The 71,124-nt window shown below is 43.9% G+C and overlaps 2 protein-coding genes and 11 non-coding genes across 13 annotated transcripts; 4 read left to right on the top strand and 9 right to left on the bottom strand.

Annotated features, from left to right (window-relative positions):
• The first annotated feature begins 6,940 nt into the window (after positions 1 to 6,940).
• Positions 6,941 to 7,013, top strand: trnaf-gaa (transfer RNA phenylalanine (anticodon GAA)). Its single transcript has one exon. It is a non-coding gene; the product is annotated as a tRNA-Phe (tRNA).
• Positions 7,014 to 7,122: 109 nt separating this feature from the next.
• On the top strand, positions 7,123 to 7,195 carry trnav-aac (transfer RNA valine (anticodon AAC)). Its single transcript has one exon. It is a non-coding gene; the product is annotated as a tRNA-Val (tRNA).
• Positions 7,196 to 7,769: 574 nt separating this feature from the next.
• On the bottom strand, positions 7,770 to 7,841 carry trnah-gug (transfer RNA histidin (anticodon GUG)). The gene has a single exon. It is a non-coding gene; the product is annotated as a tRNA-His (tRNA).
• Positions 7,842 to 9,179: 1,338 nt separating this feature from the next.
• Positions 9,180 to 9,253, bottom strand: trnan-guu (transfer RNA asparagine (anticodon GUU)). The gene has a single exon. It is a non-coding gene; the product is annotated as a tRNA-Asn (tRNA).
• Positions 9,254 to 14,549: 5,296 nt separating this feature from the next.
• trnal-uag (transfer RNA leucine (anticodon UAG)) lies at positions 14,550 to 14,631 on the bottom strand. The gene has a single exon. It is a non-coding gene; the product is annotated as a tRNA-Leu (tRNA).
• A 3,822-nt stretch (positions 14,632 to 18,453) lies between these two features.
• trnay-gua (transfer RNA tyrosine (anticodon GUA)) lies at positions 18,454 to 18,542 on the bottom strand. The gene is given in 2 exon segments: positions 18,454 to 18,490; positions 18,506 to 18,542. It is a non-coding gene; the product is annotated as a tRNA-Tyr (tRNA).
• An 841-nt stretch (positions 18,543 to 19,383) lies between these two features.
• LOC148663242 (histone H4-like) lies at positions 19,384 to 19,738 on the top strand. The gene has a single exon (XM_088633032.1). It carries the CDS (start codon positions 19,385 to 19,387, stop codon positions 19,694 to 19,696), a length of 312 nt encoding a protein of 103 aa, XP_088489158.1. The 5' UTR covers position 19,384; the 3' UTR covers positions 19,697 to 19,738.
• A 237-nt stretch (positions 19,739 to 19,975) lies between these two features.
• On the bottom strand, positions 19,976 to 20,033 carry LOC148663241 (U7 small nuclear RNA). Its single transcript, XR_015938994.1, has one exon. It is a non-coding gene; the product is annotated as a U7 small nuclear RNA (small nuclear RNA).
• A 31,819-nt stretch (positions 20,034 to 51,852) lies between these two features.
• trnak-uuu (transfer RNA lysine (anticodon UUU)) lies at positions 51,853 to 51,925 on the bottom strand. The gene has a single exon. It is a non-coding gene; the product is annotated as a tRNA-Lys (tRNA).
• Positions 51,926 to 55,151: 3,226 nt separating this feature from the next.
• On the bottom strand, positions 55,152 to 55,233 carry trnal-uag (transfer RNA leucine (anticodon UAG)). Its single transcript has one exon. It is a non-coding gene; the product is annotated as a tRNA-Leu (tRNA).
• A 3,643-nt stretch (positions 55,234 to 58,876) lies between these two features.
• trnay-gua (transfer RNA tyrosine (anticodon GUA)) lies at positions 58,877 to 58,964 on the bottom strand. The gene is given in 2 exon segments: positions 58,877 to 58,912; positions 58,928 to 58,964. It is a non-coding gene; the product is annotated as a tRNA-Tyr (tRNA).
• Positions 58,965 to 59,714: 750 nt separating this feature from the next.
• Positions 59,715 to 60,026, top strand: LOC148663237 (histone H4-like). Its single transcript, XM_088633030.1, has one exon. It carries the CDS (start codon positions 59,715 to 59,717, stop codon positions 60,024 to 60,026), a length of 312 nt encoding a protein of 103 aa, XP_088489156.1.
• A 279-nt stretch (positions 60,027 to 60,305) lies between these two features.
• On the bottom strand, positions 60,306 to 60,361 carry LOC148663236 (U7 small nuclear RNA). The gene has a single exon (XR_015938937.1). It is a non-coding gene; the product is annotated as a U7 small nuclear RNA (small nuclear RNA).
• Positions 60,362 to 71,124: the final 10,763 nt, after the last annotated feature.

The following is a 71,124-nucleotide window of genomic DNA, read 5'->3' as shown; positions in this document are numbered from 1 at the left end:
GGGTATAAATGACGACTCGACTTTTTCTTGGGTGAATTTGGTTTTCTGGGGAGTTGCGATGTTGGGCATACAGTAATTGGACATTTCCCGGTGATTCTGACACGTGTTAAGCTCTCGCATTTCCTGCAAATATTAAAATGGTTAAGGTTTCGCTGAGAAATCCAATCGACCTTTGCGAAGACAATGTTTACATCACATAAGAAACCCGTCCCTGGGTGGACTCAAACCACCAACCTTTCAGTGAATAACAGAACGCACCACACAGACGGAATGGTGGGTCCGTGTCTCGCATCACAACTTTCAGGTTAAATTTTTTTTTTTTGCCAGCTGGTAATATTTCTTCTGCACTGATAATCAAGAATTGAATTTCATTTCTCACAAGCTGTGTGAATTTCTTGAAATACAAGTTTTCCAGAAAGGAAATGAATACATGCATTTAACAAAATCAACCCCTTTCTGATAGTCCGAAATGGTACGTTATGTACCACAAGATAGGAAAAAAAACATGACTGGGATTTTAAACTACGTGACCTACAGTACCAGACCGGGTAAAGTTAGCTTGAAGTTCGAAAACGATTTTGGCACGCCTGTAGCGTTTACACGAAACCTCTTAGAATCGCGAGAATACTTGCTTTGTGTATAAAATACATTGTGAATGCTTTCTCAGCCTTTACTTTTTCGTTTATATGACATTTGTTTGACCAAGCACGAATATTCTTTTGTCCATATCTTCACAACGGAAGCACAGAACGCCTTCAAACCAAAACGACATATGGATATTTCCACAGCCTCTACATCAAAGTATCAGTGAGCTAATTATCTTTTTTTAAACCTCCGGTTTTTCATCGATGCGTAATTACGCACGAACTGGAACCCGGGGGACCGCTGTGTGCACACGTTCACAAAGCGAGAAATACTGTTCATTACGGCTTCATGCGAAAAACCCGTATATGACCATAGGAAGCAGAACAGCGCGGTCTCCAATTACCCAGACTGTAAGCACGGGAATAAAGCTTTGTTTGATTTCTGAAACCCTTCCTTTACGTCCTGTTTTCATTCAGGTAAGGGTCAACTATATTCACAATACTACTGACAGCAGGAAGATTAAAATATTCTTTACTCAGCAGCTTATTAAAAACAGCTCCCATGATGTTCAAACCGATTTTTTACACAGAACACTGACACAGCTTTGTGTTCTGAATCTCTTTTTCTCTTGCTTTTATTTAATGTGGCACAATGCACTGGTTCACAAACCAATAGCATTTAAACCACAGCACCCACAATGCTGCAGGTAAGTGTTTTGCACACTAAGCAGGTCATCTGACTATTCCCAGCTTTGTTTTGGGTTATGGAACCTTTATTTTTTTATGATTTTCTGAAGATAACACTACAGGTGGGATGGGTGGGTTGTCTTCATGGCTCAATAGCATTGCAAATACAGCACCCACACTGCTGAAACCAAGTGTTTTACACACCAGACAGGCCCCCGAACCTCATACAACCTTAATGTGGCTGTGGCCCCTTTATTTATTTTGTAATGAGTTTCTGAAGATAACACTACAGGTAATACACTGGGACAGGTGGGTCGTCTTCATGGCTAAATAGCATTTCAAATACAGCACCCACTCTGCTGAAACCAAGTGTTTTACACACCAGACAGGCCCCCAAACCTCATACAACCTTACTGTGGCTGTGGCCCCTTTCTTTATTTTGTAATGATTTTCTGAAGATAACACTACAGGTAATACACTGGGACAGGTGGGTCGTCTTCATGGCTCAATAGCATTTCAAATACAGCACCCACTCTGCTGAAACCAAGTGTTTTACACACCAGACAGGCCCCCGGACCTCGTACAACCTTGCTGTGGCTGTGGCCCCTTTCTTTAATTTTTTATGATTTTCTGAAGATTACACTACAGGTAATACACTGGGACGGGTGGGTCGTCTTCATGGCTCAATAGCATTTCAAATACAGCACCCACTCTGCTGAAACCAAGTGTTTTACACACCAGACAGGCCCCCAATCCTCATACAACCTTACTGTGGCTGTGGCCCCTTTCTTTATTTTGTAATGATTTTCTGAAGATTACACTACAGGTAATACACTGGGACAGGTGGGTCGTCTTCATGGCTCAATAGCATTTCAAATACAACAGCCACACTGCTGAAACCAGGTGTTTTACACACCAGACAGCCCCCAGAACCTTATACAACCTTGCTGTGGTTGTGGCCCCTTTCTTTATTTTTTTATGAGTTTTTCAATATGGCACCATTAGACAGGCGGTACATGGGGATAGTACATCGTGCTCTTCACGAGTCAATAGCTCTTCAAGCACAACAGCCACAGTGCTGCAACCAGGTGTTTTACACACCAGACAGCTCCCCTAACCTTATACAACCTCGCTTTGAGTTGTTTAACATTTCTTTCAAATCACTTGGGTTCATCAATCATTTGATCATTTTTCAGCGTGGAATAAACCTATTACTTGTTCCTTGGAGATTACCATCTGCTGATAAGATATGATCGCTATATTGACCATATACAATTTCTTGCATAAGGAATTCATATTTTGCATACACCGATCCCCCCGGAGTCCCAAGTGATTCTGGTTTTGGAAAGCTAAAGGACAATGAGCTTCACGATACCAGGGGGACAGTGGGTGGTCAAGTCTCCCCTAAACAATGGATCTTGTCAGATTATGATGTCAGTGCATTTAATAAATGTTGTTGAACTCTCTTTAGCCCAAATACAGAGGAGCCCAGACCCAGAATGTTACACATACTGACAGAGAGTGATCTCATTATGTGTGTTTGGATTTTAACAACTATTTTTATTGTTTGCTAGAACCAAAACAATCTATGTTAGACATTTTCATCTTCAGCCAAAAATACAAACCTGTTTACGTAGTGTGGTGCAGGTTCTTGTCCCATTCTGCTCTTGGTCCAGGTTGGAGGGTTGCACCGATTCTGAATCTTGTTAGCTGGTATGGATGGGTTTGGGGGTGTTGATACCAGAGTGGTCCAGGAGGGTGATTCAGGTGTCTCGGGGGCATTCTTGTTTTTCTATGAGTTCAGGTTGATTCTGTTGGTTCTGTCATGAATCTCCCTCACGCAGGCAAGCACTCCCGCATTCCCTCGAGCTCTCCCCATACCAAACGTGCACATGTCAATCAGTCCTCTACTTAAACCCTCATCTGTCCCCCGGTCATTGCTCACGATTGAGATTCTCTCCCGGAGCTTACCTACTAACTACGCCTTTGCCTTACTATGACTTCTCCCCTGGACCTCGACCCCGCTTTTCCGACAACTGCTTTAGCCACTCGATTTTGTACCTTCGCCTGTTTTACGCTTTCTCGGATCCTGACCCCAGCCTCTCTCTTCATTTACGCCTCTGCCTACCGACGCAACTTCTACGCCTTCCCGGACTCGGGCCCCTGCCTGCTTACTCCGACTACGCCTGCGTCTCGCGCCAACCCTACCAAGGGCACCGCATTGGATCCCTATCCTCAGCAGTCAGCCCCTGCGTGACAGGTTCTGAGTGTCTTGGTTACATCCGTTTGTGTGTATAGATGAAAAAGCTATTGAAGAGCACCCCCACACCCCCCACCCGTCTCGGTGGAAGTTGCCATGTTCAAAAAATCCTAAAAAGATAATTAAAGTTGCACACAACAAAGCATGACTGTGAAAGGTCAGGAGGCCTGCCTAGTGAGCACAACACTCGATTACAGTCAAAAAAAACATTAAAAAATAAAGAAATGTTCCACATCTCAAAGCAAGGTTGTATAAGGTTAGGGGAAATGTCTGGTGTAAAACACCTGGTTGCAGCACTGTGGCTGTTGTGCTTGAAGAGCTATTGACTCATGAATAGCACCCCCCAATCCCCATGTACCGCCTGTCTAATGGTGCCATATTGAAAAACTAAAATTCTTATTAAAAAAATAAATAAAGGGGCCACAACCACAGAAAGGTTGTATAAGGTTAGGGGACCTGTGTGGTGTGTAAAACACTTGGTTTCAGCAGTGTGGTTGTTGTATTTGAAATGCTATTGAGCCATGAAGATGACCCACCTATCGCACTGTGTTACCTGTAGTGTTATCTTCAGAAAATCATAAAAAAATAAAGAAAGGGGCCACAGCCACAGCAAGGTTGTATGAGGTTCTGGGGCCTGTTTGGTGTGTAAAACACTTAGTTTCAGCAGTGTGGGTGCTGTATTTGAAATGCTATTGAGCCATGAAGACGACCCACCTGTCCCAGTGTATTACCTGTAGTGTAATCTTCAGAAAATCATAAAAAATTAAAGAAAGGGGCCACAGCCACAGTAAGGTTGTACGAGGTTCTGGGGCCTGTCTGGTGTGTAAAACACTTAGTTTCAGCAGTGTGGGTGCTGTATTTGAAATGCTATTGAGCCATGAAGATGACCCACCTGTCCCAGTGTATTACCTGTAGTGTTATCTTCAAAAAATCATAAAAAATTAAAGAAAGGGGCCACAGCCACAGCAAGGTTATATAAAGTTAGGGGGCCTGTCTGGTGTGTAAAACACTTGGTTTCAACAGTGTGGGTGCTGTATTTGAAATGCTATTGAGCCATGAAGATGACCCACCTATCCCAGTGTATTACCTGTGTTATCTTCAGAAAATCCTAAAAAATATAAAGAAAGGTTCCACAACCCAAAACAAAGCTGGGAAAAGTCAGAGGACCTGCTTAGTGTGCAAAACACTTGCTGCATTGTGGGTGCTGTGGTTTAAATGCTATTGGTTTGTGAACAGAATACCCCTATCCCAGTGCATTGTGCCATATTAAATAAAAGCATGAGAAAAAGAGATTCAGAATGCAAAGCTGTGTCAGTGTTCTGTGTAAAAAATCGGTTTGAACATCATGGGAGCTGTTTTTAATAAGCTGCTGAGAAAAGAATATTTTAATCTTCCTGCTGTCAGTAGTATTGTGAATATAGTTGACCCTTACCTGAATGAAAACAGGGCGTAAAGGAAGGGTTTCAGAAATCAAACAAAGCTTTATTCCCGTGCTTACAGTCTGGGTAATGGGAGACCGCGCTGTTCTGCTTCCTATGGTCATATACGGGTTTTTCGTATGAAGCCGTATTGAACAGTATTTCTCGCGTTGTGAACGTGTGCACACAGCGGTCCCCCGGGTTCCAGTTCGTGCGTAATTACACATCGATGAAAAACCGGAGGTTTAAAAAAAGATAATTAGCTCACTGATAGTTTGATGTAAAGGCTGTGGAAATATCCACAAGTCGTGGTCTTTAAAATGCATTTGGTTTGACGGCGTTCTGTGCTTCCATTGCGAAGATATGGACAAAAGAATATTCGTGCATGGTCAAAAAAATGTCATAAAATCGAAAAAGTAAAGGCTGAGAAAGCATCCACAATGTATTTTATACACAAAACAAGCATTCTTGCAACTCTAAGAGGTTTCGTGAAAGCGCTACAGGCGTGCCAAAATCGTTTTCGAACTTCGAGCTAACTTTACCCCGGTATTATGCACTTACTGGAACCCGGGGGACCGCTGTATACATATACTGTATAACTTATGCCGCTGTATAAGTTCACAACGTGAGAAATACTGTTCAATACGGCTTCATGCGAAAAACCCGTATATGACTATAGGCAACAGAATAGTGCAGTCTCCAGTTATTCAGACTGTAAGCAAGCGAATAAAGCTTTGTCTGAATTCTGAAACCCTTCCTTTATGTCCTGTTTTCATTCAGGTAAGAGTCAACTATATGCACAATACTACTGACAGCAGGAAGATTAAAATATTCTTTACTCAGCAGCTTATTAAAAACAGCTCCCATGATGTTCAAACCGATTTTTTACACAGAACACTGACACAGCTTTGCGTTCTGAATCTCTTTTTCTCGTGCTTTTATTTAATGTGGCATAATGCACTGGGATAGGGGTATTCTGTTCACAAACCAATAGCATTTAAACCACAGCACACACAATGCTGCAAGTAAGTGTTTTACACACTAAGCAGAGAGCGATGTCTTCCTCGTTAGTATAGTGGCAAGTATCCCCACCTGTCACGCGGGAGACCAGGGTACATCAGGACGCGCATTGAAGTGAAAGCAGGATGCGCTGCGACATCCACTGTGCAGATCCCGCCACACTCAGAGGTGAGTGGGTCTGTTCGATCACAGCGCTAGGCGAATCCCCAAACAGTGTGGGTGGCAACAAACGAAACGGGCCTGTTTCCGCCCGGTTTCGATCTGGGGAAATCGGGCCCAGTAGTGGCGGGATCTGTACAGTGCATGTCGCAGCGCTTCAATGTGCTCAACATTCACTCCTACCCCGAGTGCAGAAAAGACAGCGTCCGCAGCAACAACAGCTCAGGTCTCTGCACAGGAGCTAAGCTGCCCCCATCTCCTCTGCTCTGCGGCTCCTGCGGAGTGGAGTCCTGCCTGGAGCCGTGTTTGCAGGCGGCGGCTCCCCACGCCCTGTCTGGGCGTCGTGTCCAAGAGCTCCTGGGAGGAAGAGAGAGCCCTCCCACTCGGGGGCTTTTCCACGGTCTGTGTGAGGAGGGGCGGGTGTGTCCAGTAGCTTATCGAGCGGAAGCCTGGGGCGGCAGAGAGCTGTGATCGTGCAGACCTTGAGGTGTCACCTCTTTGTCTGCTTTCCCGCCCCCCCTCCGCCCAAGCTCTGCTCCAAAGTAGCCCGGCAACCTCTCACACCTGCAAGTGTCACAACCTAAGGTGCGGTCATGAGACACCCATGGGGTGTCGTTCTGTTCTTGCTAATTGTTTCCTGCCCGTCACAGGCAGGAGTCCATGCGAGGAAGATGCGCTGGACAGAGCTCAGAGGGCGCAGCTGGGTGGCTTTCCTTCTGAGTGACGTTCCTGCAACACTCTCCCGGTACTCTTGGTGCGCTCATGCCACAACACAGGAAGGCTGGAGCAGGTGGCTGTGGGCTTTGCGCACTGCTGAAATAGCTCAGTTGGGAGAGCGTTAGACTGAAGATCTAAAGGTCCCTGGTTCGATCCCGGGTTTCGGCATTTTGTTTCATCGCGCCCTTTGTTCCTCTCTCCAGCGCCCCCTTCCTAAAGTGACGCGTCCCTTTCTCAGCCCGAAACGCAAGCGAGACACCAGCAGCGATCCCTGCAGGTTTCCGTAGTGTAGCGGCTATCACGTTCGCTTAACACGCGAGAGGTCCCTGGTTCGAGACCGGGCGGAAACAGCCTCGTTTTGCACGCTCCTGTACTTCACAGAGGTCTTGAGCGACCGGTCATTTGTTCCCAATGTATTTCCGGTGCTTTCGTGCACTCTTGTACCAAACTTACGTTCCTTCTGTATGCGGAGCCGATCATTTGCAATTGGGCTGTGCCGACAGACCAGGACGAGCTCTGTCGGCTCAAAAGCAGCACAGGACCTGCAAGAACAACAGAAAGATTAGCATCCAGCGAGGGCCTCTTAGTGAGCCCAAGAGCTCATCAAGAATCGGCTCCAGCAACAGGGCTGGGCGCATTGTTCCATTCTCCGCCCACTCTCGGTGTAAACAAGTCCCTCCTGGTCTCTGCTTGAAATGCACTTTCCTGCGTTTGCTTTGGTGTAACTGGCTTCCCCTGCATGGGCGAATGTGAAGAAGATCCTTAGTAAGTCATTGAAGAAAACCGAGAAGAGGTCGGAGTGGCCTCTGTCGTTCATCAACGATCCAGTCAGGCAGTACTCCTCTGTAAAGCGCCGTTCATTCACATCGATTGGCTTTTTTTTGCCTTCATTCGTGCGAGTAGTAAAAGCAGACGCCCCTATTCTGCCGTGACCCGGATTCGAACCGGGGTTCTTGCGGCCACAACGCAAAGTACTGACCACTATACGATCACAGCGAGTTACCGAGACACACGCGGCAGGGCGGAAAGGGCTGTGCTCTCTTCGTGTGACATAATTCGGAAAAGTCCTGACGTTGCATTTCAACTGAGTATACATCGACCCTTCGACACTCTGAGTGACAACTCTCTTGCGTGTTTTCTCATATTTATGTAGTTTGCTTGCATGATGCCGGTGAAGTGGAAATCTAATAAGTAAATTGATTCTTAAAAATGTAGAGAGCTTTGAAAAAATATATTGGTGCTTTTAGATAATATATTTCAAGGATGTAACTGCTGTGCTACAGTGCGTGCAGAATTTTAGAAAACAGTTCGTCAACAAAGTACACTGTGTAGATTAGTTTAGAAGACAATGTACCAAAACAATATATGCTGTCTGGGTCATTAGAATTAGCTGAAAGTAACTGATAAGCTTTGAATAACAAATCTAGTTTTTCTTCTCTCGCTCTATGACGTAATCTGTTTTCTCTTAGAGAAAGGGGAAGTTTTAGAAGGGACCAAGTGCTGAACTTTTTTACAGCGCAACGTCTTATAAAAACCCTGTACTGCTTGTAACAAATTGAGTCTCTGGTTGCACTTTGCAGGGCTCCCAATATTGCAATATTGAAATAAAGACCTTACTCAGGTGAGAACTCTCTCTTGTGGCTTCCTTGATAGTTATATTTCCATGACAATTTGGGGGCTCGTCCGGGATCACAAACCTGAGCGCGAACGGCTGCTGAAACTCCATCCGGACCCGGACAATTTTAGCAAATTGGACGAACCTCGGAGGATAAACTGTTTATCCTTCCAGAGACGCGTCTGGAGAATTGGCAGCTGTCTGACGTCAGTAAGTGATCCTTTAAAATTAATAGTTATATTTCCATGACAAGAGAAAAACCATCAACACCCCTACCACCTCCACCAATCCTAACCTTGTTTTTACTATACCCTCTGACCTTTCCCTTTCACCCCTTTGCATCCTCAGCTAACATATTTTAAAATTACAATAGACTGTATAGTATTTATGTTTAAAATTAAGGTAAATATGTCAAAATATCAAAATCCAACTGCACAGTGCTATTGTAAGAATGCTTGTCAAGTTCTCAAACAAACCTGCATTGTATTTTTAAAATATTTCAGCAGAGGATTCAACTGGAGTATAAATGAAGATTCGACGATAATTTTTTTTGAGTGAATATGGTTTTCTGGGGAGTTGCAATGTTGGGCATTATTGGACATTTCCCGGTGACCCTGACACGTGTTAAACACTCGCATTTCCTGCAAATATTAAAATGGTTAACGTTTCGCTGAGAAATCCAATCGACTGAAGACAATGTTTATATTGCAAAAGAACCCCGTCCCTGGGTGGACTCGAACCACCAACCTTTCGGTTAACAGCCGAACGCGCTAACCGATTGCGCCACAGAGACTGACTGGTAAGGTCATTTCTCGAATCACAAGTTTTCGGTTAAAAAAAAATCTCTTCCCGTTTATTTTGCCAGCCTGTAATATTTCTTCTGCACTGATAACCAAGAATTGAATTTCATTTTTCGCAAGCTGTGTGAATTTCATCAAAAACAAGTTTTCCAGAAAGGAAATGAACACATGCATTTAACGAAATCAAGCCCTTTGTGATTGCCCGAAATGATACGTTCTGTACTACAAGATAGGAAGAAAGACACGGCTGGGATTTGAATCTCGGTTCTTTTGTTTAATAGAGAAGCGCTTTAACTAACTAGGCTACGGTGACGGCTCAACCTTCACCTTTTACAGCCACTTGGACACACCGCTCTGAGACATCTGCGTTCAGTAAGCGCTGAACCTGCGCTCAGAGCAAATTGCCTCTTTTACATAGCAGCCCCGACACTGAGAAACGAAGAGAACTGGCTTTTATCTGCCATTTTCATGTCCAATGCGTTTGACATCTCCCAAGGGCGACAGAGTTCTTTTGCAACACTATTTCTTCTTCTTTTTTATTTCTGTACGCTTTGATAAAAAACGAGAAATCGTGCAACGGAAAAATGTCTTTTTTTCATAGAGAAAACGTGCACCAGGAAATGTTGTGTTGAGAAGAAATGATTTAACATGATACGTGACCTAATTTATCGGAGCAATTGCTCGACCAGCAAGATCTGGAGAGGTTGGAGAGTCTGGTGGATGTGATAATTATACGGTGTTGTGGAAGAAAACAGTCTTTCTTTGAATTCTCAGTCAATCGGAATTTCAGTGCGAAACATAAACCCCTTGTCTGATTTAAAGAGATTATATTTTAAAACTCATAAAAAATCAGAAAACACGTTTCTCACTTTGAAATTTTAGACGGAGCGGTGCATGACTAGTAGCGGCGCTGAGCACACTATGGGGGAATTCAGGTCATGTGAAATGCCAGCGGTTTAATAAACAACGCGTCTGATTTCGGATCATAAGATTGTAGGTTCGACTTCTACCTTGCTCGTGTAAATTTTATTCAAGCTCCTCAGTAATAGATGTATATTATGTAATGAACCGCACCTGAAAGCAAACGTTGGGTCTGTTTCCTTTGTTTTCCAGCATGAAATAGCAAATCGTTACAAAAAGCACCTGCTAATGTCCAATAGCGGGTTTTGTTTTCAAATTACAGTTTCAGGCTTCAGACACTTTTTAATAAAACAAAAGTGTCCGGAAACTCATTAACTTTCAGGTTTGCTTGAACCTGTATTAAAAAAAGTTATCTGAAACTTCCGGGATTCCATTATCTGATGTAGCTGTCTCTAAAGTTGGACGTGATGTTAAGCAGATGTGAACTGTGATTTTGGAACTGTGATTTGGCCGCTGTTGGTGATTTTCCTTTAAAAATAAATGAATCTCTGGAAATTTTACGGAGTGTATCACTTTCACTGAGACCGAGAAGTGTTAAGCTGTACATGAGTCTTTGTGGTTCGGTTGTTAACCAAAAGGGTGGTGGTTTGAGCCCTCCCAGGGACACTATGAGCCTTTTAATGTACACACCCGTCTCACTTTATCTCCACAGCCGGTCTTGTGCCGCAATCAAATACAGAGCCCGTAGGAGGCAGTAAGCTCGCATATATAGCTCACTGTGTATATAATGAAGAAGCAGAGGTTAGTTTCTCATCTGCACGTTACAGAGCCTTACGCAACTCGTACTGTACCAACAGCTAGGGTTTGATCCCTGCACGGGCTATTAGTTGAAAAGCCATTGTAAATGACGTGTAAGAGATTTATAGATACTGTAGATCAGTGGTTCTCAAACTGTGGTACGCGTACCGGCAGTGGTACGTGGAGTGCCACCAGGTGGTACGCCAAATGACCCTGGAACTGTGTAGTGTGCACTGAAAAATCGGGACGGGTTTTCATATTTTGTATTTTAATACGTGACGAATACGCAGCCTACTTACTACGATTCAGTGTGTGCTAATACTTCAGTGGACACAAGAGATACTCTGTAATTCTATACCACTCTATAGGAATGCGTGCTACGGATGCAAGTGACCAATTGTATTTAAAAAAAGCTATTGTATCTCCAGCAAATAGGGAGAAAGGAGAATGTGCGTGATTTTGGAACAATGCCAACATTGTAAACACAGGAATGCATAGAAATACGTGCTACGAACGCAGGCAATCTTGTGAGCACACGAAAGCGTGATAACAGAAAAATATTTAAGAACTGTTCTAATTTGAGAAAAATACACCAAGCGTTTCTGTGTTTCGCTCCCATGCGCATGAAATAAAAACTTTAAATAAATACGGAAATAAAAACAGAAACGCGGAAAAATGCAAGCTTGCGGATTGCTAAAGCAGGTAAGCTATACTATTTTTGAAGAACCTTATTTACCGTTGGCAAAAGAGCTGACACGTATTATGTGTGGAGAAAAAGCTGCTAAACAGCTCGACCTGCTGCCCCCCTCCCCCTGAAAGACACAGTCATTCAAAGAATTATTGAAATGAAGGATTATATCAAAAGTACACTGATAGAGCGCGTTAAGATGAGCAGATGTTTTTCACTGCAATTAGATGAGTCTGTAGTCGATTTGGCCAATTTGCTCGTTTACGTTAGATGCGAGTTTGAGGGCATGTCCCATGAAGACTTTCTGTTCTGTAAACCGCTACCAACAGGAACTACAGGAGAGCACATATTTCAGCTTCTGAATGAATTTTTCGAAGAGAATGGCCTCGACTTGATAAAATGCGTCTGAGTTTGTACAGACAGTGCTAGAGCAATGACAAGCCGACATAACGGTGCAGTTGCACGAATTAGAGAGGTTGCTCCAGAAATTAATGTACGCATTACAACATCCACCGCAAGACCTTTGCCGTCAAGAAAATGCCTGACGATTTAATATCTGTTAGACTCTGTTGTGAATTGTATCAAGGCTCGAAAAATTAATTCACATCTCCTTTGCTCAACTAAATAGGCTCACCCCTCTCACTGAAATGGTGCTTTTTTATTAGTTGTTGTTAATGTTTTTTTTCTGTAAAATACTTTGAGAAGCCACCTTTAAAGGCGCTATATCAAATAAAGTTCATTATTATAATATTTATTTCTGGGGTTCCTATGAGATGATGACTTGTAGGTGGTACTTGGATGCTTTGGTTGGATTAGGGGTGGTACTTGGTCCAAAAAGTTTGAGAACCACTGCTGTAGATACTTTATTGATCCCATGAGGGAAATTAATAATGCTTACTCACATTAATAAAACTGAGGTCACTCCTTTTTATTTAACCCAGATTGTGAAGACAACTCCACCCTATCAAAGGTAATTGTTGCACAAAAGTTGGAAAGCACACTCTGAATCCATTTGTACTGTATATTTGATTTCCGCGATCCATTCAAGGCTGCTTGGTGCTTCGCAAGCAAGACATTTCAGGGAAGAAACTCAGTTTAGAGAACTACTGGTGCATTTTCACTCATTGAATTTGATCTTTGTACTCTCTTTTCATTCTCACCTATAATATTTCAAAATTACAGTTCGGATTTGTTGGAAAACTTCACAGGCATTATTAAGTTAGGACTGTATAATTGTATTTTAATATCTTGGTATATTTACCTTCATTTTAATATGGATGTAACCATAAATGTTGTACTTTTGTCGTACATTTTAACTGAGGACGCACGACGACTATTATACCTTGTGATACATGCAAGACATCTGTAAACGAAGATGTAATTACAGTCAAATTGGCAATTAACAGAAAACCACAATTGTATAATATTATTTCTCTATGTCGATCATCAGATGAAGGATTTGAAGAAACTATATATTATTCCTCGATATCGATGATCAGTTGAAGGATTTGAAGAAACAGCAGCGATAGCAGGTGATTTTGGTTTTGAACCCATCTTTACACTTCAATAATCCATTTGTCTTTGAAAAAAGAAAAGACAGGCATGTTTTGAGTCTCATAATGATCATCTTCTCGATCCAAAGAAACATATAAATTTGATTCCTTCTGTAGTATTGGGATTTTCTTACGAAGATCTCACGAAGTATTGCCAGGATCTATATTTAGCGTTCGGTAGCGATAACACTGCTGATATTGATTGAGTAGAAATCTATGATGTATTGACAACTTTATCTGAAGCGAGAAGTCCTAGAACGCTGTCTATGAAGTGTTAGGATTCATACCAAGATATACTTTTTGTTTTCAACCCAAAATGCTGCTATTGCATTAATCATTATATGAACTATACCAGTTTTGGTAGCTTCTCTGCATGATTTTTCAAAACTGAAACTAATTACAAAATTATTTAAGATCAACCATGACAAAAAATTATAAATCAGGACTAATATTAATATCAACTGATGTTACTACAGAAAAAAGATTTAACTGAAATATTAATAAGACTATTTGTGATTATGTCACTTCTCTGCTTCGGCAAGGTCAATATAAGACTCTGAAAGTAGTAAAGCAAAACTGAACTCAAAATCATATTAGGAATTCTGAGCGATATCTCCATACAGGTAATCCAACAGAATGTTGAAATATTTGAATATCATCTCTCTGTATATTGCGCTGCTTTTAACCTAGAGTAAAACTATTGGATTGAAGGAATGCTAACCGCTGGGTTAAAATGTATAGTTGTTATTTGGAGAAATCTGTAAACTCGTGATCTTATATGTTTTAAAAGACAGCACAGGAAAAAACAGTGCTGATTATTTTCCGGAGACGGAGCACTGATGACCTATCTGAGCTAATCGATAAAACCCACCCAGTGGATACTCTAGCAGAACGTCAAAGAACATTCACCTTTGTATCCAAAGAAACCACAGGAACAATATCAGGTAGCACAATCAATTTCCCTTTTAAATCTTTCCTGTAAGGTATGCTATGTGAATTCATGAAGTTAATCCTCTGATCTCTTTTGAGCACGAACAAAGTATTTCTGATGGAGCGCTCTGTTCAAAGATAAGCTATTACCCCTGCCAACGATTCGGCGTGAAGAATTAAAAGTTTCACAGACAAAAGCAGCTCACCACCACAGCCAATATTGAATGTACTGTACTTGCCGGTACACTATCATGTGCACTGCCTCAAAAGTGATCTTGGAAGATGTTGTTCCCTACATAAAGCTGAACATGCCAAATAGAATTTTTGTTGAGAAAACAAAATATTTTTTCTGCCTTGATGTTAAGCCTGTCTTTTAGAAAGTCTATCTCTAAACACCTCCTGCAGCCTAACAAAAAGCACTTTTACTGATCGTATTGCAGGTCTTAAAACACTAACATTTGGCAGCGGTGGGATTCGAACCCACGCCCCCAGAGAGACTGGAGCCTAAATCCAGCGCCTTAGACCGCTCGGCCACACTACCTTCCTCCCTGCCCATCTTCCTCACATTCCTGGCTTGGACTGGGGGGCTTCAGCTCTTGTCGTCCGATCTAATGATATCATGACATGTGGAAGTGACTGCAACTTCATCTTCCGAGATGCTTTCAATAGCACAAACGCTACTTTCACCGGCACAAACATAGCAATAACGAAAGAGGTGGGTTTCATCCTTTGTGCTGTTTGTAGGGGCGCAACTCTACGTCGATCTACTGACTTGAAGAGCAAAAATCAAAATCCTCTGCTATTACTGTTGCTTTTTTCATAGTTTCTTTAAATCCTTCATTTGAACATAGATTTTGAAGGATATTGATGATAATACCACATAAATTGTGGTTTTCTTGCGATCGCCATTTTTTTTCAAATACCAGCCTTTTTTACAGTTCCTTGCGTGTTTCACAAGGTATAATAGCCCCCCTCGCATCCTCAGCTAACATATTTTAAAATTACAATAGATTATACAGCATGCATGTTTACATTTATATTAAAATTAAAGTAAATATACCAGAATACATACAGTGCTAACCCAATAATTCTTGTCAGGTTCTCCAACAAATCTGCGTTGTTATTTTAACATGTTTCAGCTGAGGGTGCAACAGGAGTATAAATGAATTTTCCCGCCAGCCGTTCAAAGACCAAATTCCATGAGTGAACATTATTTTCTCAGAAGTTGCCAGCATTGGACTTTGCCGGTGGTATTGAATTATGTCCAAACTGTTGTAGTAGTTCCTTCTTGAAGTTCGACACGTGCAAAGCACTCGTAATATCATAGGTGTTAAAGTTCGCTGAGTCTATTCGAGTCATGGTGTGTATCCCTGCCTATCATTGGGAGACGGGTAGCTTTTTTACACTCAGATTCCAATCTTCAATGCTTTGTGTGAGAGCTTACATAACTTTCATTTTCTCACATTTTCTGATGACTGTTCCAAAGGGGCACCCTGTCAATTCCGAATACTTTTCAAAAATCTGCCTGCATGTTTGATTATTGTCATTTAATTTCGAAAAAGTTAAATATTGATCATAACTAAAGAAAATAATGATCACGAACAAGAAAGGGATAAAGATGCGAGTCGATCTTGAATCACAGCTGGGTGACACAGTCTTCTGTTCTGATATGGTTGTATGAGAAACAGGAGGAATCGCCAATCTCCTATAGAACATGAGTTGAATCAGGAGTGAGACATTTCGTATACCCGTGCATATGTCAACGCCTGACCTACATCGTAAAACTAACATTAAGTTGTCAGAGACATTCATTTATATACAAACAAGAGACAGACCAAGTAATAATTCTACATTAGTTCAGGTGGGTAAACCTGAACTAACTAACTAATAAACCTATTAATAATTCTACATTAACGTGTCCTACACTGATCAGACTAATTGACATGGTCTGATTCAGAGCCTATGCAGTTCGTGCTAATTACAACAAGGACAGTTCTGAACCCTCATCACCGAACTGAGCACAAGTTCAGCTGTTCTCCAGTTTTGTTACGCATGGTTTTTCATTGCAATTGAGTTCAGAGCTGGAGCTGATCTCCAGACAGTACAGTGTTTTGGGTAAGTTGTCAAAATTCACATGAGGCTGCAGACAACTTACCCAAAGTGTTTTCTATAGCTTTCAGGTGGAGTTCATTTATATAAAAGAATGTAAGTGGTATAAACGCAACAAGCCAGACGGCAGGCCAACCTATAATTTTCCGACGTGAGGCCTGACGCGTTATTCATTACGCCACTGACCCTGCTATTGCAGTATAAAAAAAACACATTTTCTACATTTATGTCTGTTTAAAAATCACTCTAAAAAAGACAAAGGGTTTGGGTGTCGCGCTAAAAATCCGCTTCATTTCGAATGCAAATAAAAACCGTTTTGTTCCGAGAAATCATACATTTGTCACATCCTTAATACTATACTTCTCTCTTGTATTAGTAAAGCATTTTGATTTAAACTGAACAATATATTGTAACGCGACAGGGGCTCAGGCGGGCACCCTCGCCGCATTAGGTCGGTCCCCCACCGTCGGGGGCTCGAAGCCGGGACTCCCATGTCTCTCTGCAGCGACCCAGCCCGGTGAGCTAAAGAGAGATCTCCCCACAACCCACGGGCTGTGGTCCTGCTATCACAGGGAAGGGCAGTGACGTCACCTGCTCTGGTACGCCGGCTCTTACACAGTGGCTGTCGGCCATAAGCGTTACACTATGAAAGGTTTCATCTATACACTTACACATAATAAGTATACGAATAAATACTCGGAAGAAGCCGCAGCTCAGGTATTAGAGAGATTTAAAATCGGATCGGAGGATTTAGAGTCCAGACTGCAAACCAACAGCTGACACAGGTCTTTTATAGAACCGTTTTGATCTCCTCTACTTTGTCCCCGTGACGTCATTGTCCTGCTCGCTGCCGAGCCCGACACACGTCTGGTTTCTGTCGCTGGGCGCATTCCCTGCGGTCCATGCGGGTCCTGATGCCCCAGTACAATGACGGGGACGCTAAACTGTAAACAGGTGCCGTCCTTCGGCTGAGACGTAAAACCGAGGTCCTGACTCTCTGTGATCATTCAGGAGAATGGTGGTGGTGGAGGGGAGTCCCCATTACCTGTAAAGTGCATTGAGTGGAGTATCCAGAACAGCGCTATATAAGTGTAAGCAATAATGATTATTATTATTATTATTATTATTATGTAAAATGCAATAAAAATTAAAACAAAATATCAAACTTTGATTCAAAATAGATTAATATAAAACTGATAAAGCTAATGCTTTTTTCAGGGCTATATCTACTTTTTTTTAAAAAAGCGAAGTCTGTCGCGACTGAAAGTTAGAGAAGGTATACCATCGGGTGCCTACATTTCATGAGCGTCAGCCTCGCCCGTAACTGCGAGAAGGTTAAAAGCGCACAAGTGATTTGTCTTTTGTCAAAGTAACTGCCGGAGCAGTAAGATGCAGAGCACAATCCAGCAGCTGTAGACGATGTTCTGGGAAGAGCTAATTCTGTTTTCAGCACAGGGAGTGAGAATGAGCTCAGTCCGGCTCCCAGCAGAATCCATCCTGGTTTGGTTACAGTGAGTCTGAGGCTCTTTGGATCGTAACGTAAAAAAAACAATTGCTCACATCGTGTGACTTCCACGACAGGAAGGAAAGATATCACTTAAAAAAATCAGAACCGAAGATTTGGATCCGGGGCCTCATACTTATAAAATTATTAAAGTAATAATTATCAAAATATCAGATTGTGTTTCTGCAAAACTTCGTGCACAGTACGCCATTTTTATCTAAAACAGTCACAACGAGGGCTTTACACGCAGTCTGGGGTATTTTCCCCTTTTATATTTTTGCCACTTTATATCGAACCTGTTATACTCTCAGAAGTGCACAGTAGCTTGTACTTAATAAAAATGTACAATTCACCGCTGGTATAAACAGATGTGTGCTGTGTTTGCCTTTGTAAGCATTTGTTTAAAAAATAAGTTCACAATACGATAAAAACACAGAAAGCACAAACTTTATAATACAACGATACAAAATCAATACCAAATCATTATGCCAATTAAGTAACTATCCTTTGAAAACAGAGAACACCTTTATATCTACAAATAACTTGACATTTGTATGTATTTTTGAATTACAAAGCAGACAGTGTAGTCCCTTAATTCAAAGATCAGATCTTGGCAAAAAAAAGACAATCAGACGTGGGCTGAATTCGGAACAGGAGACTTTGCTTAGTCGATTATTGAGCTTTTGATCAATGTCTGAATAAAACAGAGTCGCTTTTTTAACTCTTTGATTAAATTACATGAAAAGCACCTTCCTTCGAGCCGGAATCAAACCAGCGACCTAAGGATTCCCTGTTGATTCCACTACAGTCCTCCACTCTACCAACTGAGCTATCGAAGAGATGCTGTGGCATTGCTCTCTGGCACATACTGCCCAATGAAGTAAAATGTGAAATGGGTGATTTAAATCCCACTTCGACATCAAGTTTCCAACTCGTTTCCTTAGTCTCATTTACCTTGAATTTAAGCCACGAACCAGGATTCTACTGTATAAACTTCCAGGAATATTACAAAATGTTTGATGGGGCATCAATCATTCCAGGCGGAAATTGATTCCTTTTTTTTCTCGAGGGATCATATTAAACATTTCATTAGTATCGAGAAGAGGATCACCAGTAGACAAAAAACAAACAGTTTCTTTCTGTCTTTATTAGAAAGTAGCGTTTGTGCTACATTAATAATATTTTCGTGGAAATAAAGAAGTTGTAAATTTTAAAAATGTATATTTGAATCGAAATGTGGTTTTGAGTTAAATACTAGCGTGTTCATGTAATTAGTTTGTGTTTGTTATTACTATATATAGCCATGTTACTAGAATTTGTAACTGAAGTTTACTAGTTGTGTTTTTTATGATGATTAGACATTTGAATACAATATTGTATATAATGTATAATTTGAACTACATATTGTTCAGGTGTGAATAATTGTATATTTTAAGAATACATTTCTAAAACAAATCATTGGCTTTATTTACTAGTTTCTACACCTATAAAAATCTTTCTTTGATGTATAATAGACATCAAAGAAAGATGTCTATTATACATCAAAGATGAGCAGTGTGTGTCGTGTTCACAGCTGATAACTAGAAGATGTCTGGAAGAGGCAAAGATGAGCCTCTTCCAGACATCTATTATACATCAAAGATGAGCAGTGTGTGTCGTGTTCACAGCTGATAACTAGAAGATGTCTGGAAGAGGCAAAGGCGGAAAGGGACTCGGGAAAGGAGGCGCTAAGCGTCACCATAAGGTTCTCCGTGACAACATCCAGGGAATCACCAAACCCGCCATCCGCCGCCTGGCTCGCCGTGGGGGAGTGAAGCGGATCTCCGGGCTGATCTACGAGGAGACCCACGGGGTGCTGAAGGTGTTCCTGGAGAACGTCATCCGCGACGCCGTCACCTACACCGAGCATGCCAAGAGGAAGACCGTCACCGCCATGGACGTGGTGTACGTGCTGAAGCGCCAGGGCCGCACCCTGTACGGCTTCGGAGGCTAAACAGGAGCGGAGCTTCACTACCGGACCCCGACGTATAAACCCAAGTGACCCAGTGACATTTGTCACTGCTGAGGTTGCTTTATGGGTCTATTTTCTATACTGTGCTGATCAATTGGAAATCAAATTGCAAAAAAGACCCGTTCCCACACCTAAGGTCAAATATTAGGAATCAAAACTGCTCAAGATTTCCAAGTGCAAGATCTTTTTATTCATAAAAGACCCTATTTATGTTGTATGAGAAATATTAATATTAATACAGAATCTTTTTTCACCAAATAAATGGGCTTCCTGACTTCTGAAAGCCTTCTAGACAAATACTAAAAGAGCAAAAATTCCATTTGGTAAATGAAATGAAAACACATTCCCTACCAAACCTTGAGTACAGGCCATTCAGGATGATAATACAAAACCATTTATAATTCAACAAATAAAACCTGTCAACTGGTAATCACCACTTATCATAATAAAATAAGTAGCAATACACAGTAGGGGACTCTTGGGTGCAAGTTAAATCCATGCAAGAAGGGGGTTTAGTGTTGTATTTCCAAATCAGATATGCAAATGAGAGATCTGGCCCAGCCAATCTCAAAGCTCCCTTGGTCTGGAATGGAGCTGCTCCCCTCTTCTAGTTATTCACACTGGAGTTAGGTTACATATTAGCACATTTCATCTAACAGTTGCTGCAGAAACAAAAACATAAACAAATGACCTGGACTGTGACCACACCTATTAGAATGTAGTTCAACAGATAACTTGTAAACCATGTCATAAGATTTTTTTTGTTCTACAAAATATACTTTATTCCGCAAAAAAAACATCTCAAAAGGAACATCTCACACATATTAACACTCCATGTAATAAAAAACAACGGCGTAACGGAGATTGATTGTCCGTTATCAATCTTTGCAAGGGGAGGCTGATTTGCGCAATTAAGAGAGTCCCTCCAAACCTACCACTCGCTATTGTCCTTTAATCCCTGTATAGGGCCCAAAGTCCTTTCCAGCGCTCCCTCGCCGTGGGGAAGCCCCATTTGGCGACTAGGCGCTTCGTCCTCCTCCTGAGGTCCGATGGGCTCCCGCAGCGCCCGACAGAGGTTGCAGTAGAAGATGCAGTCGAGTTTCAGGGGGAAATGTGGGACATCTCGACCCCCTTCCTCGACCGGCTGACACATCCGGTTTCTCGTGATGTACTCGTACTTGCCGCCCCAGACAAAGCCAAAGATCATCCCTTGCAGCGCTCGTCTGAGTCTGGCCGGCAGCGGGTACACCACCGCCAGGTAAACCAAAGCCAGCAGGATGTCTGCTTTCAACACCATCACTTTCCCTGTGTAGGACAGCTACCGCGTTTTCCACAGACCCAGCTTCGCGTTCACCTTGGCGATCCTCTCGGTCCAGTTGTTGGTCTCGTTGTCCTGGCTCTGGAAGGAAACCCCCAGTATTTTGAGGGGCTCCGTGCAGAGCTCGAGACCCTCCGGCGCCGTCGTCCTGTGCTTCCAGGGCCCGAAGAACTTCAGTTTGCTCTTTCGGCGGTTGAGCTTCGACCCCGAGGCTCTGGAGTATTGCTCCATGACCTGCAGGGCCCTCCTCAACCCCCTGTCCGACCTCAGGATCAGCATCATGTCGTCAGCGAACTGGGAGATCTTCAGGGTTTCCCCCGCGCCTCCCGGTATCTCCAGGCCGTCAATGACAGGGTCCCGTCTCACCGTCTCTGCTAAGGGCTCTTGAAGAGGAGATGATGCCCTCCCTCATGGTGTCTCCGAGTTTCCCCCGGCGGAAGATCCACTTCCACCAGATCTGCCGACAGGGTGTCCCAGAAGCAGGTGTAGAGTTCCTTTGGGAGTCCGTCCGGCCCCGGCACCTTGCTATTCTCCATGGACAAGAGCGCCGCCTTCAGCTCCTCGGCCGCGATCGGACCCTCCAAGTCCTCCCTCACCTCCTCCGGTACTCGTGCCTTCAGCTCCTCCAGAAAAGCATCGCCTGCCTCCACCTCCGTCTGCTTTTCTGAAAAGAGCTCCGTGTAGAAAGCGGTGGCCGCTTCTACCTTGTCGCTCTCGTCCAGCACTTCCTCTCCATCTCCTCGTCTCAGGCTGTGGATCACCCTCTTTTTCTGGGCTCCTCGGACCTGATTGAGTTTGCGGAGCCTCTCCTTCAGGTCCCGTGCCCGGGCTGAATTGAAGGCTCCTCCCCCGTTAGCCGAGCTGTACTCCTCCTCTAGTTGTCTCTGGAGTCGTGCAGCTTCCTTCCTCTCCCTGGCCGCCTTCCGTCTGCAGTACATCTGCGCCGGGGTTCGGGTCCTGTCCTTCACCGACTCCCACCATTCCACCATGGAGCTGTAGCCGTTTCTCAGATCGACCCAGCTTGCGTAGTCTTTACGGAACAGTGCCTTGAAGTCGTCTTCCTCCAGTATCTCCCGGTTCAGCTTCCAGTACCCACGACTGAATGCCGGCAGGTTGGTGTTAGCCATCACCGTCAAGCGCTCGTGGCTGGAATACCACTCCGGGGACACCGTCGCCGACTCCAGGGAGCAGGTCGTGTGCAGAAAGATGTAGTCCAGGCGGCTGCACACTCCCCGGGAGTTTTTCCATGTCGTTCTGGCGTCGTTAGGGCGGCACCGTCTGAAACCGTCTACCAGGGAGAACTGCTTGAGTAGCGACTCCAGCTCTGCCGAGCTAGCATCGCTCCCCTTCTCCCGGTCGACGTTGAAGTCCCCGCCAAGCACCACCTGTCTGTTGGTGGTGCAGCAGCTGGCCAGGTCAGCAAACACTTCCTTCCGGATAGAGGGTTCCGTCGGAGCATAGACGTTAATTGCTCTCAACTTCTGCCCCCTCCAGTCGATGTCTGCGACCAGGATCCGGCCCTGCACCACCGAGAAGGAGGAAACCAGCGTCATTTCTGGGTTTCCAAGGAGGATTCCCACTCCGGAAGAGTGGACCCCTCCTACGCTCCAGCATGATTCTCCCTTCGTCCATTCCCTGGAGAATGTCAGCTTGTCGCTTTCATCCTTCAGGTGGACCTCCTGTAAGAAACAAACTGAGAAAGACTTTGAGGCCAGATCATGAAAGACTCCCCGTCTTTTCACCGGGTCTCTTAGCCCTCTCACGTTAGTTGTTAGAAAGGTAAGTTTCACAATCATGATTAAACAAGTGAAAGTTGAACCTCCTCTCTTTGTGCTTACAGTGGAAAACTTGGGAGTCTACATCTGGGCACTGTTTAGCCTAGATGTAACTCCTCTCGTTCGGGTCCTGGGGGAAATATGCTGGGCTCCCTCCAGGTCTCGCTGGGGACTGAAAGGTAAACATGCTGGACAGGTCCAGCCCTACCATCAGTCCCGGCTCCAGGGCGGCTTCAAAGTAATCCTCGTCTTCCTCGAGGATACTCTCCGCCACCGCTTCGGGAAGGCTTTTTTCTTCCCTTTCTCCAGGAGTTTCGGGGACCTCCAGTTGCTCCTGGGCCTCGGGGGAGGGGGTTCCGACTTCCTGGGCTGCCTCTTCCTGTTGTCCCTGGGCCTCGGGGGAGGGGGTTACCTCTTTCTGGGCTGCCTCCTCCTGTTGTCCGTGGCACTCGGGGGAGGGGGGTTCTGTTTCCTGGGTTGTCACTTCCTGTCGTCTTTGGGCCTCGGGGGGGAGGGTTTCCATTTCCTGGGCTGACTCCTCCGGTTGTTCCTGGGCCTCGGGGGAAGAAAGTTCTCCCTTACCACTCTTTTCTTTTGTCCTTCGGAAGGTGGATCCACCCTGCATCTCTTCTCCCGCTTTCTCTTTCCCTTCTTGCTGGGAGTTATTAGGGCCCTTCCTCCGGTCAGCCATTTTGTCCGTCGTCCTGGCGGCCATCTTGTGGCACTGGTGCGGCTGGGGGTGTGGCCTCGGCAGTTTCGGTTCTCTGCGGGGGAGGTGTGGGTTCTTTGTTCTCACCTCTCTCCCTTGAGACCGGTTTCTGCCGGCCGGCTTCCACCACCTGCGCAAACGAAGGTTTGCTTACCTTGCATTGGTGAAGGAGGTGTCCCTCGGCGCCGCATCCGTCGCACTTTTTGGCTGCCTGGCAGTTTTTTACCAGGTGCCCCTCTTTGTTACAGTGGCCGGACTGTCTGCACTTCTTGCAGAAATCCGGCATCCTGGGGTAGTAAAGGTACCCCCTGTCGGCTCCGATGTTGAAGCGGGCCGGGGGGTGCTGGAAACCGTCGACGCCCTCTAGGTCCTCTTTCAGGAGGACTCGGTACTGGCGTTTGCCGTACCAGACGCCGCAACTGTCCCTGATCTCCGTCGTTTTCCCCACCACAGTTACATACCTCTCTAGGTACGCTGTTACCAGTTCCATTGGTACATAGGGGTTGGTTGTGAGGACTGTGATGGTCCTCTGGTTTGTCTTCCTCATAGGCTCCGGCCTGAAATCAGAGAAACGGGGGTGCTTACCTTTTTCTCTGATCATTTTCGTTGCCTTTTCATATGAGGCGACCGTGGCCATGTAGGCCTCCATGTATCTCTCTGCCTTGTTGTCTTGCAGGCAGTAGAGATCTCCGGCCACCAACTGCAGGATCCTTCTCAGGAAGGTAATGAAAAAGGATTTCGCAGTTGGCATCGTCTCTGTTTTCTTAGTCCAGTGGAACCGGATCAGTGTCTTCTTGTCTGCCATCTGGAAAGGAGAAAAAAGAAAAAAGGAGAGAAAGAGAGAGAGCAAGGTCCTGTGGAGAGGAGGGTTTAGCTGCCCTCCTAAAGGAGCAGCAAGGGAGCCCTGGCCTTTGTCCTTGTGGGCAAAGCCCAGCTAGGTGCAGGCGCAGGAGGAGAGAGAGAGGGAGCGGATAGTGCTTCCGAGTCTCGAGGAAGAAAGTAAGCACCACGGGCAGGCCACGAGTATCTATTCCCAGCCAAGAGGCCAAGGAGGCAGAGAGAGAGAGAGGGAGAGGGAGCGGATAGCGCTTCCGAGTCTCGAGGAAGAAAGCAAGCACCGGGGGCAGGCCACGAGTACCTACTCCCAGCCAAGAGGCCAAGGAGGCGGAGCAAGAGAAAGGGGGAGGGGAGAGGAGAGAGCAGAGAGAGAGAACGTTGCTGCCGGATCCCACCCAGCTCAGCTGCTGCTTGGCCTTAACCCCCTAGTCTCAACCTAGGGCGATACCAGCTCAAGCACTCTTCAGGATCTTCGATCACCTTCTAGAACTTTGGAAAGACAGGAACTACGGGCATGCCACTTGAACTTGATCTTAGCCAAAAGCCCGATAAAATTGGATTCCAGCTCACTGGCCCTGCAAAACTTAGTTCAAGACTTTAAACTCTCAGACACATATAGATGTATATATCCCACAACAGCAGGATATACATGGTCAGAGGGGAATAGCAGCTCCAGAATTGACTATTGCTTTGTCTCAGAGAGAGTGAAAGTTGTTGGGGTCACTCTTCAGCCTGTCTTCTTCTCAGATCACCAGGCTTTAGGGTGTAGAGTGGAACTCAAGGGTGGGACTGTCTTTGGCCCAGGCCTCTGGAAACTCAACACAAAGCTGCTAGAGAACGAGGGGGTAGTATCCCGCTACAAGGAGAAACTATCACAGTGGGTGTCCTTGCAGTGTCTGTATGGGTCAGTAGGAGAGTAGTGGGAAGAGGTGAAGGTGAGGACAAGGGCCTTTTTCATGGCTGAGGGAAGGAAGGCTGCTGCCAGACGGAGAGTAGTGCTAGCCAGGAAACAGAGGCAGCTGCAGCGTCCCTACACGATGCTGCACAGTGGCTTCAATGTGCTTGAGGATATCGCCCTTTTAAAAAAGGACATCCGGAGCATAGCCGAAGAAAGTAGTTGAGGAGTGCTGTTAAGAAGCTGAGTGCAGTTCTTGGAAGAAAATGAGAAGTGTACTCGCTTCTTTTTCAGGAAAGTGGTAGGCTCCAAGTCTGTCATGGAAAGTGTAGTTGATGAGGAGGGAAGAGAGAGTACAGAGCTGAGTGCTATCCTCTCCTGCATCGAGGCCTTCTTGTCACGGACGTCCAAAGGGACTAACCGTGGGGAGCAGGAGAGCGGAAAAAGACCCATATGCGTAGCGGCGAGACGGGAAAAAGGCCCGGGCTCATTAGTGCAAAGAGTTCAGGAATGCCGTATAGAAACCTGTGCCCTCAGGGAGCGGACGTGGGGCGCCCTGGTGCTAGGCGGGTCTCAGGACATCCGAACGTCAGTGCTGAGCGAGGACAGAGTGCAAGACCCGGAAATATATAGCCCAAGGGAAAGAGAGGGACAGGAAGGACAGCAGACCAGAAACTAGGGACAGGACAGAGAAGCTCTACAGAGGTAAAGGATGAAGAAATTCATTTTTTTACCTCAAAGCTAGAAAACGTTTTGAGTGAAGAAGATAGGGAAGTACTTGAGGGGGATTTGACAGTAGAAGAGCTGAGAGGCTATGGAGAGCTTGCAGAAGGGGAAAACTCCGGGTGCTGACAGGCTCCCTAAAGGGGCGTCTGCTTTTACTACTTGCACGAATGAAGGCAAAAAAAAGCCAATCGATGTGAACGAACGGCGCTTTACAGAGGAGTACTGCCTGACTGGATCGTTGATGAACAACAGAGGCCACTCCGACCTCTTCTCGGTTTTCTTCAATTACTTACTAAGGATCTTCTTCACATTCGCCCATGCAGGGAAGCCAGTTACACCAAAGCAAACACAGGAAAGTGCATTTCAAGCAGAGACCAGGAGGGACTTGTTTACACCGAGAGTGGGCGGAGAATGGAACAATGCGCCCAGCCCTGTTGCTGGAGCCGATTCTTGATGAGCTCTTGGGCTCACTAAGAGGCCCTGGTTGGATGCTAATCTTTCTGTTGTTCTTGCAGGTCCTGCGCTGCTTTTGAGCCGACAGAGCTCGTCCTGGTCTGTCGGCACAGCCCAATTTGAAATGATCGGCTCAGCGTACAGAAGGAACGTGCGTTTGGTACAAGAGTGCACGAAGGCACCAGAAATACATTGGGAACAAATGACCGGTCGCTCAAGACCTCTGTGAAGTACAGGAGCGTGCAAAACGAGGCTGTTTCCACCCGGTCTCGAACCGGGGACCTTTCGCGTGTTAGGCGAACGTGACAGCCGCTACACTACGGAAACCTACAGGGACCGCTGCTGGTGTCTCGCTTGCGTTTCGGGCTGAGAAAGGGACGCGTCACTTTAGGAAGGGGGTGCTGGAGAGAGGAACAAAAGGCGCGATGAAACGAAATGCCGAAACCCGGGATCGAAACAGGGACCTTTAGATCTTCAGTCTAACGCTCTCCCAACTGAGCTATTTCGGCGGTGCGCAAAGCCCACAGCCACCTGCTCCAGCCTTCCTGTGTTGTGGCATGAGCGCACCAAGAGTAGCGGGAGAGTGTTGCAGGAACGTCACTCAGAAGGAAAGCCACCCAGCTGCGCCCTCTGAGCTCTGTCCAGCGCATCTTCCTCACATGGACTCCTGCCTGCGACGGGTAGGAAACAATTAGCAAGAACAGAACGACACCCCATGGGTGTCTCATGACCGCACCTTAGGTTGTGACAAGTGCAGGTGTGAGGGGTTGACGGGCTACTTTGGAGCAGAGCTTGGGCGGAGGGGGGGCGGGAAAGCAGACAAAGAGGTGACACCTCAAGGTCTGCACGATCACAGCTCTCCGCCGCCCCAGGCTTCCGCTCGATAAGCTACTGGACACACCCGCCCCTCCTCACACAGACCGTGGAAAAGCCCCCGAGTGGGAGGGCTCTCTCTTCCTCCCAGGAGCTCTTGGACACGACGCACAGACAGGGCGCGGGGAGCCGCCGCCTGCAAACACGGCTCCAGGCAGGACTCCACTCCGCAGGAGCCCCAGAGCAGAGGAGATGAGGGCAGCTTAGCTCCTGTGCAGAGACCTGAGCTGTTGTTGCTGTGGATGTTGTCTTTTCTGCACTCGGGGTAGGACATCAGGAAGCACATTGAAGCGCTGCGACATGCACTGTACAGATCCCGCCACTACTGGGCCCGATTTCACCGGATCGAAACCGGGCGGAAACAGGCCCGTTTCGTTTGTTGCCACGCACACTGTTTAGGGATTCGCCTAGCGCTGTGATCGAACAGACCCACTCACCTCTTAGTGTGGCGGGTCTGCACAGTGGATGTCGCAGCGCATCCTGCTTTCACTTCAATGCATGTCCTGATGAACCCTGGTCTCCCGCGTGACAGGTGGGGATACTTGCCACTATACTAACGAGGAAGACATCGCTCTCTGCTTAGTGTGCAAAACACTTACTTGCAGCATTGTGGGTGCTGTGGTTTAAATGCTATTGGTTTGTGAACAGAATACCCCTATCCCAGTACATTGTGCCACATTAAATAAACACACGAGAAAAAGAGATTCAGAACGCAAAGCTGTGTCAGTGTTCTATGTAAAAAATCGTTTGAACATCATGGGAGCTGTGTTTAATAAGCTGCTGAGTAAAGAATATTTTAATCTTCTTGCTGTCAGTAGTATTTTGCATATAGTTGACTCTTACCTGAATGAAAACAGGACGTAAAGGAAGGGTTTCAGAATTCAGACAAAGCTTTATTCCCGTGCTTACAGTCTGGGTAATTGGAGACTGCACAGTTATGCTTCCTATGGTCATATACGGGTTTTTCGCATGAAGCCGTATTGAACAGTATTTCTCGCGTTGTGAACTTGTGTATACAGCGGTCCCCCGGGTTCCAGTTAGTGCGTAATTACTCATCGATGAAAAACCGGAGGTTTAAAAAAAGATAATTAGCTCACTGATACTTTGATGTAGAGGCTGTTGAAATATCCACGTCGTGGTCTTTAAAATGCATTTGGTTTGAAGGCGTTCTGTGCTTCCGTTGCGAAGATATGGACAAAAGAATATTCGTGCTTGGTCCAAAAAAATGTAATATAAACGAAAAAGTAAAGGCTGAGAAAGCATTCACAATGTATTTTATGCACAAAGCAAGTATTCTCGCGATTCTAAGAGGTTTCGTGTAAACGCTACAGGCGTGCCAAAATCGTTTTCGAACTTCAAGCTAACTTTACCCCGGTCTGGTACCATAGGTCACGTACAGTAGCTTAAAATCCCAGTCATGTTTTTTTTCCTATCTTGTGGTACATAGCGTACCATTTCGGACTATCACAAAGGGCTTGATTTCGTTAAATGCATGTATTCATTTCCTTTCTGGAAAACTTGTATTTCAAGAAATTCACACAGCTTGCGAGAAATTAAATTCAATTCTTGATTATCAGTGCAGAAGAAATATTGCCAGCTGGCAAAAAAATATTTTTTTTTAACCGGAAAGTTGTGATGTGAGACACGAACCCACCATTCCGTCTGTTTGGCGCATTCGGTTGTTAACTGAAAAGTCGGTGGTTTGAGTCCACCAAAGGACGGGTTTCTGTTGCGATGTAAACATTTTCTTCGCAAAGGTCGATTGGATTTCTCAGCGAAACCTTTACCATTTTAATATTTGCAGGAAATGCGAGTGCTTAACACGTGTCAGAATCACCGGGAAATGTCCAGTTACTGTATGCCCAACATCGCAACTCCCCAGAAAACCATATTCACCCAAGAAAAGAGTTGAAGGATCTGATGAGGTTAGTTATGAAAGTTATGAAAGGAAGTTGATGTGGAGCTGTTAGCCGTAAAAACTCCTTAATGTCCTTAATGTCTTTGATGTTGTCATCAGCGATAAACTGCATTCAGCAAAGATAAAAAGAAAATTATCTTTGCTTACTGCCCTGTCTTTCTCAAACCTGAAGAAAGCTACCCACCCGATATCTAACATTCTATAATCACAACTATGAATGTCCACTTTGGGTATTTTTTCCATGATTATTTATTATTATTATTTATTCTGTCATTGAAGCATATTTTATGTCATATTGAAGTGTCATAATCACTGAAAAAATATTTTTTTCATTTAGAAAGTAAGAAAATGATAAATCACTAGGAATTGCATTTAGCCTGTTCTGATCTAGATTTTCTATATACTTTAACATGTCATGTTCACAATGTCACAACTCATAAATGAAACAGTGAAGTGTTGTAATTACAAATGTACATAGTTCCGGGACATTGAGATGTTTTGGTAATGAGGAAGGAGGGACATGCAATGTTCACAGGGTCAAATTTATAAAACGCTACAGTAAAATTTCTTGTATTTCGGGATTATGAGAACCTGTTACATTGTGTCTCAAACCTCAGTGTCAGAATTTTGAGACATTTTTATAACCAGGGGTAGGTTCATAGCAATAAGCAGAAAGTGCGATCATCCTTTGCTCATCCTCGGTTAACCATATATTCTCATATGCCATGTTCTGAATGTCCCATTTAAAACTGCTATATTAAAATTAAGACTTTTTATGATCAGAAGGCAAGGTTGTGGTAAATATGCATAAAGTGCAAGTGAACTTATGTTTTGCCTTTGTCTTGTTATTGTGAGTTTTGAAAATTGGTTTTCGATTTTCTGAAATGTGTTTCACACAAAAATGCAATTTGGATAGTCACTACTTATATATTCCCCTTTACTGAGGATATGTACAGTAATCCATCCCGATTAGTACTTTTAAAAATTACTGTAGAGAGCCATCAGAAAGGGAATGAAAACTTGCATTAAACAAAATCAAGCTGCATGTAATCATCCATAGTGATACATTTTGTAAGACAAGACAAGAAGAAAGACACTGCTGGGATTTGAACGCAGAATCTCCTGTTTAATAGGAAAACACTTTAACCAAATCAGCCAAGATGCTGTCAGAGTATTAACATCATGTCTGCATCAGTGATTACAGCTGACTATCGCTGGAGGACAGTTCACTGTGAACAAGTCAGCCTGCATAATGAGGGGAAGAGACCAGCCTCTGTGATGCACTATAGAGTTACACTAACCTTCTATCCAACTGTTCTATGCTGCATTCTACCCTAATGGTAAATATTGATTTCCGTGCGTGTAATATTAATTTTTTTGTCAAATATTATCAAGCACAATTTTTTTTGTTGAAAATAAGCCTTGTGGTTTTCAATGTTGTGATCCTTTTCCCCCACTGTCACCCAAATTGATACACTGTGCTTTGACAATTCTTCAGGCGATATTGTTTAGAGGAGCTCAGTAGTATTAGTTTGCGTATATAAAGTATTTCTTTTCCCTTTAATCCTTTAAAACATATTACATTTTCAAAATATTGTATCTTTCTTCCTACTAATTGTAGCGGCAATGCTTGTTAATAAGACAGAATTAAGTGTTGCTGTGCTTTCCCAAATGAGGCCCCATCTCTCTCTTCATCTCTGTGGTGCAGCCACAGAGAAGCTATTCAGGCAGGCTGATTTAAAGATGTTTTCTTTTGATAAGGGACAGCTCCCAAATGGGGATGCATTTAGCTAAGTCTGGCTATCATGATCAATGGGCATCCATTGGCGCCTATCTGTCTAGGGAGTGCCAGATGGACATCTGGACTGCATTCCTAAGTGTCAGGAGTAAGTGACTCATATCTCACCTTGATCAACCAATCAGGGACTGGTAGGGCCGAGTAACCCACGTGGGTCTCTGATGCCCATAAAACTTTCATCCAATAAACGAGCTGAAGTTCCTCCAGGTAAAAACAGGCAACACAGAGCTCCAAGACTATTCTAAAGGGAATTCAAAGGAGAATTCCAGGGCTGTGAGACAATTCCAGGGCGGGACGGCCCAGGAGCAGAAAGGCTCCCAAGGGCAGAACATTCTCGCAGCGCGCCTCCTGACCATCCTGAGACTCAGCCTGGACAACCACGGAACGGCCAGTGTGTCCGAGTGCCAGAACTTTGCTTTGTTCTAAGAGTCGAGAGCAGAGGTTGCCAGAGATTAACCAAACGATCCACCCGAGGTTAGCACCAGCAGCAGGCCTCGTGAACAGGTCGGAACTGTGGACAGCTGAATCACTATTCAGAACTATCGCTTCATCAGGAACGAACTGGTCTTCTTCCTGACCTGCTGGGACCCACAGTCATCTTTTCTCCTGTGCACAAACTTCACTAGTTTCAGCCAAAACTAACTAGTCGGTCTTCAGAGAGCATCAGCAGCGCAACGTCGTGTGATCCACTGTCCCAGCCTGAGGAACAGACAGTCAGCCCGTCTCTCAATAATAATAATACGGTGTGTGATCTCCTGTCCCAACCTGAGGAACAGACAGGAGTGAGCCAGTCTCTCAATAATAATAATACAGTGTGTGACTTCCTTTCCCAGCCTGAGGAAAAGACAGTGAGCCTGTCTCTCAATAATAATAATACAGTGTGTGATCTCCTGTCCCAGCCTGAGGAGCAGACAGCGAGCCTGTCTCTCAATAATAATAATCCAGTGTGTCATTTCCTGCCCCAGCCAGAGGAACAGACAGTGAGCATGTCTCTCAACAATAATATAAATAAACTGTGTGATCTCCTGTCCCAGCCTGTGGAACAGACAGTGAGCCTGTCTCTCAATAATAATAAAACAGGTTTTGATCTCCTGTCCCAGCCTGGGGAACAGACACTAAACCTGTCTCTCAATAATAATAATCCAGTGTGTGATCTCCTGTCTTAGCCTGAGGAACAGACAGTGATCCTGTCTCTCAATAATAATAATCCAGTGTGGAATATCCTTTCCCAGTCTGAGGAACAGACAGTGATCATGTCTCTCAACAATAATATTAATAAACTGTGTGATCTCCTGTCCCTGTCTGAGGAACAGACAGTGAGCCTGTATCTCAATAATAATAATAATACATTGTGTGATCTCCTGTCCCAGCCTGGGGAACAGACAGTGAGCCTGTCTCTCAATAATAATAATACAGTGTGTGATCTTCTGTCCCAGTCTGGGGAATTGAAAGTGAGCCTGTCTCTCAGTAATAATAATATAGTGTGTGATCCACTGTCCCATCTTGAGGAACAGACAGGAGTGAGCCAGTCTCTCAATAATAATAAAGCAGATTATCATCTCCTGTCCCAGCCTAAGGAACAGTCAAGCAAGAGCAAGTCTCTCGATAATAATAATACAGTGTGTGATCTCCTGTCCAAATCTGAGGAACAGACAGTGAGCCTGTCTCTCAATAATAATAATACAGTTTTTGATCTCCTGTCCCAGCATGAGGAACACTGAGCCTGTCTCTCATTACTAATAATACAGTGTGTCATTTCCTGCCAAAGCCAGAGGAACAGACAGTGAGCATGTCTCTCAACAATAATATTAATAAACCGTGTGATCTCCTGTCCCAGTCGGAGGAACAGAAAGTGAACCTATCTCTCAATAATAATAATACAGAGTGTGATCTCCTGTCCCAGCATGAGGAACAGACAGTGAGCCTGTCTCTCAATAATAATAATAATAAAGTGTGATTTCCTGTCCCAGCCTGAGGAACAGACAGTGAACCTGTCTCTCAATAATAATAATAATACAGTGTGTAACCTCCTGTCCCAGCCTGAGGAAGAGACAGTGAGCCTGTCTCTCAATAAAAATAATACAGTGTGTGATCTACTGTCCCAGCATGAGGAACAGACAGTGAGCTTGTCTCTCAATAATAATATAGTGTGTGATCTTCTGTCCCAGTCTGGGGAAAAGAAAGTGAGCCTGTCTCTCAGTAATAATAATATAGTGTGTGATCCACTGTCCCATCTTGAGGAACAGACAGGAGTGAGCCAGTCTCTCAATAATAATAAAGCAGATTATGATCTCCTGTCCCAGCCTAAGGAACAGTCAGGAAAGAGCAGGTCTCTCGATAATAATAATACAGTGTGTGATCTCCTGTCCCAGCCTGAGGAACAGACAGTGAACCTGTCTCTCAATAATAATAATACAGTGTATGACTTCCTGTCCTAGCCTGAGGAACAGACAGTGAGCCTGTCTCTCAATAATAATAATACAGTGTGATCTACTGTCCCAGCCTGAGGAACAGTGAGCCTGTCTCTCAATAATATTAATACAATGTGTGATCTCCTGTCCCAGCGTGAGGAACAGACAGTGAGCCTGTCTCTCAATAATAATAATACAGTGTGTGACTTCCTGTCCTAGCCTGAGGAACAGACAGTGAGCCTGTCTCTCAATAATAATAATACAGTGTGTGACCTCCTCTCCCAGCCAGAGGAACAGTGAGCCTGTCTCTCAATAATAATAATACAGTGTGATCTCCTGTCCCAGCCTGAGGAACAGTGAGCTTGTCTCTCAATAATAATAATGCAGTGTGTGATCTCCTTTCCCAGCATTAGGAACAGACAGTGAACCTCTCTCTCAATAATAAAAATACATACAGTGAGCCTGTCTCTCAATAATAATAATTCAGTATGTCATCTCCTGTCCCACCCTGAGGAACAGTGAGCCTGTCTCTCAATAATAAAAATACAGTGTGTGATCTCCTGTCCCAGCCTGAGGAACAGACAGTGAGCCTGTCTCTCAATAATAATAATAATAATAATAATAATAATAATAATAATAATAATAATAATAATAATAATAATAATACAGTTGTAGTGTGCTCTCACGAGGCACCAGTTCTGTAGGGTTTGGGCATTTACTGGGATAATTATTAATTGTAGCAGTAAATAATAAAATGATTATTTTAATGGCTAGAATCCAACCATGCGATATAACTCAAACAACGCATACACACAGGTACTAATACACGAGGAAATATTTATTAATAAAATATTTATACATAAAATATTTATACATAAAATATGCATGTAAACCTAACAGATCTTATCGAGAGGGTTATCAGAATACAAAAGGTATATATTCAATCAGTTACGAAGAGTTACATATATCAAGAGGACATACGTTCAGTATATCATTCATTTAGACCGTTTCGTAAATGAACTTGGTTATAACTTCTACATTAGATACTCAAAACAAGTACATAACTCTTAGGAATTAAATTGATATCAACTGGTTGGAATAACAATTGAATTCTCGAGCTGTGATGCAGTGCAGTTGAATGCTCATCCAATCTCTGGGGATGTAGATATCCTGCGGGCTCTCTGGCTCCGTGCCAGGCTGTGCTGTGTGGCTTGCGACGGTGCGCTGCTGATGCTCACTGACCGGCTAGTTAGTGTTGGCTTTAACTAGCAAAGTTTGTGCACAGGAGAAAAGATGAGTGTGGGTCCCAGCAGGTGAGGAAGAATACCGGTTCGTTCCTGATGAAGCGCTAGTTCTGAATAGTGATTCAGCTGTCCACAGTTCTGACCTGTTCACGAGGCTTGCTGCTGGTGCTAACCTCGTGTGGATCCTCTGGTTACTCTCTGGTAACCTCCGCTCTAGACTCTTAGAATAGAGGAAAGTTCTGGCACTCTGACACACTGGCCGTTCCGTGGTTGTCCGGGCTGAGTCTCAGGATGGTCAGGAGGCGCGCTGCGAGAATGTCCTGCCCTTGGGAGCCTTTCTGCACCTGGGCTGTCCTGCCCTGGAACTGTCTCGCACCCCTGGAGTTCTCCTTTGAATAGTTCTGTGTTGCCTGTTTTTACCTGGAGGAACTTCAGCTCATTGATTGGCTGAAAGTTCCATGGGCGTGGATTACTCGGCCCTACCAGTCCCTGATTGGTTGATCAAGGTGAGATATGAGTCACTTACTCCTGACACTTAGGAATGCAGTCCAGATGTCCATCTGGCACTCCCTAGACAGATAGGCGCCAATGGATGACCATTGATCATGATAGCCAGTCTTAGCTAAGTGCATCCCCATTTGGGAGCTGTCTCTTATCAATAGAAAACATCTTTAAATCAGCCTGCATGAATAGCTTCTCATTGGCTGCACTACATAGATGAACAGAGAGATGGGGCCTCATTTGGGAAAGCACAGCAACACTTAATTCTGTCTTATTAACAAGCATTGCCGCTACAAGTGAAAGACTGAAGTGAAATAGAGTGGGGACGAAGGCAGTGAAGAGAGAGAACGTGGGAAGAAGAGAAAAACGCAAGGGAAAAAAGCAGCGTTGTAAAAGAGGTGATGGAGCTGTCCTCTCTATAAGAAGGGTGCCAGCGATCCTTGCTCTTGCTTATGGCCACACCCCCTTGAGCAGGCCCTCTGACGTCACAGGGGCCGTGGTCAGCGTGAGAGCAGGAAGAAGGAGAGGAATAGAGCATTTGTTTGTCTCAAGTAAGACTTTGTTTTTTGTGAATTTTTGTGTTTTTTTGTGAATTTTTGGTTGATTTTTGAAGCCCTCCCCTTCAGCCTAGCGCTGTTTGGGGAGGGGAGAGACTTTTGGTTTTTTGTTATTGCTTTTTTGTTGCTTTCTGAGTCCTGTTTGTGTTTTAATGGAAGGAAAAAACATGGAGGCAGAGAATGTTATTGTAGTGGAGGAGGAGAGTGGTGTAGGAAAGAGAAGGATGAGGAATTCGGATCGACCCCCCCGGCGGGTTTTTGCAAGGGCGCATACTGTTGTGGTGGATGTGAGCGGTGTGGAGAAACCATCTGCGGGTGCTATTATTGCAGCGGTGCATGGCGTCTGTGGGGAGGGCTCTCTTTTTGCCTGCCGCCCCCAGACGCCAAAAGAGTTTGAACTGACTCTGTACTCAAAAGAACACGCGGACCCTGCCGCAGGCTGGAGCAGAAGGAGGTAGTGGTTTCCTTCCTCCACCTCCCGGCATATATCTCAGACGAGACTATCAAGGAGAAGCTGAGTAGCTGGGGGGTGAGAGTGATTTCGGACATCAGGATGCGCCACTGCCCTGGGACCACCATTGCTGATGGCATGTAGCCTCGTTGCCATACAGCACCCGCTTCGCCACGGCAGAGGGGGACCAGTACTTCAGGGTCCTCCACGACCAGCAACAAAGGGTGTGTCATGTCTGCCTGGACTCGGGGCACATTGCCAAGGACTGCCCCGAGTTCCTCTGCTATGAGTGCAGACAGCCCGGCCACCGCGCCAGGAACTGCACCGCTGCCAAGTGCCCGGACTGCCTCCATGCGCTCATGAGCTGCAACTGCGAGCCGGAGCCGGAAGATCCAGCCGGAGCAGGAGCAGCTGCCCGCAACGCCGAGGGGGTTGAAGATGGACTACGAGTGGCCGCTGCAGCTGAGCATGGAGAGGCCAGCAATGCCCCAGCCGGTGATGGGGGAGAGGCAGAGGGAGGCCCCTCCAATCCTGGGTATAGCGCAGCAGAAAGGAGCCGGGGACCAGCCAGCATCTCCACCAGCAGGGGCGCCCCGTTGCCCTAACAATCCTGCTGCATCCCACTCTGTGCCGCAAGAGAAGCAGAGGGAGGTTGCTCCACAACATGCGGCGGTGCAGCGTGGTGCAGCTGAGATCCTACGGGCACCACCACCACCAGAGGCGGCCCCTCAGCGTACCAGTGGGCTTTTGACACCCCAGCCTGTTTAGGGAGAGAGGCAGAGGGAGGAGGCGACGGCACCAGCACCACCACCACCATCACCGTCAGCGGTTTTCCAGCTTACCAGTGAGCCAGCAGGGCCCTCTTCTGGGTCCAGGCATGAGAAGCCTGCTGGGGTCAGCAAAGGCGCTGCTGTGAGGCGTGTGACCAAGCGGCAGCGGCAACGGCGAAAAGACCCTGGCAAGGTGGACATAGGCCCAGACGAAAAGACGCCCGAGGACCCAGAGGAGCCTGAGGGGAAGCGCCCGGTTGCCCTGCAGCGGCCACAAGACACCGGCCTGCCAGGTGAGGGAGCCTCTTCAATACTCGGTCAGGCACCGTTGGCAGAGACTGAGGAAGGGGAGTTGGATATGGTCGTGGGAGGAGAGGTAGGGGAAGTGGTGGAAGTAGGAATGGAGGATGGGTGTCTGGAGATGGATGGGGCAGGGACGGAGGAGGGGTATTACAGGGCATGAAGATGGAGGGGGAAGGGAAGGTGGTGGAGATGGATGGGGTGGAGAGGGAGGACAGGGAGGAGGGGGAGGGGAGTGGGCAAGCCGGGGTACAACCGCCTGGGCCCTCGAAGGCTGGGATCCAGTGGCACCACGTCAGGCCTCAGCCCAACCTGAAGCCCAGTTCAAGAGTTGTCCGCAGACCCATCCCTGATGTCTCTGCGGTGGCAGAGACAGGAGGTGGGGAGGAAGCGGCAAGTGTTGGCAATGAGAATGTGGCAGAAAGGGCGGGGGAACTGTCGCGCGGGCCGGAGAATTAATTTCACTCTTATGGCCATATGCGTGATGGCAACTTTCGCCTCTTTAAACGCCAACGGGCTGAGGGACTGAGCAAAGCTGGGGGCAGTGTTAGCTCTGCTGGGGCGGACGGATGTTGTCTGCCTCCAGGAGACCTTCTGGGACGAGGAGTGTGTCCGGAAGGTGCGAGCACAGTGGGACGGGGAGCTGTTTTACAGCAACACCTCCAGCCTGTGCAGGAGGGGGGTGGCTGTGCTGGTGAGGAGGGGAGTGTACGATAGCGTAAGGCTCCTGCACCGCGACACGTAGGGCCAGCTCCTGCAGGTCTGTCTTGGGTTTCCTGGACAGTCCGTGCTGCTGAGCAACATCTACGCCCCCAATGGGGAAGCTGAGCGGCTCGCCTTCTTCAAGCAGCTGGAGGCGAGCTGCTTTCAGCAGCCAGGGCTGGTCGTCGGAGATTTTAACTGTGCACTGAGTGCGCTCGATGTCGCGGTTGGGATGACCTTTAAGAGCAGTGCTGCTCGCAGCTTCCTGGAGCGCAGTGCGGAAGCTCACTGGTTCGTGGATGCGTGGCGTCAGGCTTAGTGTGCGCGGAGGGACTTTTCTCGGCGGCAGGTCGTTGAAGGTGTCTTGAGACAGAGCCGGATCGACCTGTTGCAGGGGCACATGAGTCTCTTCCCGTGCCTGAGCCAGATGCGCTATGTGTTCATGACCCTGAGCGACCATGCTGTGCTTCACTTTTCTCTAGCAGGGGCACAGGAGGACCGGTGCCCCGGCCTCTGGTGCTTTAATAAGGCGCTCCTGGGGAGGCTTCATTCTGTCAGGGCATAGAAGACCTTATCCGGCAGCAGCTGCAGTGTCCCCTGTATAGGTCAGAAAAGCTGGTCTGGTGGGATAATCTCAAGTACGCCATCAAAGAGTTCAGTATCTAGTATGGCCTGTCCCGGGGGCGGGAGAAGGCCAGGCGGGAGAGACAGCTTCGGGCTCGGATCACCTCAGAGCTCGGGCTCCTGGCAGATCACGGCGGGGGCTGCGAGCTCTTGCTGGAGCTGAGGGGTGAGCTGCAAGCCCTGGAGGAGGAGACGTGGAGAGGAGCCAGGGTGCGCAGCAGAGCCCAGTATCTGGCCGAGGGCGAGAAGAGCACGAGGTTCTTTTTCGGCCTGGAGCAGGAGAGGCAGCGCAGCTCCTTCATCGAGGAGCTGGTGGGAGAGGACGGTGTGAGGCTCTCTGCCCCCGAGGCCGTTAGGAATGAGGTGTTTTCTTTTTATAGCGCCTTGTTCTGGCCGAAGTGGTGGATGAGCAGCAGACCCGGGCCATGCTGGCTTGGGTGAGTACCCGCCTGTCACAGAGCGATCGTGAGCTCTGTGACAGTGCGCTGAGCTTGGAGGAAGTGCTTGAAGCACTTCGGGGCTCGTCTCCTAACAAGAGCCCTGGGTGGGACGGGCTCTCCTCCAAGCTCTACAGACACTTTCAGCAGTCCCTGGGGCCCCTCCTTCTGGAGGTGTTCCAGGAGATTGCCAGGACCGGCGCTCTGACCCCATCTATGAGAAGGGGGGTGATCTCTCTTGTCTACAAAAAGCAGGGGGATCCCTCCCTTTTGAAAAACTTTCGCCCGATCAGTCTGTTGAACACAGACTATAAGATACTAACTCGTGTTCTCTCCCTCAGGCTCGGGAAGGTTCTGCCCAGGATCCTGTCGCCTTCGCAGACCTACTGCGTCAAGTGGGGAGACATCGCGGACACGGTGTGCTCCATCAGAGATGTTGTGGACCTTATGCGGGAGCAGCCGAGGGGTGGATACGTCCTGAAACTGGACCAGGAGAAGGCCTTCGACAGGGTGGAGCATTCCTTCCTGTTTGAGGTCTTGAAGAGCTTTGGCTTCGGCGAGGCCTTCATCTCCTGGGTGAGGCTCGTGTACAAGGGGATCGTGAGCTGTGTCAAGGTGAATGGTTCCCTCACGAGCTTCTTTCCAGTGACCTTGCCTGGGAGCACCGGCACCTCGTTGATATACCAATATGCTGACGACACCACACTGACGTTGGCAGAGGTGGCGGAGATCTCAGCCATTTTGGAGGTGGTGCAGGCCTACTGCGCTGCCTCGGGCGCCAAGGTAAACTTGGAGAAGTCTGAGGTCATGCCGGTGGGGAGGGCAGACCTTGCCCCGCTCTTCGGCTACCCTTTCAGGGTTGAGACGGGTCACCTGAAGGTCCTTGGCATCTACATTAACGCTGATGAGCAGGCCACTGGGCTTCTCCTGTGGAAGGAGAAGCTCATTAAGATGAGGGCCAATTAAATTGGCAGCTCTACGAGGCTGGCATATCCAAGGTCAAGGATCTTTTTATGAAGTAAAGGACGGATTTCTGCCCACCCAGGCTATTGTCGACGCTGTGCGAGAGGTCGACGACGAGCTGCCTGTCAGTAAGATCCGTCAGGATTATGAGCAGCTCAAACTCGGTCTCCCGGACAGTTGGCTGGAGAAGCTCCATCTACAAGACGGGGCAGCAGGCCCGGCCTGGCCAGAGCTGAGGGTGAAGTGGGGGGACCATGGGGTGGACCTCCTGGGGTGCACCACCAGCATGTTCTACAGGCTGATGATGGCGAAACGCTTCAGAGTGCCGGTCTCAGAGGTGTTCTGGGGTAAGATCTTCCCCCAGCTCGAGCCAGGGCGTACTTGACGGATCTGCTGGATGGCCTGTTTCGCTCTGTTCGAGGAGCTGTTCTTGACGGGGTGCCCTGGAAAGAGCTGTTCCTCTTTGGGTACCGCGGGTCTGAGGGTTGGGGTTAACGCCATTTTAGTGAACCTCCTCCTCAGCCTAGCGAGGACAGCTGTCTGGGAGAGGAGGAACCTCATGATGTACAATGGCCTGAAGCCAGACCTTGTCAGGCTGTACATTGCCAGGGTGAAGGACTGCTTTTCTCTCAGCCTGGCCTACTGCAGGGCTGAGAGGCGGATGGCCGACTTTCGCAGGATCTTCTTAAAAAATAACATCTTTGTGGACCTGCGGGAGGAAGGCCTGTACTTCCGGCTCTGAGATGGGGGTGTCTTTGAACAAAAGACACACACGGCTCCACCCTTTTCCACCCCTGAATAGCATTGGCGAGTTGAATAGCATTCAATTCACATCGAATAGCATTGGCCCCTGAATAGCCCCTGAATAGCAAGCTCAGCACTGGGCCACTGGGCACAATTTCCCACCGTTTCCATAGTGTAGTGGTTATCACGTTAGCTTCACACGTGGAATGTCCCCAGTTCAAAACAAAGCAGCTTTTTTTGTTACCACGCACACTGTTTGGGGATTCGCCTAGCGCTGTGATCGAACAGACCCACTCACCTCTTAGTGTGGCGGGATCTGCACAGTGCATGTCGCAGTGCTTTCTGCTTTCACTTCAATGTGCTTCCTGATGTCGAGTCGTGTGCTGTGCAGAGGCTCTGAAAGTGAGAGCAATGAAAAAGTGCACAGCGCTGTGAAAGAAAACACAGAGAAGTGAAAGGCAGTCCTTTCTCTAAGACCGGGGTAAAATTAGCTTGAAGTTCGAAAACGATTTTGGCACGCCTGTAGTGCTTCCGCGAAATTCCGCGAGTTACAAAAACACTTGATTTGTGTATAAAATGCATTGTGAATGCTTTCTCAGCCTTCACTTTGTCATTTTTATGACTTTTTTTTACCACGCTCAAATATTGTTTTGTCCATATCTTCACAATGGAAGCACAGAACGTCTTCAAACCAAATGCATTTTAAAGACCACAACTTGTGGAAATTTCCAAATTCTCTACATCAAACTTTCAGTGAGCTAATTTCGTTTTTCATCGATGCGTAATTACGCACTAACTGGAACCCGGGGGACCGCTGTGTGCACATGTTCAAAATGCGACAAATACTGTAAGACATGATGCCAAGAAGCATGAAGCGACCCAGTGGGCAAAAGACGTATAATATGGTTAGAGGTCTATTATACGTATAACTTTAGAGGTCTATTATACGTATAACTTTAGAGGTCTATTATACGTATATGGTTAGAGGTCTATTATACGTATAACTTTAGACGTCTATTATACGGATAACTTTAGACGTCTATTATACGTATATGGGTAGAGTTCTATTATACATCAAAGATAGATTTTATAGGTGCTGAAACAAGTTAACCAAGCCAATTATTAGGTTTAGAAATTTATTCTGAAAATACACATTCACACCTGAAACATACGTATTTCAAATTATACATTGTATACAATCAATCAACAATCAACATATGGGCAATAATCATAAAAAACACAACTAGTCTTAAACTTCAGCTACAAATTCTGGTAACATGGCAATATACAGTATAGTAATGACAAACACAAAACTAATTACATTAACACACTAACTCAAAACCACATTTTGATTCAAATATACATTTTAAAATGTACGACTTCTATATTTCCAAGAAAAAAAATATTACAATGGAAGTTAAGACGATTTTTGTCCACTATTTGCAAACCCTGTCTAATTGTCCTAACAGTTAGAACCAAAAACCTATTATTTTCAGAGTCCAGATCTCCTGGCCCCCTGCCTTGCATATGCATTCTTCAAGTAACACATTGCGTGCTCCTTTATTTCTTTTTCTGTTGATGTAGGGTGGGACTTCAGCACCGCAGCTAGGAGAAAATTATAATATTACTTCCCAAATAAATGATGATTAATATCTTCTTTAGTATAATCTAAAAAATGAACGGTTTACTAAGCTCAAAGCTGAAATAAATGTATAAAATTTGGCTTGCATCATAGCAGTTGAGCAATAAAGTCTGTCCTAATTAAAGAGTACCCAGAGTTTGAAAGTACAACATAGAATAAGAATAAGAGAAACGGCAAAACGATTTTGTGTCATCTTCCCCATTCACACTATTTTATGTGCAATTTTTTTGCTTATTCACGTACTATTTTAATCAAAATAATATTAAGAAAGATCTGTATGTATTCAGATAGTATTATTATTGTTCATACTTACTCGTCACAAGAGGATTGCTGAGATATTTGCAGCTATACTTCTACGTTTGAAAAACGTGTCCAAAATGGTGACCAACGAATACTAGCAATGCATTGTGGTATATAACCGGAAAATATGCTGGGTTCGATATTTTCTCAACGTATGCGTTTATTAATGTTGTCGATATTATGGCTGAAATTTAACATTGATAATACATCGCGGCTATGTGCCCCCTGCTATGAGCTGATGTGCAATTTTAACGCATGCAGTTAGTAAGGATCGGTCACTGTTGTATGGTATTATATATAATGACATTATGGAATAGGATGGGGACAGGCCTGGCATCACGGGGGGAGGGGGGAATGTCGCCCCTTCAGTTTTGGGCATAAAGATTTACCTAACTTAATTTGCGCCCTAAAAAAATAGTTGTACTTTGTCAATGGTCAGACAACACTAAATGACAGGAACAGTCACTCAGTCTGTTTGATGGGCAGGAGGGCTATCCGTCCAGGAACTGCACATATCAGTGTCGTTATTGAGTGTCAACATTACGATCCTGTTTGCTCAGGTAGACCGATTCCTTGCAGTAGTTTATCATTATACTTAAAATCGTTATATAACTAGGACTAGTTATAGCAGTCTGTGCTTTCTGTTGGTTTTACAACATTTTTTTATTAACGATTCAGAACGTCCATGTAGCTGCAAAAATGAACGCTTATGGTACTTTTCGCTCCAGGCAATACAAACCGTGAGAGTGACGAAAAATGTGAAACTGAACTTCATGGCAAATACCAGATTGCTAGTCGTTACCTTCTATCATGAAGCACTAATCAATGGCATAGCTGCGAGATTTCATTTGGGTAGCTGCACCGTACAGCTCTGTTTCAACCGAAATATCACCCCCCCTCAGAATTTCAGACGCCCCCCTACAGATTTTTCCCCGGGCACCGCGCACTGATTGGGGACGGGGTGTCCAGGAAATGGTATCAACTTTTCTCAAGAAAATAAAAAATAGAAACTCTATAGGCACTCAAACATTTTACTGTTTTTTTCAGGCAGGTGGCAAGACCCCCTCAGCAAAACCCTTGTATGCCAAGCTGTGGGCATTGATTCGTCGAATATACGTATATTCACGGCGAAAATACGGCTATACGTATATATACGTCGCCTTGACGTATAATCAATGTCGAATTGCAACCGTAAAATCCTATATAATCAACGTCGAATTGCAACCGTAAAATCGACGACATGAATAAACGCATATATAACGTCGAAAACACATCTAACACAATGCCTGAGGCTTTTTACTGTATGTATCGTGTGTGCCGCAACTAGGAGTATATGGCACTCTGCACAGTGTACGAAGTAAATTATTTTTGCAGTAATTAATTTATTATATTTACTATATTTATTATACACGTGTACATGAAAAACTGATCACTTGTGCGCTTTTAACCTTCTCTCAGCTACAGGCGAGACTGAAGCTGGCGATATGTAGGCACGCGCTGGTACAGCTTCTCTAACTTTTACAATCGCGATAAACATTTTTTTTAAAAAGACCTTTGAAAAACTAGATATAGATAAAACTAGATAAAAAACATGATCTTTATCGGTTTTTACATTAATCGATTTTGAATCAAATTTGATTTTTGTACATTGCATTTTACATTGAAAAAAACGTGCATACCTAATCCACCAACGGACAGAGCAATATTTTACGTTGCCTTCCAGAGCTTCCAGCATGTGATGGATTTGTATGGGCGTCTCTATGATACCACTACAGCACTGGCGCAGGTGCAAAATCCACTTTCACGTGACTTTTTCAGTGTCTTCTCCTCTCTCAAATGGACCGAAGCACAGGAGCCAATATTAAAGAAAACGACAGGTGTTTAAACAGAGGATGTCCCAGTGTCTGCGACAACGCATTGTATAAATGCAAATGGTTTATCATTTAAAACCCAACAACATTCTTTTTCTCCCTGGTGCTAATAAGCTACAGTACCACACATGCGAGCTGTTGTGTGAAAGAAAATTCATATATGCATAGGAAGGCCGAATAAAATCCAAAACTGTACTGGTGATATTGATAAACAGGGTTCATGTTCACAATAAAACTTTATTGTATAAAACGTTAAAATTTGTAAATATATATTTTTTAATTATGCAAAGTGTCTGTTAAACCATTCATGAAGGAGTTTTAGACAAAAAACACACAATTATATGAGAAAATATATTTATTAAGTTAAATGTGCATTTAACTTACATTTTAACAATTTCAAGTTAAAGGTTGATGAAAATTGTTGCCCTGCTTTTTTGTCATAGATACACAAGCTTGTTATGTCTTGTGTCAGAAATAAACTATATGAAATTCATTAAAGCAACAAAAAGTAAGCGCCACAAAGAAGACAAACATTTGCGTTTATAGTGAAATGTTATCTCGAGCCTTTAAAATTACTTAAAACACAATTTGTTTTTCTCTGTGGCTTTGTCATTTAGGTGTGCTGTTTTTTTACACATTGTAAAAAAGTCGCTAAATCATATGAAACATAAAAACTCCAATTGTAAACTCCAATTCATATTCCTGAATATTAAACCTATGGAGTATTTATACCTTGTCTTAGTATTTGTGAATATTACAGAGCTCCTTTTCAAACTCTGTTAGTATGGTTTAGAGCTTACTGTAGGTTTCTTGGTTTTTCACCCAGGCGGTCTAGGTTTGACTCTTGGTATAGGAGCGCGTCTGTGTTGCCTTCTGGATTTCAAATGAGCAGCTCAGTGCAGAAAAGAGCCCAGTAGATTAGCATGTACATTTGCCTGGACAGTAGAGTTTTCAGAAAGCCACCTGGCTTTCTACGAACAAGTAATGAGACATGGAGAGAGGTTTAGAAAGTAATGTGGCCACGCGGTCTAAGGTGCCTGGATTAAAGCTCCAGTGTCTTCGGGGGTGTGGGTTTGAATCCTCCTGCCCTCCTCCTCCCAGCACCGGTACCCGGGCTCTGCCTCCTGCCGGTCCCTCCTCTTTCATCAAACTAATTGCTGGATTAGTAGGAGGCAGAGCACTATCCAGCAGCTGTAGACGGTGCTTGGGGAAGAGCTAATTCTGTTTTCAGCACAGGCTCCCAGCAGAATCCATTCTTGTTTGGATACTTACAGACTGGGCGTCTGAGGCTCTTTGGATCGCAATGTGAAAAATAAAATAACAAAAAAACAATCGGTCACATCGTGTGACTTCCACGAGAGGAAGGGAATATATCACTTAAAAAATCAGAACTGAATATTTGGCCTCATACTTATAAAATTATTAAAATAATAATTAAAATATCAGATTGTGTTTCTGCAACATTTCGTGCCGTATTTAACAATAAAACAAGAGTCGCAACGAGGCCTTTCCACGCAGTCTGGGGTATTTTCCCCTTTTATATTTTTGCCACTTTATATCGAACCTGTTATACTCCCAAAAGTGCAGAGTAGCTTGTAAATAAAAATGTACAAATCACCTGGTATAAACAGATTGTGTGTATATAAACAGAAAGTGTGCCGTGTTAGCCTTTGTAAGCATTTGTTTAAAAAATAAGTCCACAATATGTTAAAAACACAAAAACCACAAACTTAATAATATAACGATACAAAATCAATACCAAATCATAAAGCCAATTAAGTACTTATCCTTTGAATCAAGCATTCTGTTGGGGTGGCATTCTAATAACTGTTGGGGTGGCCCAACCAGTTATTAGGTTTAGGGGGCAAACACTTTTTCACACAGGGCTATGTAGGTTTGGATTTTTTTTTTCCCTTAATAATAAAAACCTTCATTTAAAAACTGCATTTTGTGTTTACTTGTGTTATCTTTGTCTAATATTTCAATTTGTTTGATGATCTGAAACATTTCAGTGTGACAAACATGCAAAAAAATAAGAAATCAGGAAGGGGGCAAACACTTTTTCACACAACTGTATCTACAAAAAAAAACATGACATTTGTATATACTTTTGAATTACAAAGCAGACAGAGTAGTCCCTGAATTCAAAGATCAGATCTTGGCCAAAACAAGACAATCAGACAGAATTCGGAACAAGAGCCTCTGCTTCGTGGTTTATTGAGCTTTTGATCAACGTCTGAGTGAAAAAGATTCGCTATTTTAACTCTTTCGTTAAAGTACACAAAAAGCACCTTCCTTCAAGCCAGATACGAACCAGTGACAGAAAGATTCGTAACTGTTCCTACTTCAATCCTCCACCCTACCACCTGAGCTATTAGGCACTTCTTTCGGGCATATGCTGCCGAATATAGTGAAATGTTTCGGGTGATTTAGATCACAGTTTGACATCAAGTTTTTAACTTGTTTCCTTAGTCTTGTTTACCTTGAATTTAAGCCACAAATCAGGTTTCTACAGTATGAACTTCCGGAGATATTACAAAATGTTTGATGGGGCATCAATCATTCCAGGCAGATATTGACACCTTTTTTTCTCGAGGGATCATATTAAACATTTCATTAGGATCGAGAGGAGGATCAACATGAGACACAAAACTGTTTCTTTTTGTCTTTATTAGAAAGTAGCGTTTGTGCTATATTAATAATATTTTCGTGGAAATATAGAAGTTGTAATTTTTAAAACTCATATTTGAATCAAAATGTGGTTTTGAGTTAAATATTAGCGTGTTCATGTAATTAGTTTGTGTTTGTCATTACTATATATATATATTGCCATGTTACCAGAATTTGTAGCTTTAATACTTGTGTTTTTTATGATGATTAGCCATTTGCTTATTACAATATTGTATACAATGTATAATTTGAACTACATATTTTTCAGGTGTGAATAATTGTATATTTTAAGAATAAATTTCTAAAACAAATCATTGACTTTATTTACTAGTTTCTACACCTATAAAATCTATCTTTGATGTATCTTTGGTGTCTATGAGTGTGTGTCTATGAGTATGCTTAGTGTCTATTTGTTTCTGTGAATGCATGACTGAGAACATGTCTGTTAGTGTGTAGTTTTATATTTGTAAGTGTATGTGTGGGTATGTCTGTCAGTGTGTGTATTGTCTATGTGAGTATTAATGATGATAGCATTACTGATAGTTTTAGATTTAATGCTAGTATTTATGTAATATTAGTGATACTTATAGTGTTAGGGTCAGAGTATTAACACTTATCATCATGTTAGTTTTCATGAGAGTATTACTGTTATTATAAGTATTATTAGTCTAGTAGTAGTTTTTGTCAGTGTTAGTAACAATGATAGTGTAAGTTTTGGTGATAGTGTTACTGTTGTAATATTAGCAGTATCTGCATTAGTGTTAGTTATAGTGTATCTGTACCTAAGAGTGTATGCGGTGTCTATTTGCGTATATAGTGTCTATTTGTGTATCTGTGAGTCTGTGAGTGTATATATGTGAGTGTGTGAGTGTCTTATTGTGTGTATAAATGTGTGATGTGTCTGTGAGTGTAAATGTGTGTGAGAGTGTAGGTATATATCTATCAGTGTATGTGTAGGTGGGCTTGGGTTCCACTGGTGTGTCTGACAGAAGTGACCCATCACCAGGTGTTGAGTTCCAGAGCCGCTTGCAAATAAAAACACTTTCTAGAGTCCTGACCAATGTCCAGAGAGCTGTGTCCTCTGTTTTTATCAGTATTAGTAATAATGACAGAAGTAATTACCACTCAAATGATTAACCAAAACAGACATCAGAAAATATCGCCTTTGCAATGATGTCACTCCTATTCTTCATGAATTTTCTTTAATGACTGGACATTTCTGTGTCTGAGTGCCTGCTGCGAATAGTGTGACAAGCAATTTCTTTCCAATATTTTCTAGTTCAGTTATTTATCGCATATGAAATTTTATTCTCAAAAAGAATATTTTACCTGCAAAGTCACAGTGAAACTACTACGGCGAATGAACTTTTTATGGGTGGAAAACGTTCAAAGGACTTAATGCTCTAGTAAAGGCTTGAACACACAACCTCATTATACCTCCACTGTGTACAGCTACATGCATACCACACACTGACCAACTGTGCCACTGGACCTCTGTTACTTGGAAGTGTTAATCTACAGATAAATTAAACAAATGGCATTTATAGCTCTAAAGAGGTTAACATAGACGTCTGTAACAGATCTTTTCAGTTCATTGCTGTTCCTCTGACTTGGTGAGCCTGTTGAATTTTAAAAGTGTTTTGCCTGCCTCTCAGGTCTGTGTACCAGTCCATTAAGAGCCGCACTATCACTGTCGTGTGTGGTCCTACACAACTACACAGCTATCTACTGGAGTTGTCTTCTGTCCGTTGCAGTTGAGAACAGATTTAATACGGAGCTGCGCAGAAATTTCTGTGGCAAATATCGCTGTAGAACTAGCCTGTGCACAACAACGAAGAGAAAAAGAAATACCACAGGGTTGCCCATAAGAGGGAAAAATAGAAATCAATTGTTCAAACAATTACAACACTCGTCCTCTTACAGTGGTCTCATGTTATTTTTCTTGCCATAAGAACAGTGGGATTGTTCAACTGTATTGTTCCCCAAATGGTTGAATAATAATAATAATGATAATAATACTGGTGGTAGCTGATCGCTCTTGTCCGTGGCCGAGTGACCTGTGCGAATAAAGTATGTTGATTTATTCTCCACAAGGCATCACTTTAGCAATTCAAAGAGCGTGGGTTTTAACCCATTCAGTGCTTATTTCAACTAATGCCATGTTCCTTTTTCTAGGTCTTCAAATAGTTTACAATGTAGAGGTATCTTTAGTAATAAGAAAAAGATGCACCTTGGAGATCCATCTCACAAAAGCAAAGACTTCTTAAAGTGCACTTAAGAGCTGTAGAACCTGAAGGAGTTCTCTCTCCTAGATATTAAACATGCAGATAATGAAATCAGTGATTTTCGATTTCTGCAACCTTCCAATAAATACATCTAAAATATGTAACAAACACATTGTGCGGCTCCAGTGGCGCAGTTGGTCAGTACTCAGTACATAGTGGAGTCATGCTGAAGTTGTGAGTTCAAGCCTGTGGCAGTTTTGCCTGTGATTTCAGCTGCAGAAACTTTCTGTTGGATTTAGGTCGGTTCTTCTGTTACTTTTTCCGCTCAATGGAGCTTTATTAATGCAGGCACACCTGCTTCCTCTGCATTTTATTTTATCACTGCTCACAAACCAACATACTGCAGACACTTCTGATACTGTCACTGCTTGTGGGCCACGTGTTCCTACAGTCAGCCTACTATACCATGTTCATGCACATCTAGAAATATTACTACTGTAGTACAGGAGCGAAAGATGAAACGAAAGCACACCCAGTTTAAAAAGGCACATCTGTCAACTGCTGAACTTCACAAGGATGGGATTCACACCCACAGAGCACAATAGATTAGTAGTCCATCGCCTTACCACTCCACCACCTCATCCCAGAAGTTAGCCTCCTGACATGAGTTAGTGCTCAAGATGGTCGTCTTTCCTCTACTCAAGGATCATTTTCCTCTTCCACCTGCAATTTCACCATTTTCCTTGAAGATGTCAAACATAAAAAGCATATTGAGCTCCTTGGACTTGAAATTACCAGATAAAAGCCATTTCTCATCACTTGCTCAGCGAGCAGGCTCAGCGCACACAGAACACAGGTATCTCAGAGCGGTGTGTCTAAGAGGCTGTAAAAGGAGAGTGCTCCGTTGGTGCTGTGGCTTAGCTGGTTAATGTGCATGTCTAGTAAATAAGCTTCTGGGTTCAAATCACCACAGTGCTTTTCTTCCTCTCTTGCCATGCAGAGTTGGTCATTGTGGACAGCAACAGGTGTCTGCCTTAACTTTAATGGAAGTGTTCATTTCTGGAACAACTTTTTTAAAAACAAAGTCTAGAAACATTACTGCTCTAGTACAAGAGCGAAAGACTAAACGAAATCGCACCCACTTTGAAAAAATCACGTTTGACAAACCATAGGATGACAAGAATGGGATTCTTTGGTTGTTTGAGTACATAAATCAAAGACACTGCGTTCAGCATATTCACATCAGGCACTCGGACAGAGATAAACCCAGAGACATTCTTCTCACATTTTAATCTGTAACTGCAGGATTCAACAAATTGTTAATTATCTCAACTTCACTTACAATTTTTAAACAATTTACAAAGCTCACAGTGGATGACATTTGGTTCCGGCACACATCAGTTGCTTGGAATATCATTGTAATATTTAATTTGCTTTCCCGTCACACCACTTTTATTAATAATGAAGTTTATCAATACACGTTTGTTTAAAACATGTCATTTATTATTGATACAGTTTCATTCTGTCTTTATTAGGAGCTGTATCACAGCTAATGCATGTAAAGCCTTAAGTATGTGATAGTGAGAGTTCAGTTATCCCAGGGTGTGAGGAGAACTGAAATTTAGTAAATACATATTTTAATAGAGTGTAAATCTTCAAAGTGTTCTGTCACTTCAAAAGCAAATTACAGGAGCAGGGATTGAATCCACATAGACATTTGCTTATTGAGCTTAAGTCCAACACCTTAACCACTCAGCCATCCCTAAAAACAGTTCCAGCTCTCTATTACACAGTTCATTGAATATAATTGTTCATTGAATATATTAATTTAATATATTTGTTATATTTTTGAATGGAATGGGACTGTACACTGGTGGTTCCCAGGGGAAAACAGGGTTATTGACCCATTGGGTATTCTGAGAATAAATTGGGTGGGTGAATGTAACCGTGTGGTAAAGTAAAACAGTCTTCTTAGATGAAGCCCTTCAGATGCAGCCCCTGAAAGTGTATAAGACTTAAAATTTATAGTACTGCTGACACACATGGAGCCTCTACATCAGACCGAAATAGTGATGTGTTCGCTTAATTGTGCTGAGGATCTCCTCATGAATCTGTCTCATTCATCAGTGGAAATAGAAGCCGTCACTGTAAACTTGGACGTGATGTTCCACAGTGTGCCTTTCCTCTTGTTGTATTCAAGAGTACTCACTGTGTGAGCTCCTCACTGCGTTTCCTTTTCTTTTCCTGTGATCATCTACATGGAGTGTGGTGACAAGATAGTCTTGAACATTTTCGGTTCGTGAAAGGAAACACTAAAGAAAATACAAGTGATTAACTTTTGAAATATCGACAGTACAGCTAGAAGAGTGGAAGATAAAATACGATTTATAATTAAATTCACAATACACTTAAGGAAAACACAAACGCCCGAACAGGGACTTGAACCCTGGACCCTCAGATTAAAAGTCTGATGCTCTACCAACTGAGCTACCCGGGCTCTAGATGGTGAATGACACTGTTGTGATCCTCGCAAGTCACATGTCTCTTCTTGTGCCGACGCGCAGTCATACAGTACCTGACCCGTCTGGAAGGTCAACTGACAGACTTTATCCAGAAGCGACGGCACCACTCCCAGTAGAATGAGTGAGAAATACAGCATGACATGGGGAGGTAAGGGGCTCCCACAATTCATCTTTCCTCACATCAATGATTTTTTCAATAGCATTTTGACCTTTTTTCACATTCAGATTTTTTCCCATTTAATAATATCTTTTAATCAACAACATTAAGAACGAAAACAAATGGAACATTTTTTGGAACAACAATTAAAAAAAAACTTTCAATGCCTTGGTTGTATGTCTGCACACCCTTTATAAAGGGAGTTGTAACTATGCTGAAATTTAAAGAGCATTTCTGTAGAGAAAAAACATTTTTTTATGCCTTGATGTTAAGCTCAGGGAGCCTGCCTTTTAGAAATTCTATCTCTAAACACCTTGCGCAGCCTCCAGAGAGACTAACAAATATTGTTTTGAGAAATTGGCTCACACACCGAAAGGCACTAACGTTTCTCTTCGTTAAAGTATGTCAGTAACTGTTTAACCCAAAATGTTTGTAATTGTGAATTTGTTAAAATTCAATAAATAGTCTATCAGCAGCAAGAAATTATTATGAAAGTAATTTTTTTTTATATCATAAACTGTAAGACACGAAGAGAGTTTACAGGTCGTATCCTTTGCTTTGTCTTTTAAATTAATTGTGTTCGGACTGTTGTGTTTCTTGAATTTCTTGCAATCATCAAATGTCGTTGTTTGGTCCATCAGTTTTTTTCTCGGTTGTACAATGGAATTCGCGCAGTTTTCAGCTCAGTGCGGAGTCCAGAGGGAGGACTTGCTCACTGAATGATCTCTCAAGAAATCCCGGGTGAGATTCAAAAGGTGTCTTCTTCAACAGCCACGACACGTCTGAAGACCTCTGGATTTCCTGAATATGACATAAAATTAGTTCAAATCATTTGGTAGTTAACAGAACTAAATGCCTTAGAAGTACATTTGAAACAGCAGAGCAACACCGTAGCACTTCGAGTTTGCCTGAGTTTAATTGTGTGAACTTGGCTCTCTATGAACATGAGCAAAGAGTTCACATTCAACAGAAGATTGCAATGTGAGCACAGTAATATAAAGCACCTGGAGATGCTAGGACCTCATACATGCGAAGCATGCGCTCTACCACTGAGGTATATCCCCGACAGACTTATTAGCGGAACTGAGATGTGCTGATGCTCCCTGAACACAATCCACCACTAACGAAGGATGCCTGCAGTTTCCCACTTTTGTGTTTCCTCTACTACAGAGTAAATTCATAGGAATGAAGAAATAAGGAAGGAAAAATAACTGCATCGAAGCTTCCAGAGATTGGTTAAAATGAATCCGTTATTTTTATATCCAGTCACACGGGCGACGATGATTGATTTATCGACGGGGAGTGCTTTTTTACCTCCTCACTCGACTACCTTGATTAAACTACGCATAGAACAACAGCAGTACAGATGATTTTCATGGACCGACTTGTTTTGTACAACTCGAGTGATAAAGTCCTGTCTGCAAATATTGTAGAAGGAATGGTAACAGGAAGGATCATGTTATTTAATATGTCCTTTGGAGATGCCTTGTCAACGCACACAGGCGTTAGAGCTGGACAAATAATTGATAGTGGTGTTTGTAAACAATCATGAAACATGTTATTTCTAAACCAGGAAGAAAGGAGCAGACTTAAACTTTAAGAGACAGAAACAACACCTTATCACAGCTAACATTAATTAAAATGACATCACAATAAAAGAACGGAGCCTTGAGTGAATCAAATTAGTTTTCATTGGACGTCTGTCTCTTCATAACTTTGTAGGTGAGAGGGAGGATTGCGGAAATGTGCCGGTGTTTCTCAGAAGTGCGTTGGTGGTATAGGTGCCTTCTAAATTATTGAGCCGGGTTTGAATCCCGGTAAGTGCATCCCCAAATCTTTTCAAGAAAATCTGTGATCCGGTAACATATCTTTTGAAACTAGCATTCAAGGTAGGATACGTGTTCTTAAATACCAAAAAACTCTATAAGGAAAAAGCAGATCTCTGTACACAAGACGGCAGTGCGATCTTAGAATTCCTGTGTTGTTGACGGATTCAGACTCCTTCTCAGAGGTCTTTGCTCACCAAATAACTTTGCAGCTGAGGAAGAGCACCCCGGAAAATACCAAACACAACCAGCGAGCGTGTTGGTTGCTCTTGCTCTTAATGCAAGGAGCTGTTTTTTTTAATCACTATTAACCAAAAACAGCAGCACAGGTAGGTCGCATTTGTGATTATGTCACTTCTCTGCTTCAGCAAGGTCAATAAAAGACTCTGAAAGTAGTAAAGCAAAACTGAACTCAAAATCATATTAGGAATTCTGAGCGATATATCCATACAGGTAATCCAATAAGAATGTTGAAATATTTGAATATCATCTCTCTATATATTTCGCTGCTTTTTACCAGGAGTAAAACTATTGGATTGAAGGAATGCTAACCTCTTGGTTAAAATGTATAGTTGTTATTTGGAGAAATCTGTAAACTCGTGATCTTATATGTTTTAAAAGACAGCACAGGAAAAAACGACAGTGCTGATTATTTTCCGGAGGCGGAGCACTGATGACCTATCCGAGCTAATTGATAAAGCTCACCCAGTGGATACTCTAGCAGAACGCCAAAGAACATTCACATCTGTAGCCAAAGAAACCACAGGAACAACATCAGGAAGCACAATTAATTCCCCTTTTAATTTTTTCCTGTAAGGTATGCTATGTGAATTCATGAAGTTAATCCTCTGATCTCTTTTGAGCACGAACAAAGTATTTCTGATGGAGCGCTCTGTTCAAAGATAAGCTATTACCCCTGCCAACGATTCGGCGTGAAGAATTAAAAGTTTAACAGACAAAAGCAGCTCACCACCACAGCCAATATTAAATTTACTTGCCGGTACACTATCATGTGCACTGCCTCAAAACTGATCTCGGCAGATGTTGTTCCCTACATAAAGCTGAACGTGCCAAAGAGAATTTTTGTTGAGAAAACAAAATATTTTTTCTGCCTTGATGTAAAGCCTGTCTTTTAGAAAGTCTATCTCTAAACACCCACCGCAGCCTAACAAGAAGCGCTTTTACTGATCGTATTGCAGGTCTTAAAACACTATCATTTGGCAGCGGTGGGATTCGAACCCACGCCCCCAGAGAGACTGGAGCCTAAATCCAGCGCCTTAGACCGCTCGGCCACGCTACCTTCCTCCATGCCCATCTTCCTCACATTCCTGGCTTGGAAAATGCCGGGGGCTTCAGCTCTTGTCGTCGGATCTAATGATATCATGACATGTGGATGTGACTGCACCTTCATCTTCCGAGATGCTTTCAATAGCACAAATGCTACTTTCACCGGCACAAACATAGCAATAACGAAAGAGGTGGGTTTCATCCTTTGTGCTGTTTGTAGGGGCGCAACTCTACGTCGATCTACTGACTTGAAGAGCAAAAATCAAAATCCTCTGCTATTACTGTTGCTTTTTTCATAGTTTCTTTAAATCCTTCATTTGAACATAGATTTTGAAGGATATTGATGATAATACCACATAAATTGTGGTTTTCTTGTGATCGCCAATTTTTTTCAAATACCAGCCTTTTTTACAGTTCCTTGCGTGTTTCACAAAGTATAATAGCCCCCCTCGCATCCTCAGCTAACATATTTTAAAATTACAATAGATTATACAGCATGCATGTTTACATTTATATTAAAATTAAAGTAAATATACCAGAATACATACAGTGCTAACCCAATAATTCTTGTCAGGTTCTCCAACAAATCTGCGTTGTTATTTTAACATGTTTCAGCTGAGGGTGCAACAGGAGTATAAATGAATTTTCCCGCCAGCCGTTCAAAGACCAAATTCCATGAGTGAACACTATTTTCTCAGAAGTTGCCGGTATTGGACTTTGCCGGTGGTATTGAATTATGTCCAAACTGTTGTAGTAGTTCCTTCTTGAAATTCGACACGTGCAAAGCACTCGTAATATCATAGGTGTTAAAGTTTGCTGAGTCTATTCGAGTCATGGTGTGTATCCCTGCCTATCATTGGGAGACGGGTAGCTTTTTTACACTCAGATTCCAATCTTCAATGCTTTGTGTGAGAGCTTACATAACTTTCATTTTCTCATATTTTCTGACGACTGTTCCAAAGGGGCTCCGAATACTTTTCAAAAATCTGCCTGCATGTTTGATTATTGTCATTTCATTTCGAAAAAGTTCAATATTGATCATAACTAAAGAAAATAATGATCACGAACAAAAAAGGGATAAAGATGCGAGTCGATCTTGAATCACAGCTGGGTGACACGGTCTTCTGTTCTGATATGGTTGTACGAGAAACAGGAGGAATCGCCAATCTCCTATAGAACATGAGTTGAATCAGGAGTGAGACATTTCGTATACTCGTGCATATGTCAACGCCTGACCTACATCGTAAAACTAACATTAAGTTGTCAGAGACATTCATTTATATACAAACAAGAGACAGACCAAGTAATAATTCTACATTAGTTCAGGTGGGTAAACCTGAACTAACTAACTAATAAGCCTATTAATAATTCTACATTAACGTGTCCTACACTGATCAGACTAATTGACATGGTCTGATTCAGAGCCTGTGCAGTTCGTGCTAATTACAACAAGGACAGTTCTGAACCCTCATCACCGAACTGAGCACAAGTTCAGCTGTTCTCCAGTTTTGTTACGTATGGTTTTTCATTGCAATTGAGTTCAGAGCTGGAGCTGAACTCCAGACAGTACAGTGTTTTGGGTAAGTTGTCGAAATTCGCATGAGGCTGCAGACAACTTACCTAAAGTGTGTTCTATAGCTTTCAGGTGGAGTTCATTTATATAAAAGAATGTAAGTGGTATAAACGAAACAAGCCAGACGGCAGTCCAACCTACAGTATAATTTTCTGATGGAAGTCCTGACGCGTTATTCATTACGCCACTGACCCTGCTATTGTAGTGCTAAAATAAAACACGTTTTCTACATTTATATCTGTTTAAAAATCACTATCTAAAAAAGACAAAGGGTTTGTGTGTCGCGCTAAAATTCCGCTTCATTTCGAATGCAAATAAAAAACCATTTTGTTCCAAGAAATCATAAATTTGTCACATCCTTCATACTACTAATAAGTATACGAATAAATACTCGGAAGAAGCCGCTCAGGTATTAGAGAGATTTAAAATCGGATCGGAGGATTTAGAGTCCAGACTGCAAACCAACAGCTGACACAGGTCTTTTATAGAACCGTTTTGATTTCCTCTACTTTGTCCCCGTGACGTCATTGTCCTGCTCGCAGCCGAGCCCGACACACGTCTGGTTTCTGTCGCTGGGCACATACCCTGCGGTCCATGCAGGTCCTGATACCCCAGTACAATGACGGGGACACTAAACTGTAAACAGGTGCCGTCCTTCGGCTGAGACGTAAAACCGAGGTCCTGTGATCATTCAGGAGAATGGTGGTGGTGGAGGGGAGTCCCCATTACCTGTAAAGCGCATTGAGTGGAGTATCCAGAACAGCGCTATATAAGTGTAAGCGATGATGATGATGATTATTATAATGTAAAATGCAATAAAAAAAATCAAACTTTGATTCAAAATAGATTAATGTAAAAACTGATAAAGCTAATGCTTTTTTCAGGGCTATATCTACTTTTTTTTAAAAAAGCGAAGTCTGTCGCGATTGTGAGAGTTAGATAATGTGTTCCAGCGGGTGCCTTCATATCATGAGCGTCAGTCTCGCCCGTAGCTGCGAGAAGGTTAAAAGCGCACAAGTGATCTGTAGACGATGTTCGGGGAAGAAATAATTCTGTTTTCAGCACAGGGAGTGAGAATGAGCTCAGCCCGGCTCCCAGCAGAATCCATTCTGGTTTGGTTACTGTTAGACTGTGCGTCTGAGGCTCTTTGGATCGCAATGTAAAAAAAAACAATTGCTCACATCGTGTGACTTTCACGACAGGAAGGAAAGATATCACTTTAAAAAATCAGAACTGAAGATTTGGATCCTGGGCCTCAACTTAAAAATAAACAGAGTTTAACGACAGGAAATTGATTCCAGTTGTCAGATCACGTATACGCATACCTTAGCTTTGTGCAACAACCTGAAACTTTCAGGTACCATAAATAATATTATTGCTAAACATATGCCATTCTAATCTGCAAGCGACCAGAATATAGAATACGAATTTTTGTATAAAAATGCATTAAGTCCTGTTCTACACCTGCATGCTTTGGAAGCGCTGGCCTACCTGTATCAAAATATCAGATTGTGTTTCTGCAACATTTCGTGCATAGTACGCCATTTTATCTAAAACAGTCACAACGAGGGCTTTACATGCAGTCTGGGGTATTTTCCCCTTTTATATTTTTGCCACTTTATATCGAACCTGTTATACTCCCAGAAGTTCACAGTAGCTTGTACTTAATAAAAATGTACAATTCACCGCTGGTATAAACAGATGTGTGCCGTCTTTGCCTTTGTAAGCATTTGTTTAAAAAATAAGTTCACAATACGATAAAAACACAGAAAGCACAAACTTTATAATACAAGGATACAAAATCAATACCAAATCATTATGCCAATTAAGTAACTATCCTTTGAAAACAGAGAACACCTTTATATCTACAAAAACTTGACATTTGTATGTATTTTTGAATTACAAAGCAGACAGTGTAGTCCCTTAATTCAAAGATCAGATCTTGGCCAATACAAGACAATCAGACGTGGGCTGAATTCGGAACAGGAGCCTTTGCTTAGTCGATTATTGAGCTTTTGATCAATGTCTGAATAAAACAGATTCGCTTTTTTAACTCTTTGATTAAATTACACGAAAAGCACCTTCCTTCGAGCCGGAATCGAACCAGCGACCTAAGGATTCCCTGTTGACTCCACTACAGTCCTCCACTCTACCAACTGAGCTATCGAAGGGATATGTGGCATTGCTCTCTGGCGCATACTGCCCAATGAAGTAAAATGTGAAATGGGTGATTTAAATCCCACTTCGACATCAAGTTTCCAACTCGTTTCCTTAGTCTCATTAACTTGAATTTAAGCCACGAACCAGGATTCTACTGTATAAACTTCCAGGGATATTACAAAATGTTTGATGGGGCATCAATCATTCCAGGCGGAAATTGATCCTTTTTTTTCTCGAGGGATCATATTAAACATTTCATTAGTCTCGAGAGGAGGATCACCATGAGACACAAAACAAACAGTTTCTTTCGGTCTTTATTAGAAAGTAGCATTTGTGCTACATTAATAATATTTTCGTGGAAATAAAGAAGTTGTAAATTTTAAAAATGTATATTTGAATCGAAATGTGGTTTTGAGTTAAATATTAGCGTGTTCATGTAATTAGTTTGTGTTTGTCATTAATATATATATATATTGCCATGTTACTAGAATTTGTAACTGAAGTTTACTAGTTGTTTTTTTATAATGATTAGACATTTGAATACAATATTGTAAATAATGTATAATTTGAACTACATATTGTTAAGGTGTGAATAATTGTATATTTTAATAATACATTTCTAAAACAAATCATTGGCTTTATTTACTAGTTTCTACACCTATAAAAATCTTTTTTTGATGTATAATAGACATCAAAGAAAGATGTCAATTATACATCAAAGATGAGCAGTGTGTGTCGTGTTCACAGCTGATAACTAGAAGATGTCTGGAAGAGGCAAGGGCGGAAAGGGACTCGGGAAAGGAGGCGCTAAGCGTCACCATAAGGTTCTCCGTGACAACATCCAGGGAATCACCAAACCCGCCATCCGCCGCCTGGCTCGCCGTGGGGGAGTGAAGCGGATCTCCAGGCTGATCTACGAGGAGACCCGCGGGGTGCTGAAGGTGTTCCTGGAGAACATCATCCGCGATGCCGTCACCTACACCGAGCATGCCAAGAGGAAGACCGTCACCGCCATGGACGTGGTGTACACGCTGAAGCGCCAGGGCCGCACCCTGTACGGCTTCGGAGGCTAAACAGGAGCGGAGCTTCACTACCAGACCCCGACGTATAAACCCAAGTGACCCAGTGACATTTGTCACTGCTGAGGTTGCTTTATGGGTCTATTTTCTATACTGTGCTGATCAATTGGAAATCAAATTGCAAAAAAGACCCGTTCCCACACCTAAGGTCAAATATTAGGAATCAAAACTGCTCAAGATTTCCAAGTGCAAGATCTTTTTATTCATAAAATACCCTATTTATGTTGTATGAGAAATATTAATATTAATACAGAATCTTTTTTCACCAAATAAATGGGCTTCCTGACTTCAGAAAGCCTTCTAGACAAATACTAAAAGAGCAAAAATTCAATCTGGTAAATGAAATGAAAACAAATACCCTACCAAACAGGCAGTACAGGCCATTCAGGATGATAATACAAAACCATTTATAATTCAACAAATAAAACCTGTCAACTGGTAATCACCACTTATCATAAAAAATAAGTAGCAATACACAGTAGGGGACTCTTGGGTGCAAGTTAAATCCATGCAAGAAGGGGGTTTAGTGTTATATTTCCAAATCAGATATGCAAATGAGAGATCTGGCCCAGCCAATCTCAAAGCTCCCTTGGTCTGGAATGGAGCTGCTCCCCTCTTCTAGTTATTCACACTGGAGTTAGGTTACATATTAGCACATTTCATCTAACAGTTGCTGCAGAAACAAAAACGTAAACAAATGACCTGGAATGTGACCACACCTATTAGAATGTAGTTCAACAGATAACTTGTAAACCTTGTCATAAGATTTTTTTTGTTCTACAAAATATACTTTATTCCGCAAAAAAAAACATCTCAAAAGGAACATCTCACACATATTAACACTCCATGTAATAAAAAACAACGGCGGAACGGAGATTGATTGCATTGGTGAAGGAGGTGTCCCTCGGCACCGCATCCGTCGCACTTTTTGGCTGCCCGGCAGGTTTTTGCCAGGTGCCCCTCTTTGTTACAGTTGTGACATCTGACGATGTCACACGTGTTCTCCTTGTGGCCGGACTGTCTGCACTTCTTGTGCACCAGCTGGGTGGGTGCAGGCGCAGGCGCAGGAGGAGAGAGAGAGAGGGAGCGGATAGTGCTTCCGAGTCTCGAGGAAGAAAGTAAGCACCGCGGGCAGGCCACAAGTACCTACTCCCAGCCAAGAAGCCAAGGAGGCAGAGAGAGAGAGGGAGCGGATAGCGCTTCCGAGTCTCGAGGAAGAAAGCAAGCACCGCGGGCAGGCCAAGAGTAGCTACTCCCAGCCAAGAGGCCAAGGAGGTGGAGCAAGAGAAAGGGGGAGGGGAGAGGAGAGAGCAGAGAGAGAGAACGTTGCTGCCGGATCCCACCCAGCTCAGCTGCTGCTTGGCCTTAACCCCCTAGGCTCAACCTAGGGCGATACCAGCTCAAGCACTCTTCAGGATCTTCGATCGCCTTCTAGAACTTTGGAACTGCGGGCATGCCACTTGAACTTGATCTTAGCCAAAAGGCCGATAAAATTGGATTCCAGCTCACTGGCCCTGCAAAACTTAGTTCAAGACTTTAAACTCTCAGACACATATAGATTTTTATATCCCACAATAGCAGGATATACACGGTCAGGGAGGAATAGCAGCTCCAGAATTGACTATTGCTTTGTCTCAGAGAGCGTGAAAGTTGTTGGGGTCACTCTTCAGCCTGTCTTCTTCTCAGATCATCAGGCTTTAGGGTGTAGAGTGGAACTCCAGGGCGGGACTGTCTTTGGCCCAGGCCTCTGGAAACTCAACACAAAGCTGCTAGAGAACGAGGGGGTAGTATCCCGCTACAAGGAGAAACTATCACAGTGGCTGTCCTTGCAGTGTCTGGACGGGTCAGTAGGAGAGTGGTGGGAGGAGGTGAAGGTGAGGACAAAGGCCTTTTTCATGGCTGAGGGAAGGAAGGCTGCTGCCAGACGGAGAAGAGTGCTAGCCAGGAAACAGAGGCAGCTGCAGCGTCTCTACATGAGACAGTGGCTTCGATGTGCTCGAGGATATCACCCTTTTAAAAAAGGATGTCCGGAGCATAGCGGAAGAAAGTAGTCGAGGAGTGCTGTTAAGAATCAGAGTGCAGTTCTTGGAAGAAAATGAGAAGTGTACTCGCTTCTTTTTCAGGAAAGTGGTAGGCTCCAAGTCTGTCATGGAAAGTGTAGTTGATGAGGAGGGAAGAGTGAGTACAGAGCTGAGTGCTATCCTCTCCTGTATGGAGGCCTTCTTGTCACAGACGTCCAAGGGGACTAACCGTGGGGCGCAGGAGGGCTGAAAAAGACCCATATGCGTAGCGGCGAGACGGAAAAAAGGCACGGGCTCATTAGTGCAAAGAGTTCAGGAATGCCGTATAGAAACCTGTGCCCTCAGGGAGCGGACGTGGGGCGCCCTGGTGCTAGGCGGGTCTCAGGACATTCGAACGTCAGTGCTGAGCGAGGACAGAGTGCAAGACCCTGAAATATTTAGCCAAGGGAAAGAGAGGGACAGGAAGGACAGCAGACCAGAAACTAGGGACAGGACAGAGAAGGACCGCCCTCTGGCTGCAGAGGGCATGACACTTCTACTCAAGACTGTACAGCTCTACAGAGGTAAAGGATGAAGAAATTCATTTTTTTACCTCAAAGCTAGAAAACGTTTTGAGTGGAGAAGATAGGGAAGTACTTGAGGGGGATTTGACAGTAGAAGAGCTGAGAGGCTATGGAGAGCTTACAGAAGGGGAAAACTCCGGGTGCTGACAGGCTCCCTAAAGGGGTGTCTGCTTTTACTACTTGCACGAATGAAGGCAAAAAAAAGCCAATCGATCTGAACGAACGGCGCTTTACAGAGGAGTACTGCCTGACTGGATCGTTGATGAATGACAGAGGCCACTCCGACCTCTTCTCGGTTTTCTTCAATGACTTACTAAGGATTTTCTTCACATTCGACCATGCAGGGGAAGCCAGTTACACCAAAGCAAACGCAGGAAAGTGCATTTCAAGCAGAGACCAGGAGGGACTTGTTTACACCGAGAGTGGGCGGAGAATGGAACAATGCGCCCAGCCCTGTTGCTGGAGCCGATTCTTGATGAGCTCTTGGGCTCACTAAGAGGCCCCCGCTGGATGCTAATCTTTCTGTTGTTCTTGCAGGTCCTGCGCTGCTTTTGAGCCGACAGAGCTCGTGCTGGTCTGTCGGCACAGCCCAATTGGAAATGATCGGCTCCGCGTACAGAAGGAACGTGCGTTTGGTACAAGAGTGCATGAAGGCACCGGAAATACATTGTCAACAAATGACCGGTCGCTCAAGACCTCTGTGAAGTACAGGAGCGTGCAAAACGAGGCTGTTCCGCCCAGTCTCGAACCGGGGACTTTTCAGGTGTTAGGCTGACATGACAGGCGCTACACTACGGAAACCTGCAGGGACTGCTGCTGCTGTCTCGCTTGCGTTTCAGGCTGAGAAAGGGAAGCGTCACTTTAGGAAGGGGGTGCTGCAGAGAGGAACAGAGGGCTCAATGAAACAAAACGCTGAAACCCGGGATTGAACCAGGGACCTTTAAATCTTCAGTCTAACACTCTCCACACCCACCTGCTCCAGCCTTCCTGTGTTGCGGCATGAGCGCACCAAGAGTACGGGAGAGTGTTGCAGGAACGTCACTCAGAAGGAAAGCCACCCAGCTGTACCCTCTGAGCTCTGTCCAGCGCATCTTCCTCGCATGGACTCCTGCCTGCGACGGGCAGGAAACAATTAATAAAAATAATAATTAATAATTGCTTACACTTATATAGCGCTTTTCTGGACACTCCACTCAAAGCGCTTTACAGGTAATGGGGTCTCCCCTCCACCACCACCAATGTGCAGCATCCACCTGGATGATGCGGCGGCAGCCATAGTGCGCCAGAACGCTCACCACACATCAGCTATTAGTGGGGAGGAGAGCAGAGAGTAATGAAGCCAATTCATAGATGGGGATTATTAGGAGGCCATGATTGGTTAAGGCCAACGGGAAATTTGGCCAGGACGCCGGGGTTACACCCCTACTCTTTTCGAGAAACGCCCTGGGATTTTTAATGACCACAGAGAGTCAGGACCTCGGTTTTACGTCTCATCCGAAGGACGGCACCTGTTTACAGTATAGTGTCCCCATCACTATACTGGGGCATTAGGACCCACGTGGACCACAGGGTGAGCGCCCCCTGCTGGTCCCACTAACACCTCTTCCAGCAGCAACCTTAGTTTTTCCCAGGAGGTCTCCCATCCAGGTACTGACCAGGCTCACACCTGCTTAGCTTCAGTTGTTCTGTTCTTTAATAAGCAAGAACAGAACAACACCCCATGGGTGTCTCATGACCACACCTTAGGTTGTGACACGTGCAGGTGTGAGGGGTTGCCGGGCTACTTTGGAGCAGAGCTTGGGCGGAGGGGGGGCGGGAAAGCAGACAAAGAGGTGACACCTCAAGGTCTGCACGATCACAGCTCTCCACCGCCCCAGGCTTCCGCTCGATAAGCTACTGGACACACCCGCCCCTCCTCACACAGACCGTGGAAAAGCCCCCGAGTGGGAGGGCTCTCTCTTCCTCCCAGGAGCTCTTGGACACGACGCACAGACAGAGCGCGGGGAGCCGCCGCCTGCAAACACGGCTCCAGGCAGGACTCCACTCCGCAGGAGCCGCAGAGCAGAGCAGAGCAGAGCAGAGCAGAGGAGATGGGGGCAGCTTAGCTCCAGTGCAGAGACCTGATCTGTTGTTGCTGTGTACGCTGTCCTTTCTGTTCTCGGGGTAGGACATCAGGAAGCACATTGAAGCACTGCGACATGCACTGTTCAGATCCCGCCACCACTGGGCCCGATTTCCCCAGATCGAAACCGGGCGGAAACAGGCCCGTTTCGTTTGTTGCCACACACACTGTTTGGGGATTCGCCTAGCGCTGTGATCGAACAGACCCACTCACCTCTTAGTGTCGCGGGATCGGCACAGTGGATGTCGCACCGCATCCTGCTTTCACTTCAATGCATGTCCTGATGTACCCCGGTCTCCTGCGTTACAGGTGGGGATACTTGCCACTATACTAACGAGGAAGACATCGCTCTCTGCTTAGTGTGCAAAACACTTACTTGCAGCATTGTGGGTGCTGTGGTTTAAATGCTATTGGTTTGTGAACAGAATACCCCTATCCCAGTGCATTGTGCCACATTAAATAAGCGCACGAGAAAAAGAGATTCAGAACACAAAGCTGTGTCAGTGTTCTGTGTAAAAAATCGGTTTGAATATCATGGGAGCTGTTTTTAATAAGCTGCTGAGTAAAGAATATTTTAATCTTCCTGCTGTCAGTAGTATTGTGCATATAGTTGACTCTTACCTGAATGAAAACAGGACGTAAAGGAAGGGTTTGAGAATTCAGACAAAGCTTTATTCGCGTGCTTACAGTCTGAGTAATTGGAGACTGCAGTATTCTGTTGCCTATAGTCATATACGGGTTTTTCGCATGAAGCCGTATTGAACAGTATTTCTCGTGTTGTGAACTTGTGTATACAGCGGTCCCCCGGGTTCCAGTTAGTGCGTAATTACGCATCGATGAAAAACCGGAGGTTTAAAAAAAGATAATTAGCTCACTGATACTTTGATGTAGAGGCTGTGGAAATATCCACATGTCGTGGTCTTTAAAATGTATTTGGTTTGAAGGCGTTCTGTGCTTCTGTTACGAAGATATGGACAAAAGAATATTCGTGCTTGGTCAAAAAAATGTCATATAAATGAAAAAGTAAAGGCTGAGAAAGCATTCACAATGTGTTTTATACACAAGTATTCTCGCGATTCTTAGAGGTTTCGTGTAAATGCTACAGGCGTGCCAAAATCGTTTTTGAACTTCAAGCTAACTTTACCCCAGTCTGGTACCGTAGGTCACGTAGCTTAAAATCCCAGTCATGTTTTTTTTCCTATCTTCTTCTATCATAACGTACCATTTCGGACTGTCACAAAGGGCTTGATTTCGTTAAATGCATGTATTTATACCCTTTCTGGGAAACTTGTATTTCAAGAAATTCACACAGCTTGCGAGAAATGAAATTCAATTCTTGATTATCAGTGCAGAAGAAATATTACCAGCTGGCAAAAAAAGTTTTTTTTTTAACCGGAAAGTTGTGATGCAAGACACGGACCCACCATTCCCTCTGTGTGGCGTGTTTGGTTGTTAACTGAAAGGTTGGTGGTTCCAGTCCACCCAGGGACAGGTTTCTTTTGCGATGTAAACATTGTCTTCGCAAAGGTCGATTGGATTTCTCAGCGAAACCTTTACCATTTTAATATTTGCAGGAAATGCGAGTGCTTAACACGTGTCAGAATCACCGGGAAATGTCCAGTTACTGTATGCCCAACGTCGCAACTCCCCAGAAACCCATATTCACCCAAGAAAAAGTCGAGTCGTCATTTATACCCCCGTTGCATCCTCTGCTGAAATATTTTAAAAATACAATGCAGATTTGTTAAGGAACTTGCAAGCATTGTTACATTAGCACCGTGCATTTGGACTTCGATATTTTGACACATTTACTTTAATTTTAAACATAAATACTGTACAATCTATTGTAATTTTGTTGTACTATTAAAATCTGTTAGCTGAGGATGCAAAGGGGTGAAAGGGAAAGGTCAGAGGGTGTAGTCCAAGGTTAGGATTGGTGGAGGTGATAAGGGTGTTGATGGTTTTTCTCTGTAGAGGATTTTGAGTTTTTTATCCTTCTCTGAAGTGAGAAACTGGAAGAGTTGGGAGTTGAAGGATCTGATGAGGTTAGTTATGAAAGGAAGTTGATGTGGAGCTGTTAGCCGTAAAAACTCCTTAATGTCTTTGATGTTGTCATCAGCGATAAACTGCACTCAGCAAAGACAAAAAGAAAATTATCTTTGCTTACTGCCCTGTCTTTCTCACACCTGAAGAAGGCTCCACAGCTGAAACATTGTGATTCTTTTCTTCTCTTTTCAGCAGGAATAGTCCTTTACTTGTTCCTTTGCAGCCTACGCATGCTGACGCATCTACCCACCCGATATCTAACATTCCTATAATCACAACTATGAATGTCCACTTTGGGTATTTTTTCCATGATTATTATTATTATTATTATTATTATTATTATTATTATTATTATTATTATTATTATTTATTCTGTCATTGAAGCATATTTTATGTCATACTGAAGTGTCATAATCACTGAAAAAATATTTTTTTCATTTAGAAAGTAAGAAAATGATAAATCACTAGGAATTGCATTTAGCCTGTTCTGATCTAGATTTTATATATACTTTAACATGCCATGTTCACAATGTCACAACTCATTAATGAAACAGTGAAGTGTTGTAATTACAAATGTACATAATGCCGGGACATTGAGATGTTTTGGTAATGAGGAAGGAGGGACATGCAATGTTCACAGGGTCAAATTTATAAAACGCTACAGTAAAATTTCTTGTATTTCGGGATTATGAGAGCCTGTTACATTGTGTCTCACACCTCAGTGTCAGAATTTTGAGACATTTTTATAACCAGGGGTAGGTTCATAGCAATAAGCAGAAAGCGCAATCATCCTTTGCTCATCCTCGGTTAACCATATATTCTCATATGCCATGTTCTGAATGTCCCATTTAAAACTGCTATATTAAAATTAAGACTTTTTATGATCAGAAGGCAAGGTTGAGGTAAATATGCATAAAGTGAAAGTGAACTTATGTTTTGCCTTTGTCTTGTTATTGTGAGTTTTGAAAATTGGTTTTCAATTTTCTGAAATGTGTTTCACACAAAAATGCAATTTGGATAGTCACTACTTATATATTCCCCTTTACTGAGGATATGTACAGTAATCCATCCCGATTAGTACTTTTAAAAATTACTGTAGAGAGCCATCAGAAAGGGAATGAAAACTTGCATTAAACAAAATCAAGCTGCATGTAATCATCCATAGTGATACATTTTGTAAGACAAGACAGGAAGAAAGACACTGGTGGGATTTGAACGCAGAATCACCTGTTTAATAGGAAAACACTTTAACCAAATCAGCCAAGATGCTGTCAGAGTATTAACATCATGTCTGCATCAGTGATTACAGCTGACTATCGCTGGAGGACAGTGAAGTCAGCCTGCATAATGAGGGGGAAGAGACTGACCTCTGTGATGCACTATAGAGTTACACTAACCTTCTATCCAACTGTTCTATGCTGCATTCTATCCTAGTGGTAAATATTGATTTCCGTGCGTGTAATATTCCTTTTTTTGTCAAATATTTTCAAGCACAAATTTTGATGTTGAAAATAAGCCTTGTGGTTTTCAATGTTGTGATCCTTTTCCCCCAGTGTCACCCAAATTGATACACTGTGCTTTGGCAATTCTTCAGGCGATATTGTTTAGAGGAGCTCAGTTGAATTAGTTTGTGCATATAAAGTATTTCTTTTCCCTTTAATCCTTTAAAACATATTACATTTTCAAAACATTGTATCTTTCTTCCTACTAATTGTAGTGGCAATGCTTGTTAATAAGAGAATTAAGTGTTGCTGTGCTTTCCCAAATGAGGCCCCATCTCTTTCTTCATCTCTGTGGTGCAGCCACAGAGAAGCTATTCAGGCAGGCTGATTTAAAGATGTTTTCTTTTGATAAGGGACAGCTCCCAAATGGGGATGCATTTAGCTAAGCCTGGCTATCATGATCAATGGGAATCCATTGGCGCCTATCTGTCTAGGGAGTGCCAGATGGACATCTGGACTGCATTCCTAAGTGTCAGGAGTAAGTGACTCATATCTCACCTTGATCAACCAATCAAGTAAGTGACTCATATCTCACCTTGATCAACCAATCAGGGACTGGTAGGGCCGAGTAACCCACGTGGGTCTCTGATGCCCATGAAACTTTCATCCAATAAACGAGCTGAAGTTCCTACAGGTAAAAACAGGCAACACAGAGCTCCGAGACTATTCTAAAGGGAATTCAAAGGAGAATTCCAGGGCTGTGAGACAATTCCAGGGCGGGACGGCCCAGAAGCAGAAAGGCTCCCAAGGGCAGAACATTCTCGCAGCGCGCCTCCTGACCATCCTGAGACTCAGCCTGGACAACCACGGAACAGCCAGTGTGTCTGAGTGCCAGAACTTTGCTTTGTTCTAAGAGTCGAGTGCAGAGGTTGCCAGAGAGTAACCAAAGGATCCACCCGAGGTTAGCACCAGCAGCAAGCCTCGTGAACAGGTCAGAACTGTGGACAGCTGAATCACTATTCATAACTATCGCTTCATCAGGAACGAACTGGTCTTCTTCCTGACCTGCTGGGACCCACAGTCATCTTTTCTCCTGTGCACAAACTTCGCTAGTTTCAGCCAAAACTAACTAGCCGGTCTTCAGAGAGCATCAGCAGCGCAACGTCGCAAGCCGCACACCACAGCCATGCACGGAGCCATTGACCCCGCAGGAGACCTAAATCCCCAGAGATCGGATGAGTATTCCACTTCACTGCATTACTGCTCGAGAATTCAATTGTTATCCCAACCAGTTGATATCAATTTAACTCCTAAGAGTTATGTACTTGTTTTGAGTATCTAATGTAGAAGTTGTAAACAAGTTCAATTACGAAACGGTCTAAATGAATGATATACTGAACGTATGTCCTCTAGATATGTGTAACTGTAACTGAATGAATATATATCTTTTGTATTCTGATAACCTTTACGATAAGATCTGTTAGGTTTACATGCATATTCCATATAATAATAAATGTATCCTCGTGTATTAGTACCTGTGTGTGCGTTTTTTTGAGTTATATCGCATGGTTGGATACTAAGACCATTAAAAGAATCAATTTTGTGATTTACTGCCACAATTAATAATTGTCCCAGTAAATGCCCAAACCCCTACAGAACTGGTGCCTCGTGAGAGCACACTACAACAGTGTGTGATCTCCTGTCCCAGCCTGAGGAGCAGACAGCGAGCCTGTCTCTCAATAATAATAATAGAGTGTGTCATTTTCTGCCCCAACCAGAGGAACAGACAGTCAGCCCGTCTCTCAATAATAATAGTACTGTTACGATCCCTGCCTCCCGGCAACGGAAGAGGCAGAAGTAGGCGTAGCCCTACTCCATCAGTTTTCCTATCAGTTTTCCTATTCACCACCACACCCCCGTCTCATCCTACTTAAACACCTGTCTTTCCCTACCTCCTTGCTCAGTATTGGTTTCCCTTTCGAGCTTCCTGGTTGCGCTACTCCTTCTTCTACCTAGTGTTCTTCTTGGCTTTCGGTTTACGGTTTTCCACTTTTGACTACGGCTTTTCGGATCACGGCTTGGCTTCGTTACTCACGCTCTGTTTTGGATCTCTGGCTACCCCTGGACTATCGGATTGCTCTATTGTCTTCGATTTCGGATCACGCTTTGGCTTCGGTAACTCGTTCCCTTTTGGATCTCTGGCTTCCCCTGGACTCTCGGTTCGTTCCTTGGACTGTGGCTTTCTTTGGATCATGGCTAGGCTTTGTCAGCTCCTGCAAGTGGGTTCTCTCACTGGTTTCGGTTTCTCTTACCGAATCCGTAACATATACGGTGTGTGATCTCCTGTCCCAGCCTGAGGAACAGACAGGAGTGAGCCAGTCTCTCAATAATAATAATACAGTGTGTGACTTCCTGTCCTAGCCTGAGGAACAGACAGTGAGCCTGTCTCTCAATAATAATAATACAGTGTGTGATCTCCTGTCCCAGCCTGAGGAGCAGACAGCGAGCCTGTCTCTCAATAATAATAATACAGTGTGTGATCTCCTGTCCCAGCCTGAGGAGCAGACAGCGAGCCTGTCTCTCAATAATAATAATACAGTGTGTCATTTCCTGTCCCAGCCTGAGGAATAGACAGTGATCCTGTCTCTCAATAATAATAGAACAGTGTGTGATCTCAAGTCCCAGCCAGAGGAACAGACAGTGAGCCTGTATCTCAATAATAATAATACAGTGTGTGATCTCCTGTCCCAGCCTGGGGAACACTGAGCCTGTCTCTCAATACTAATAATACAGTGTGTCATTTCCTGCCCCCGCCAGAGGAATAGACAGTGAGCATGTCTCTCAACAATAATATTAATAAACTGTGTGATCTCCTGTCCCAGCATGAGGAACAGACAG

The sequence above is a fragment of the Lepisosteus platostomus genome, chromosome 5 (genome assembly GCF_059453375.1).
Source record: "Lepisosteus platostomus isolate fLepPlt1 chromosome 5, fLepPlt1.hap1, whole genome shotgun sequence".
Lineage (NCBI taxonomy): Eukaryota > Metazoa > Chordata > Actinopteri > Semionotiformes > Lepisosteidae > Lepisosteus > Lepisosteus platostomus.
This window is presented reverse-complemented; position numbering and strand designations above follow the sequence as displayed.

What these genes read in the sequence shown, in the direction of transcription:
- LOC148663242 (XM_088633032.1), top strand. Translation starts at nt 19,385, where the DNA reads ATGTCTGGAAGAGGCAAAGGCGGAAAGGGACTCGGGAAAGGAGGCGCT.
- LOC148663237 (XM_088633030.1), top strand. Translation starts at nt 59,715, where the DNA reads ATGTCTGGAAGAGGCAAGGGCGGAAAGGGACTCGGGAAAGGAGGCGCT.